Below are 72,089 nucleotides of genomic sequence, written 5' to 3' on the forward strand. Positions count from 1 at the left end.
ATAATGAGAATAAGGTTAATTTTATCGAAATAAATTTAGATACAACAAATTTCAAGTTGAAGTCATTTTTATAGGGTATAATGTGTCTCTAAATATTTTGTGTGAGAGTAGTTGAGAGTGAGAAGAAATAAAATAAGATCAAATGATTAAATTTGAATCACATATAAATTTTCTTAACTTAAATGAATAAAAAATATAATGAGAATAAGATTAATACTATTATAATAAATTTAAATACAACAAATTTTATGTTGAAGTCATTTTTCTAGGGTATAATGTGTCTCCAAAAAGTTTGTGTGAGAGTAGGAGAGAGAGAGTGGAGGTCAATTGCGGTCTTCCTCACTTGACATAAAGTCATTTTTCTAGGGCATAATGTGTCTCCAAAAAATTTGTGAGAGAGAGAGAGATGTCAATTGGGATCTTTTCCACTTGACATGATGAGCTATAAGGCCTTGATAAATGTTGTTGTAATGACTTTCTGCCTATGAATATTGATGTATTGCCTTCAACCCTATGAACTCTTAAGTGAGTATGCCTATGGGTTGGCCTAGTGCCAACAACTTCACTTTAAAAGAAAAGAAGTGCATCTCTTGAAATCATATGACAAATTGAGTTATCAACCCACTGTAAAACCTCTCAAAAAAAATTGTGTGAACATAATACAAACTACTTTTCAATATAGATAAGAGGTTAAAATACATGTTAATGAAATTGGCACAAGGTTATTTTTGATGATAAGAAACACATAGATGAACACGAATATCCATGGAATAAGTTATGATTAAAGTTATTATGATAATTTGAACAATATGTGAATTTTCCCTAGTTACAAAATTTTACAACCTTTTGCAAATTGGTTATGATGTCATATATTGGTTCCCACCAATGCATATATTTCTAACCCCATCAATGTCATTGAAAAGACGCACTATATAGTTATCTAAATAAAATTTTGAATGTTCTTTGAGACAATAACTACATGCAACCATTGTAAGACAACCATAAATGATGTTGTCACATCCTTATTATTCAAATAGAATCATTATAGCCTGTAATTAAATCCTTGTGATGATAAACAACCCATAGATGAACACTAATATCCATGGAATAAGTTATTTTTACAATTTTTGTGATAATTTGAACAATATGTAAATTTCCAATTGTTACAATAATGCTATGACCTTTTACAAATTGTTTATGGTGTCATATATTGGTGCCCACCAATGCATATATTGTTAACCCCATTAATGTCATTGAAAAATAACTTTATATAGTTAAGGAAACCAACTTTTAAATGTTCTTTGAGACAAGAACTAAATGCAACCATTGTGAGTCAACCATAAATGATGTTTTCATATCCTTATTATCTAAATCCAACCATGCAAATAGCGTTGTAATTGAATCCTTCAGTAGATTCAATAAATTGTATATCCAATATAAGAATAGAAATATAAAATGTAGTAATGAAGGAAACATCTCATCCATGTCATTGTCACATGCTCCTCTTCCATTTTTCTTCTTGTGTGAGGATGATTTGAGTCTCCACTTCAAAACCCTAAAATTTCACAAAGGATCCATTTATTCCTCTTCCATTTTTCTTCTTGAGTGAGGATGATTTGAGTCTCCACTTCAAAGCCCTAAAATTTCATGAAGGATCCATGCATTCCATCCGTCCATTCTTTCACAACAAGATTTCATGCATGTGGCTACATATGCATCACTTTATTTCAATATTTTCATTAGATTATTATAATAGATTTAGTAAGAAAAAGTTAACACACATTGTTGGGAATATAGAGTTGGATTGGTATTGAGTGAAAATCGAAAAGGTTGTCTCAAAGGACCAATGAAATGGCTTCCATCGCATATTATAAACAATGAAATTGTGATTTCCCCTAATGTAGTTTTGTAACTTTATTTTTTATATGAATGAATTTTAAATGTTATTTGAGACAAGAACTAAATGCAACCATTGTGAGTCAACCATAAATGATGTTTTCACATCCTTATTATCGAAAGCCAACCATGCAGATAGTGTTGTAATTGAATCCTTCAGTAGATTCAATAAATTGTATATCCAATATAAAAATAGAAATATAAAATGTAGTAATGAAGGAAACATCTCATCCATGTCATTGTCACATGCTCCTCTTCCATTTTTCTTCTTGTGTGAGGATGATTTGAGTCTCCACTTCAAAACCCTAAAATTTCACAAAGGATCCATTTATTCCTCTTCCATTTTTCTTCTTGAGTGAGGATGATTTGAGTCTCCACTTCAAAGCCCTAAAATTTCACAAAGGATCCATGCGTTCCATCCATCCATTCTTTCACAACAAGATTTCATGCATGTGGCTTCATATGCATCACTTTATTTCAATATTTTCATTAGATTATTATAATAGATTTAGTAAGAAAAAGTTAACACACATTGCTGGGAATATAGAGTTGGATTGGTATTGAGTGACAACCAAAAAGGTTGTCTCAAAGGACCAATGAAATGGCTTCCATCTCATCTTATAAACAATGAAATTGTGATCCCCTAATGTAGTTTTGTAACTTTATTTTTTATATGAATGAATTTTAAATGTTTTTTGAGACAAGAACTAAATTCAACCATTGTGAGTCAACCATAAATGATGTTTTCACATCCTTATTATCCAAATCCAACCATGCAGATAGCGTTGTAATTGAATCCTTCAATAGATTCAATAAATTGTATATCCAATATAAGAATAGAAATATAAAATGTAGTAATGAAGGAAACATCTCATCCATGTCATTCTCACATGCTCCTCTTCTATTTTTCTTCTTGTGTGAGGATGATTTGAGTCTCCACTTCAAAACCCTAAAATTTCACAAAGGATCCATTTATTCCTCTTCCATTTTTCTTCTTGAGTGAGGATGATTTGAGTCTCCACTTCAAAGCCCTAAAATTTCACAAAGGATCCATGCGTTCCATCCATCCATTCTTTCACAACAAGATTTCATGCATGTGGCTACATATGCATCACTTTATTTCAATATTTTCATTAGATTATTATAATAGATTTAGTAAGAAAAAGTTAACACACATTGTTGGGAATATAGAGTTGGATTGGTATTGAGTGACAATCAAAAAGGTTGTCTCAAAGGACCAATGAAATGGCTTCCATCTCATCTTATAAACAATGAAATTGTGATTTCCCCTAATGTAGTTTTGTAACTTTATTTTTTATATGAATGAATTTTCTAATGTCTCCTCTTATCTTTGATCACTTTCTTTGTGTGTTTCACATATTCACAATGTATTTTTAATCAATTTCCCCATAGAAACGAAAAAATAAAAAATTTGTAAGTTCTTGTTCATCAGAAATAGAAGAGGTTACATTTTACTTATGCTCCAATGGAATTTCATAAGTTTTGGGAAGAGGATATTCCATACTTCAAGGTTGTCAAATTCATGGATTATCTTCATCCCCTTGGATGGAGCTTCATTTGTAACTACCATTTACAAGGTGTTTGTGTCTTCTCTGACCTCATTCATCAACTTTGGACATAAAATGTTCTTCATCTTTGGCACTATAGAGTTTTGATTTAGATTTTTTTGATCTTCTACATCTTTCGGAATCAATTAGGATCACATTCTTTCCACCTTTTCAATGTAGATTTCTAACCTTCATTCCTTTTTGAAAAGGTGTGTGCATGAGGATAAAAAAACATAGAAATGTATGGTTGTTGACAACACAAACATTGAAATGCAATATTCTCATAATTCAAATAATAATCTCATTAAAAATTACCCCATTGTAATAACATCTACTAACCATTAGGTTCCTATTGATGTCAATATCAACACATTTGAGATATGTGAATAGACCTAGTTTAATATAATCTAGATATGATATGTTGTAACTACACCAAGTACTAACAATATCCTTTAGAATTATTAAATGCCAAAAATGAAGGGGAAATTTTAGGAATTGAACCCAATTTGGAACTTCTATTATAGAGATAGTGAAAGGATTGAAATTAAGGCTCTCCTCTAAAACTATTTGATAATTAACTATATCTTCAAACTTGATAATAAAGAAACCCTTAAAGAAAAGATAAGCCTCACAATGCTTTGCCCATGTTGAAAGAATCTATTTATACAAATTTGAACTAGAAGGCCATAAACCATTAAATATTGGTAAAAATGAAGCAAACTTATAACTTCTAATTTCGAGACCTCTTTAGATTTCTCCACAATGTGTGATATGCTTTATTGTGCATATTTCCTATCCTTGGTTAATTTCTCTTTCCTCTAACTATAAGTTTGCCCTTATTTGCTCTTATCATCAAAAACTTAATTAAAAATTTAATTTCCAATTGATAATTAGTCATTACATGATCAAAATTTCAATGTTGTTTTCAACTTTTTGAAGAAAAATACTAATTTTCTCATTATGCCTATTTGTCACATGATTATCTTCTTTGTTAAAGAAAGTATTCTAATCCTTCTACAAAATATATTATTTCATTACCAAAATTCTCTATTAACAAATGTAACATTTTTTACTTAAATTTTATTGGCAGATTCCTCATTTATTAATTATGCCTTTGACTAAATTTTATTTAAGAATTACTCACTCTTTTATGATAATAATAGTTCATGTTCATTGAGTCCATAATCATTCTATTGGACCTTAATAAAGGTAAGAGATTACTTGGATTTCTTTAGAATTTTATATATGTGCTCAAAGAACATTAAGAGAAGCATTCCAAGGTCACAAAAGTGTGATGACTTACAAGGTTAAGAAGCTTAGCACCATGACAAATATTTTGGAATTGTGATATAATTTGGACATATGCAAGACATTCTAAGAGAAAATGGGAAGTCTCATCTTGAACCCTCTTAGTGTCAAGGATGATAGAAGAATGTTGTTGTGGGAATTGTCCAACACCAATTTCACTATGCAACAGATGAAAGCTTTTTATTTTAACAATGTTGAATTTCTTCTTTATGTTGGTCAAAATAGTTATATTTTTTTGATCTTCTAGACTAGGGTTGACCACCTCCTTAGTGTACCTTAATTTCTTTTTTGCTATAATTTCTTATCACATCATAATTTTTTTTTAGATTTTGATGTAATTACATTTTTTATATTATCATTATTTTGTAGAATGGCTTGTTATTCCCCAATGACTTAGCCATGACTTACATAATTATGCCCTCCTCCTTTGAGCTACATGTGATTTTGGCTACAGTTTGAAGCAATTTTGGGAAGCTTCTTGTTATTCATGTTGTTTATGTTGTTCTTGTCATTAGATATTTAAGGAGCACAATTATGATTAACACAAATGTGCGAAACCATATCTTAATTTTCCATACAAAGTTTTTCTTGGGTAAGAATCTCTAGTTACTTATTATCATAAATGTTATAAAACATTTAGATATATTACATTAGTAATTTGTTTTCCTAAATATTAAAAATATTATCTTGAGAACAACTTATAAATTTAAAAAAAAATATATCATTTGAAAAATAAAAATTATTAATCACAACCAAAATAAATTAAACTTCTCCAAAAATAAATTTTGAAAACACTTATTCAACATTTTTTTTAATATATTTAAAAAATAAATTAAAAAAATTTCATAGTAATTTATTTTTTTATGGTTATAAATATATATCTAACATAACAACCTACAGGTTCTAAACTCCGATTTGCTTCATTCCTGAAGACTCCGGTTTGATCTTTTTGGTTAATGATTCATATGTATAAGAGGTTTTGAGTTGGGGAGCGTTTTTGTTTTTAAATCTCTGGTAAGTAAGAAACAACAGGAGCCATTATTATTATTATTCTTTGTATAGTTTTCTGTAGGGAAGAAGAAGAAAGAACTATAGATATGTGTATCTGTATCTATGTATTCTGCTCCACAAGTTACCTGTGAGACCAAGAAATGATTCTCAATATAGTTATATTTTTATGTAATGTACAGGGCCCTCTGTACAGTTGTTTGAGGAAAAGTGCCTATGGCGGTGGTGAAGAGGCAAAACCCCATTACTGTCTGTGTGGAATAATTATTTTGTTTTCTATTTAAAACCAGACCAGCGGATTGTACAGTAATTATCTGCGAGGCCTTTGGCTGGCTGAATGTTTTACGAGGTTTTGAAGAAAATGATCACGGGATTTGCTTGGCCACTTATATTGTTTGAAGTAAATTATTCTAAAAAGGTCAATTTCTGTGAGCAAATTCCTGGTTACAAATAGCAATACTGGTTTGATTGATATTTGGATACAGTTCATTCTGTTTTTTCCAAATTAATAATGCATAGAACCAATGGCTGCGCTCTGTTGGTTTTCCTTCATAAACCTGTTGTAGTGGGAGTTGACCGCCAAGCTTCTATTTCTTGATTTTTCTTTTCAAGTAAAAATCCGCGAAAGCTATATTTTTTTCGTTTTAAATATTAAAAATCCAACAGATTCGAAATAGCTGCGTGATCTACATGCGAAACATGAATGAAACATGAATGGAAGTCAGAGAGACTCGATCCTTTGATGGTCTGTTAGTCTTAATCTATGGGAGACTCAGGATCAATAGCTAATTCTATAATACCAAGAGTACATCCAACTACTTGTAAATCCATAGACTAAGACCTTAGAAAGAATTGGAGAATCGGCCCCTTAGCTATCACCACAGCAGGCCTGCCAGTGTACTCAATAAGATTTGAACTGCAACCTTCTAAGCTTCGCCTAAATAAACTTACTGTCAAACCACACATCTTAATACATGTGTGATCTGCCCTGGGGCTAATGTGAACAAGTGGTTTGAAACTAGGTTGCATAGGTGCGGACCCTCATACCCGTCCGTGGGGGAATTACGAGTTGTGGTCAAGTAATGGAATAACAAACACGCCCAATTTCAAAATTTAAAATTCAAATCTTTGATGTATGTATGGTATGGGATGAAGGGGTCACAAGGACGACTGACAACATCACATCAGCCAGAGAGTAGACGGAAAAATGTACTTTTGGGATATCCGGTTTTTCCGAAAAATAGCATTATAGGGGAGAGATTCCTAATGTTGTGCGGGGACCAGTAGTTGATATAATAATGGTCCCACCAAACCACCAGTGATTAAGACTTTTGAAACCAAAATTTAAACAGAAATAAATAACATTATGTATAAATAAGTATTAAATTATGTCCAAAAATCACCCATACATTGACTGGGCCCACAACTGTCCATAAATAGTATTTTACTACTTAATATTGCAAAACATATTGACCCAAGTAGAAAACAGCTAGAGCCATAAAGGCTTCCAAACTGGTCTATTCCAGAAGTACAAAACAGCAGTCACTTCAACCCCCACTCATCAGAACTGCAACTTTGCATCCCAAATAAATATGCCTACCTGCACATAACAAAAGGAATGTATGTTAGCCATAACTGCTGTGTTGTTCAACAACTAAACACCCTATGTTCAATAAATGACACCCAACCCAATAACAATTAAATCCACTTTGTTCAATAAATGACACCCAACCCAATAACAATTAAATCCACTTTGTTCAATAAATGACACCCAGACCCAATAACTGCAATAAATGACACCCAACTGACTCTATTTCTTATTAAAACAGATCAAAGCACATGGATCAACAAATAAACAATTCCCAACCATTAGATCACATCAAATTAAATCCATACCACACATTCAAAATGAAGCCATTGCAATCCATGTGCATCCATGTCCACCAATTAAAATCAAGTCCCCAAAACTATAAAAGAAGTCCACCCACTGTTGAAGTTGCATCTTATGCTTTCAAACTATTCAGCAAACTTAAAGACAACATCACAAAACAGTGGCCAATATATTCAAGTTAGTTATATGAATTACAACTCATTCTTCTTACAGTTCTATTTTCATTGTTTTCATTTATCAGATTTCTTACATTACATTTCTGTCCATAGGGTGACAGTTAACCTATACAGTTATAGTTAACCTTTTTTATACAGAGCTTATGTATGTGTTCTAGCTTATTATATCATCAGCTTCATAATGATTACAGCTTACATATCACAGAGGTTACGTATGTCGTGTTAGTACTGTAGTCACAACTTGTTTAGCTTACAAGAATTGAAGCTTAGCTTACAGGAATTGAACCTATTGAATATAGTCGTATCCATCTAATCAATGTCACAGGTTGCTTACCTTATAGGAATTGAACCTTAGCTTACAGGAATTATTCGATCATCAGCTTCATAGGGATTACAACTTACATATCACAGAGGTTACGTATGTCGTGTTAGTACTGTAGTCATAGCTTGTTTACCTCACAGGAATTGAACCTTGAACCTTAGCTTACAGGAATTGAGCGATTATTATGGCTTGGGCTCTATGCAGAATGAGTTAAAACATAGAACAAAAACGAATTGTAACTTTAATGACTCTAATAAACTTAGTAATTTTTCACATATTTTCAGACCTTGACAATCATCATTGAGACATCACATTGAAACATCATCGAAAGACATGTATTTTCAGAAGCATGAAGCTATTGAGAAAGCAAAAATTTTGATATTGAGTCGAAAGAATGCAAATAAGTGAATTTCTACTACTGGTGAATGGACCATAGAACTAAGGAATGGTTTCTTAGAATGGAAGCCTGAGCGAATGACCATTTCTCTTTATTGGATTAGATGACTGTAAGATTTTAGATAATGAGAAAACACAATTATAAGTAACATAGTAGATGACCGTCTTATTGGCCTTCATATCTTTTCACCTCGTTGAGCTCGAGACCTTAGGGTATGGAGAGCCCGAGCCATACGGAGTTGTAAAAGTTGGACCAAAGGAATGGGGATTTACATAACTCAGCACTGTAAATTAAGTCACAGAAAATGGAGAGAAATCTTGGAGCAGAGATTGTTCTTCACAATATTCAAAATAACTAAATAAACTATATGAAAAATATAAAAAATAAATGACTGCAATGAAACTCGATTAAACTAAAGTAAAACCAATTGTCTATGACACCTAGGAGACCATAGAATCAAATGTGATAGTGATTACGGCTTACATGTCATGTTAGTACTGTAGTCATAGCTTGTTTACCTAACAGGAATTGAACCTTGAACCTTAGCTTACAGGGATTGAGCGATTATTATGGCTTAGGTTCTATGCAGAATGAGTTAAAACATTGAACAAAAACGAATTGTAACTTTAATGACTATAATAAACTTAGTAATTTTTCACATATTTTAAGACCTTGACAATCATCATTGAGACATCACATTGAAACATAATCGAAAGACATGTATTTTCAGAAGCATGAAGCTATTGAGAAAGCAAAAATTTTGATATTGAGTCGAAAGAATGCAAATAAGTGAATTTCTACTACTGATGAATGGACCATAGAACTGAGGAATGGTTTCTTAGAATGGAAGCCCGAGCGGATGACCATTTCTCTTTATTGGATTAGATGACTGTAAGATTTTAGATCATGAGAAAACATAATTATAAGTAACATAGTAGATGAAAGTCTTATTGGCCTTCATATCTTTTCACCTCGTTGAGCTCGATACCTTAGGGTATGGAGAGCCCGAGCCATACGGAGTTGTAAAAGTTGGACCAAAGGAATGGGGATTTACATAATTCATCACTGTAAATTAAGTCACAGATAATGGAGAGAAATATTGGAGCAGAGATTGTTCTTCACAATATTCAAAATAACTAAATAAATTATATGAAAAATATAAAAAATAAATGACTGCAATGAAACTCGATTAAACTGAAGTAAAACCAATTGTCTATGACACCTAGGAGACCATAGAATCAAATGTGATAGTGATTACAGCTTACATATCACAGAGGTTACGTATGTCGTGTTAGTACTGTAGTCATAGCTTGTTTAGCTTACAGGAATTGAACCTTAGCTTACAGGAATTGAACCTATTGAATACATCTCATTCATCTTATCACTAGTAAGCTCTATACACTAAAAAGCTCGTATTAGTATCTGAGCATGGTTTCAGTTCACCCTTATCTATGAGTGAGCTAGAACAAAGCTCTGTATAATTACATATATTATATGTATATTAAAGCTGAATCCAGTCTATTAGCGAGATAACCAACCTGTGATACAGGTACTTTATCATATCTATACATGTATTTCTTAGGTTATCACTGATAGGTCAACCTTTAGATGATGTTACTTGTAAAATATCTATGCTATTACTTATGCCGAGTGTAGTGTTCTAGCTAGGGTACTAGACTAGACTATATTAATTATCGACCAGGATGCGTAAGCTTAGAGGCATGCGTCTAAAGTATATAGACATAAAGGATTGTTGGCTAAGTGGTTATGATGTAGGTCACAGGGCTTCTTTACGGAAGACTGGAATATGTCACCTATCATCCAAACACTCAAGTCACTCTGCTACTATACCCGATTACAATGCTATCATTAAATGCATTTACCAAATCACACACTGAAACTAAACACTGTGTATCACTGCAACAATGATCTTAATCTCCTTACAAAGATATGACACATAAAACCCTTGTCCAGTAAACACCCAGCATTCACTAACCTTTATACAATATCAAAATATACAGAGATCATAAATGAATTGTGAAATAAAAACAAAGTTTATGAGAGTGCTTTGAAAAGACACACAGGGATCGAATCCCTTACAAGACGCCCTTCCAGATCTCAGTGGTGACTGTCCAGCATTACCATAAATGCAAACCAACCATAAGCGCAAACCATATACATTCAATGGAAGTCGAAAGCTATGGAAATAGAAACCCAAGTAATTGTAACTGTTGTGCAAACCCTTTAATATCTATTGAAATCGAAATCTAATCAAGCGTGACTACTGTGTAAACCACACAATAACCTAAGTGCAAATAAAATGAGAGAACAGTATACCGGTTGAGCGCAGGGCCCGTCCGCACTCCAGAGGTACACTGGACTATAATCGACTGAAGATCAAATCAATGCACGAGACACAAATCGGAACTGTAACTGGTTCTTAGTATTAAGTTTCAAAACAGAGTTTTTGGAACGATACAACGATTAACCTTCTATCCATTACTCAGACTGTATTTACATAACCATGTCATTAATGAATGTACATTCGGACTTTGGTTGTTGCCGCTTTTATTACATCGAGCTTTTCAAAATATTTCTATCCTAACTGATCAAAAAGAACAAAAACTAAATCAAGATAGGATGAGCTGTTGTTTCTGCCTTTGTCGCCAGTGTGCCATGCTTTGACCTGGGTTGACCGCGCATGTAGGAGAGTCGATTCGGCTGTAAGATAGGTGTTTTTCCATCCTTGGACATTCTATTTTTCATCCATGCCTTTCGCTCTAGTCCAGCTGCTGTGACACATGTCAAACAATGAGCTCATTACAGGATGTTGGAACTTCCTGTAACCATTTCACCAAAAACTTCTAATTCTTCAACATAAAATCCCTAAATCAATTCCAATGCATTTTAATAACTTTAAGACTATTAATAATTAATTTTCAAGGATTCTAAGGAATATATGATGAAAAGGAATGGGTAAATGACATGTTTTTAGGAGGAAAAAGGGGTCTTGGGATGATACCAACATCTCTCCCCGACTTAAGGAATTAGCATGTCCTCATGCTATCCCCGAAGTGCTTCCCTTGAACTCTGTCCTTGACTGGATCTCTGCTGCCTTGAGCAAGGTGTCCACATTCTTTTTCACCTGGTTATCTTTTTGACCCTTAAGCTCCTGTTTTAACTTTTTGTATTTTTCTTTGAGGGTCTTCTTCTGATTGTACCACTTAGTGGCCCAGTTAGAGATCTCAGTCTGCTCAGCCTCCAGTTCACTGATTCTTTCCTTTAACTTTTCATTCTTCTTCTGAGTTTCTTTACTCTGCGCCCGGAGCATTTCATTTTCCCTCTTGATAACGTTTTCTAACATATTAGCTTCCATGAGCTCTTCCTTTAATTCTTCAATTTGTTTTTCCAGTTTCTTCTGTCTCTTGATGGGAGGTGGTGAACATTTCTCTTGCTTGTTATTGCTCTCTACCTCTATGTCAACTTCTGGTCCTGGTAGTGAGTGGTCACCACTCTCAACATCCATTTGTGCAGGTGCATTGGATTCAAGCTGGTCTTCTTGCAACTGGGCTTTTGGTGTCCTCCTTGTTCTTCGTGAGTAAGTGGTGAAAATTTTATCTTTCTCGGCCCTCTTAGCATCTTCCTTTTTCATGTTCCTGGTCCTTACGCTGCCCACGGGTAGAGGTGCCTTGCTGGTTTTGGATACTGGGATTTCTTCATCAATGTCCTTCATGAACCCTGAGTCCTCTTGCACTTCTTCTTTATCTTCCTCATCTCTAATTTGATTAACAGCTAGAAATTCTTTCCATGGCTTCCCTCTTCTCTGCAATTCATGCTCAATAAGGATTTTGATTAAGCCAAAGTGATACAGGCTTTTGTCTTCATTCCCCTTCTGCTTCTGGATAGTCTTGGACATCTTGGTTAAACTTTGTAACAGAAAATATGGTATACTGATAACACATTGTTTCTTCAAATGGAGGAGTAGTTTAATGTGGTATAGATAGACAATACTGTAGCGGCCTTCACAGGTTATGAATTTTTGAAGGATGTAGACCATCTCATCCCAAGGATGCATCAACCAGCTTCTTGGAACACCCTTCTTCCAGTTCACTGATGAGACTCTAGATCTAGACATAAACTGTGTCCACGATTTTTCTTTAAATTGCTTGGTTTTAAAATACTTCTCCCCTTCTGGACTAATCCCTATTGCCTGAGCTATAGTATCCTCTGAAACCCTGAATGAGAAGTTACCTATCAGGGCTTTTTCTCCATTGAAGGTGAAGGCAAATTGCTTGGTAACTTCCTCATTGCTTCCATGGAATTTCTCTAGGAATGGTAACCACTGTATTTCTCTAAGAATTTCGATGCAATCCTCATGATATTGTGAACTGTCGAACACACTCGGTTCGACCCTATTAGTCATGGTGGCAGAGGGTCGTGCTTCTAACCCTTCTCTGTTTATGTTCTTACAATTTTAACAAAGAAATTTCAAACTGGTTACCTGGTATACCGCTTTCCTTAGTCTTCAATATGATGCTCGGTTGGTCGACTGTATTATGACTGTAGTGGAAATCGCAACAGGGTGGTTATACTTTCTCTTTAAGCGCTCACCGCTCCCATGCAACAGGGTGGTTATACTTTCTCTTTAAGCGCTCACCACTCCCATGCAACAGGGTAAATCGGACCCAAATGATAATAATCGAACCTAAATGATAATGCTTCTTCCAGCGCTCACTGCTCCCGATTATACTTTGAAAATTATAGGAATCAAGTGCGAGAATGACTGTGGGATAACTGGCTGTACTCACTTCACAGCATATTCATTCATTTGAAAACAAAGGAGTGTTGTACGCTTACACAGATGTCACCACAAAACGTTGGGAGCATGTATATGTAATGGTGGGTAAGGTTTCGGGAAGTCCCTTGAATCATTGAGTACGTTGGGTGGTGGAACTATGATTTGGCTGTGTGGAATGAAATAGATAGGCCACTTTTACATTTGTCTCTTTCCTTTATATTTAAAAACATAATCTGCCACGTGTCCCATTTCAGTTGGTATTCGGTGAGATGGAGGATGTTGGTATGACTGTGGGATGTATGACAAAGTTGATGTGTTGATAATGGGTTTTAGAAGTATGAATGGGTTGATGTTATGGGAATGATGAGAATTGGTGGAATAAGGGATGATAGGAAATGTAGATATCCTTGAAATCAATCATAACAGTTCACAGTCATCAAAATTACATTAAAAATCAATCTAAGTAATTAAATGTTTAAGAACAGAAACAAATTACTCTTTTGTTGGTCATTGTTGTATTGACATGCTGAGTAGCTAGTCCCTTTTTGACTGTTCTTCTGCTTGTTGTAACAGGTCCTCTAAGGAAGATTGAATGCACAGGTCCTTTGAGAAAAATTTGAATGTAACAGGTCCCTTGAGAAAATTTGAATGTAACAGGTCCCTTGAGAAAGATTGAATGTAACAGGTTCACTGAGCTTGTGCCTTTGATGGAGTCTTGATGCCCAAATCCTTGTAGAAACTTGATGAAATTCTGTTGAAGTAGCCCTTGGTGTCAATTTCTTTAACAGGTCCCTTCTGAATGTCTTAAACAGGTCCCTTACTGCTGGTGTTGGTAGCATAGTTGTCTGGACAAAATAGGTCCCCCTGCATAATGTTTATAACTAGGTCCCTCTGAGATAAAACAATGACAAAACAACTTATTTATTGAAGTCTGGGATGCTGGAACAAGCTGCTTTGGAAATTTACACAGTGAAGATATAGAATAAGAAATCTTTAAGAATTTACAATGGAGAGATAAAAGAACAAAGTGTTGATGCCTCTCTCCCCGACTAAAATTTTGACTTGTCCTCAAGTCATGATTTAACTGATAAAGCAACTGTAAACAAAAGAAAGAGAATTCATACCCGCCAGAGACTGGTTTTCAAGTAGGAATTCGAGGTTAGAGTGTGCTAGAGACTGGTTTTCACATCTAACCCATTATTTTTTTGTTATATTTTTTAATATATATATATATATATATATATATATATATATATATATATATATTTTGTTTTATATATTTCTTTTATTTCTTTTTAACTTTGAAATTGAAAGGAAATGAAACTAAGGCAGTGATAGTGCAGCTGAGGGCTGCAGTACCTCAACCTCTCTTTGCTGAGATAGTGTATGGAGAAAATCTTGCTTACTGATGGGCTTGGTGTAGAGTTTCAGGCGATGACCATTGACTGTGAAGGAGTGACCTTCTCCATCAATAGTTTTGAGCTTGACTAAACCATTGTCATAAGCCTGAACAATTTCATAGGGGCCCATCCAATGGGTGGTGAACTTAGCTTTATGATCTTTGAACTTGGAATCAAAAAGTAAAGCCCAGTCACCTTCCTTAAACTGCTTTGTCTTAATATGTGCATCATGCCACTGCTTGCTATGTTTTTGCATGAGGATGGTGGTTTCTTCTGCTTGCTGCCTCATCTCATCCAGCTGGTTTAACTGCTGAATTCTTTCTTTTTGTGCTTGGTCCAAATCAATTTGTAAATTTGCAGCCAGTTCAAAAGTGTGTATTTGGAACTCAATAGGAAGCATTACCTCTTTACCGTACACCAACTGATATGGTGTAAATCCTGTAGTATCTTTCCGGGTAATTCTGTAAGCCCAGAGTGCTTCTTTGAGCTTCTCCTCCCAGTTTTTCCGGTTCATTGCAACAGTTTTAGTAATGATGCCTTCCAAGGTTTTGTTTGTGGATTCCACCTGCCCATTGGCCTGTGGATGGTAAGGGGTACTTTTCCTATGCTTGATTTGGTATCTGTCTGTGATGTCCTTCACTAGCTTTGAGGTGAATTGAGTACCTTGATCAGTCACAATTTCCCTTGGTACTCCATACCTCACAAAATCTCCTCAAAAAGGAAATTGACTACTGTGTGTTCGGTTGCTCTAACCAGTTCTTTTGCTTCAGCCCACTTTGTGACGTAATCAGTACATACTAAGATGTACTTCTTACAATTGGAGGTTGGGTTAATGGGTCCTATAAAGTCTAGAGCCCATTTGTCAAATGGCTCTAAGTGAACTTGGGGCTGAAGGGGCATCTCATCGGTAGCTATGGGCCTACCCATTCTTTGGCAGCTGTCACAACTCTTTACATACTTCTTGGCATCCTTAAAAATGGATGGCCAGTAGTATCCAAGAGTAAGAACTTTGAATGTTGTCCGCTTCGTTGCAAAATGCCCACCACACGGTTCATCATGGCAAGATTTTAAAATATCAATGACCTCATCATTTCTTACACATCTCCTAATTATCATATCAAAACCAGTGTAAAATAAGTTGTCATTAAGCCATGAATATCTAGCACTTTGTTTGACTAGTCTCTTCCGTTCCTTTGCAGTAAAGTGTGGGGGTGTCCTTCCTGTAGACAAATAATTGGCCAAATCAGAATACCAAGGAGTTACTATGGAAATTGCAAATAAGTTTTCGTCTGGAAAAGAATCTTCAACTGGAACAACCTCACCTGGATTTTGCAGTCTAGAGAGAAAATATGCCACCTGGTTCTCCTTGCCTGGTCTATCTAACACTGTGATGTTAAATTCCTGTAACAATAGTAACCATCTGGTAACTCTACCACTAGTTATTGGTTTATTCATTAAATGTCTAATGGCCGAATGATCAGTATGTACAAAGACTTCATAACCAGTTATGTAATGTCGGAATTTATTCACAGCATAAATGATGGCAAGTGTTTCCTTTTCTGTAACTGTGTAGTTGAGCTCTGCAGGTGTTAGATTTTTACTAATGAAATAAATGGCATAAGTACAAGATTCCTATTTTTGGTCTAAGGATGCACCTACTGCAATGTCGGATGCATCTGTAAAGATATGAAATGGTAGGCTCCAATTAGGCCCTCTCAAGACTAGTGCGGTGGATAGTTTCTTTTTGAGTTGTTCGAATGCTTGTTGGCAGTTTTCATTCCAGTTGAAAAGTACATCTTTGGTTAGAAGTTTAAACAAAGGTAAAGCTATCTTACTAAAATTTTCAATAAATCTGCGGTAATAGCTTGCATACCCAAGAAAACTTCTTACCTCTCTTTGATTCTGTGGAATTGGCAAATCAGCTATGATCTGGATCTTGGCTGGGTCAACCTGGATGCCTTGAAAAGAAATATAGTGGCCTAGCACTATCCCTTCGTTTAACATCATAAAGCACTTTTCATTGCTGAGGGACAGGTTAGCTTCAATACATCTTTTCAAAACTCTCTCAAGATTTTCTAATGCATGTTCAAATGAATTGCCATATACTGAAAAATCATCCATGTAGACTTCAACACAATCATGAATTAAATCAGCGAAAATAGCTAACACAGCTCTCTGAAATGTAGCTGGTGCGTTACAAAGTCCAAATGGAAAAACATTGTAGGCATAGGTCCCCCAAGGACAGGTGAATGTGGTTTTGTCCTGGTCTTCAGAGGCTATCCTGATCTGGTTATAGCCACTGAAACCATCAAGAAAAGAAAATGATGATTTGCCAGCTAGGGTGTCTAACACTTGATCAATAAATGGCAGTGGGAAGTAGTCTTTGAGCGTTGCTTTGTTCAACTGTCTGTAATCAACACAAATGCGCCACTTACCATTCTTCTTGGGCACTATCACCAATGGGGATACCCACTGACTGTCAGAGATAGGATATATAAAATTAACTCTCAAAAGTTTTTGCAACTCCTCTCTGACAATATCTTGGAGCATGGGGTTCATTCTTCTCTGTGGTTGCCTCACTGGTTTAATGGTGCTATCTGTATAGATGTGGTGAGTGCATGTGTCGGGGTGAATCCCATGCATGTCGGTATAGTCCCAAGCAAAGGCTTTTTGGTATTTTCTCAAGAGTTTAATCAATTTCTCTTGTTGAGATGAGTCTAGGTGGTTGCCTATGTTCAGAGTTTTCCTTGGACTGATCTCTATGATCTGACTCTGTGTATTGGTGATGGATTGAACTGGAAAAATGTCGTGAAATGTAGTTTGCAATGATTGGATAGAGCACGTTTCTTGAAATTTTTGAGCCAAAAGTAAATCTGCAACATGATATTGTTCATTTCTCAAATTTTCAGACATATCAAGTTGAGAAAGAAATAATTCTACCAAATCATTATTGTCTTCCTGGAAATCATAGATTTTGTCAATGCTAAAAATAGATTGTACTTCTTCTTTATCATTAAATTTATCATCAAGCCACAAGTTATGTGTTACTGCTGGTGATTGTGCCGATGGATAAAGGGTGAGTTGTTTCCTTTCGGTCCCCCTTGAAATGATCATGTTGCCTAATCGACATCCTATAAATGCATCAGCAGTCGCTAACCATGCTCTACCTAGAATGATAGGGTGTCCTCATAAATTGGATTTGGGTTGAAGGACTAGGAAATCCACTGGATACTCCCAAGAGTCCATTGAGACAATGATGTCTTCCAAAATCCCTTCAGGAATGACTTTGGACCTATCAGCTAGTTCAAGAACAATCGTGGTATGTTGCAAATTCATGAGCTGGAGTGTTCTCATGGTTTCAAGAGTCATGACATTAATTGCGACTCCAAGATCTATCAAAGTGTTTGGAATCCGTATGTTGTTAATGATGGTGGTCACTTTGGGAATGCCAGGATCAACATACTTCTCCATGGAGATAGTATTGGTCATAAGGCCTGCTAAATTTCCTAAAACATGAATGGTTTGAGGATCAAGTCTTCTCCTAGCAGGCTTCTTGAGGCACATGTCTTTAATGGCTTTGGTATAGATAGGAATGTCTTTGATAGCTTGCAGCAGTGGGATTTTTATGTAGACATTTTTAAGCTCATCTAAGACATCAAATTGTGGTATAGACAGTGGTGGTTTTACTTGGACCAATCGGTCTGGAAAAGGTGGATGCAGTGGTTGCATCTGTTTTTCTTTGGTATCATTGATTGGTTTTGTTGGATTTGTCATTTCATTTTCCTTTTCTGAGTTTTCTTCTTGCTTATCTGTTATTGGAGAATCTTTGTTGAGCACCCTACCAGACCTCAAATTAATGTTTTGCAAAGGTAGTGTGGAATATGAGCTTCCTTCTTCTACATTATAGGCTGGCCTCTCTGCTCTATTATTCGGATTTGGGACAGTTTGAGCAGGAATTTGAGTGGGCCTGGGAGGTTGTGAGTTAGCTGGAAATTGCAGCTGTGGTGCATTTATTGGTGGAGGAGCAGGCAGAGCTTGTTGAGGAGGTTGGGGCTGATAGACAACTTGCTGAGGATACTGTTGATATGGTTGAGAATGTGATGGATACGGCTGTTGGTATTGTTGATATGGTTGTGAGTAAGGTGGGTATGATTGAGGATATGTATGATAAGATTGGGAGTACTGTTGAGACGGTCTCCATCGGTGTTGTGGTTGGTTTTGTGGTTGCTGCCATGGCATGGGTACATTCCCTGAGTTTTGTGCATACATTTGATCATTCATAGGAAATTGCAGATTTTGATTTGGAAACATACCTTGGGTTGTTGGTCGTGGCTGCCATGGTCGCTTTGTGCCCATGTAATACACGTTTTCCATCTCTGTATTGGTTGCCATATTACAGTTCTGCAAAATTTTAACTTTAGGACAATTAAACATATCATGATGGTTAGTACAGAAAGCACAAACTTGGATATTCTCTAGAGGGCAATCTTTTAATGCATGTTTCTTTCGGCACTTTGGGCAGAAAATAGCCATGATATGATCTTCATCTTCTTGTTTCTTCTTGGCTTTTAAAGTGTCAATTTGGTTGCCTAGAGTGCTTAACAAATCTGTTTTAAACTCTTCTAAAAGATTCCCTATTTCGGCCCTTGTAACACTTGCAGAGGCTGATTTTGTGACCCTTGATGACAGGCCTCTCTTTCCCATTTTAGCTTTACTCCTTGAATACTTTTCGCACAACTCAGCGATTTCTTCAAAGGGTAAGGCAAAAATGTCACCTTTGCCCATTAAGTTGAGATCATCCATGTATTCCTCTCGAATACCTTTCAAGAATATTGTGCGGACCAGATCAGGAGGCATAGTTCGGTGTTTAGATTTTTGTAAGTTATAGACAAACCGTTCTAAATATTCCTCTAAGGTTTCATCCTCCTGCTGACTCATTCTAAAGATATCATCTTTAGAGTCTTTGGATCTGCAATAAGGCTGATATTTCCTAAGAAATATTCTCCTCATACCATCCCAATCAACTATAGCATGCTCACCTAGCCCCATGAACCATTTTAAGGCTGATGCCTTTAATGTGGCTGGGAACAATCTAAGCCTATGGGCATCATCTGTATAGCCATAAGTTCGACATACAATGTCAAACTCGAACAAGAATGAGTCCGGATCCTCTGAAGCCATACCATAGAAATTTGGTAGGACGGATGGGGGTATTTTTTTCATTTTGATCTCCTCATCCTCCTGTGGTTCATGTATAGGGAACTTAAAAGTTGACTCTTCTTCATCTCCTTGGCATGGGACTGATCCAGATCCTTCCTCAGTCATTCTAATTGGTCTCTCTGTGTCAGTGTCACTTGGTGGAAAAAGGAAGAAGGAAGATTGTTCGGTAACTGTACTACTTTCTCCTTGTGTAGAAGGTTTAGGAAAGTGCTTCTTCTGTGATTTATGTGTGAATAAAGTTTCCCTCTCAATAAGAGTAAGTTCCTGTCCTGAATAAAATTTTTCTGCCAATGTCTGGATAACTTCCTCAGCTAGTGTTGTATTCCCTAGAGAGTCTGCTCCTGATGATGATGGGTTAGTTTTTAGATGGTGGGGAGTTTTTACAAATCTCCCTTGACTGTCTCTAAATCTAGGCATAAATGAACATGATTTCTAACTGTGTTTTTGTTTATTTTTGTGCGTTGAATTTTTTTTCCTTTTTGTTTGAATCCTTTAAGTATGCCTCCCGGGAAACAGCGCCAAAATGTAGTGTTCTAGCTAGGGTACTAGACTAGACTATATTAATTATCGACCAGGATGCGTAAGCTTAGAGGCATGCGTCTAAAGTATATAGACATAAAGGATTGTTGGCTAAGTGGTTATGATGTAAGTCACAGGGCTTCTTTACGGAAGACTGGAATATGTCACCTATCATCCAAACACTCAGGTCTCTGCTACTATACCCGATTACAATGCTATCATTAAATGCATTTACCGAATCACACACTAAAACTAAACACTGTGTATCATTGCAACAATGATCTTAATCTCCTTACAAAGATATGACACATAAAACCCTTGTCCAGTAAACACCCAGCATTCGCTAACCTTTATACAATATCAAAATATACAGAGATCATAAATGAATTGTGAAATAAAAACAAAGTTTATGACAGTGCTTTGAAAAGACACACAGGGATCGAATCCCTTACAGGACGCCCTTCCAGATCTCAGTGGTGACTGTCCAGCATTACCATAAACGCAAACCAACCATAAGCGCAAACCATATACATTCAATGGAAGTCGAAAGCTATGGAAATAGAAACCCAAGTAATTGTAACTGCTGTGCAAACCCTTTAATATCTATTGAAATCGAAATCTAATCAAGCATGACTACTGTGTAAACCACACGATAACCTAAGTGAAAATAAAATGGGAGAACAGTATACCGGTTGAGCGCAGGGCCCATCCGCACTCCCGAGGTACACTAGACTATAATCGACTGAATATCAAATCAATGCACGAGACACAAATCGGAACTGTAACTGGTTCTTAGTATTAAGTTTCAAAACAGAGTTTTTGGAACGATACAACGATTAACCTTCTATCCATTACTCGGACTGTATTTACATAACCATGTCATTAATGAATGTACATTCAGACTTTGGCTGTTGCCGCTTTTACTACATCGAGCTTTTCAAAATATTTCTATCCTAACTGATCAAAAAGAACAAAAACTAAATCAAGATAGGATGAGCTGCTGTTTCTGCCTTTGTCGCCAGTGTGCCATGCTTTGACCTAGGTTGACCGCGCATGTAGGAGAGTCGATCCGGCTGTAAGATAGGTGTTTTTCCATCCTTGGACATTCTATTTTTCATCCATGCCTTTCGCTCTAGTCCAGCTGCTGTGACACATGTCAAACAATGAGCTCATTACAGGATGTTGGAACTTCCTGTAACCATTTCACCAAAAACTTCTAATTCTTCAACATAAAATCCCTAAATCAATTCCAATGCATTTTAATAACTATAAGACTATTAATAATTAATTTTCAAGGATTCTAAGGAATATATGATGAAAAGGAATGGGTAAATGACATGTTTTTAGGAGGAAAAAGGGGTCTTGGGATGATACCAACACCGAGTGTAATGAGAATGAGACAAGCAAGTGATTAGGTAAACAAGCATGGTTAGAAAGAGTCATGTGTAACTACTGTGTTCTAATTGCATAGCTTGTCATAAGCTTAGATAAGATACAAAGGTGACAAGTTAATCAATATACAACATGATATCCCGGGGTTCTCACTCTTAGTCATTCCTATTATATAAATACCTTTTTTCTTATTGGTATATAGAGTACCGTTCTCTCCATAATCAATACATATGGATGGACTGTAATCACTGTATACGCATATCCTAATGTAATACATAATCAATACATATGAATAGACTATAATCACTGTATATGCATATCCTAATGTAATACATAATCAATACATATGGATAGACTGTAATCATTGTACACGCATATCCTAATGTAATACATATGGATAGACTGTAATCACTGTATACGCATATCCTAATGTAACAAGCTCTGTATCCTAATGTATACGCATATCCTGACACTGCCCTATGAAAGTGAAACATTTGCTCTCATTATGAAAACAGTGACATACATGTTGAGAATTCCCTGTAATAGAGGAAAAGTATTTTTGCAGAAGTAAAAAAGCATAATTTGACATATATTCTAATGTCTAAATGCAACATACATGTTGATAATTTCCTGTAATAGAGGAAAAGTATTTTTTGCAGAAGTAATAAAGCATAATTTAACATATATTCTAATGTCTAAATGCATGCAATAATTTTACAGGTTGTTGCATCTATGGCAAAAGGAAGTTACTCTGCTCGTACAAGGAGAAGTGGCAGGAGAGTGACAAGGGGTGCGCAGCTGCGATGCACATTGTCTGATGATGATAGGCCAGCTAATGTCGATGCCAGCAATGCACCAGGGAACATTGTTGAAGATGAGCATGTGACAGCCGCTGATGTTAACACACCATCAGCCACAGAACCACCATCAACAACATTCCAAGGGGCAAGCTCAACTAAAAAGATCAGTGCTATAAGAGGATGGAAAAAAGAACAAATGTTAGTTGCAATTGACGACATAGAGTTTAATGGATACTCAGTTCGGGCATCTGCAAAAAAACATGGTATTCCTCCGTCATCAATACATTATTGGATAAATGGACTGACTCATACAAAACGTAGAGGGCCTCTTACAGTTATGACTGAGGATGAGGAGGCCGAGGTGGTTGAGTGGTGTAAAGAGATGGCCCAACTAGGACATGGGCTAGAGTTGATACAACTCAAATCAACAGTTGCTCAAATCTGTCAAGGGAGGCCAAACCCATTCAAAGATGGGTTTCCTGGTAAATCATGGTGGTTTGGGTTTAAAAAAAGGCATCCAGAACTTGTATTGCGTACTGCTGAGGGCCTTGACAGAGACAGAGCATTAAATTTGCGCCCTGCAGTTGTGCAAAAATTCTATGACACACTTTCTAGTGCTTATGATAAACATTCTTATGGAGCATACCATATATGGAACTGTGATGAAACAGGTTTACAGGCAGGGAGGAATTGTGGCATGCGGGTAATTGCCAAGAGAGGGAGCCGAAATGTGCCAAAGATTTTTCCCAAGAGCAGGGAGTGGATAACTATTTTATGTTGTGTTAATGCAATTGGTACTTCAATCCCAGGATTTTATCTATTCAAAGGTAAAAATCAACTGAAAAACTATATACATAACTGTGAACCAGGTGCATGCATGGTTGCACATCCCCATGCATGGATGACTAAAGAATTGTTTCTAAGTTGGCTTTTTCACTTTGCTGCATCGGTACCAGGTGGCGTCTCGCCTAATAACAGACACCTTTTGATATTAGATGGTCATGGGAGCCACATGGTTGTACAAACAATTGAGGAAGCAAACAATTTAGGCATCGACCTGTTGACATTGCCCACTCATACCACTCATAGGCTGCAACCCCTTGATGTTAGTGTGTTTGGCCCTTTCAAGAACTATTTCAGGTCGGAGCATGTTGCATGGATGGCGAAGAATCCAGGGGTTGAGGTGAAAAGGTTTGAGCTAGCAGAGCTTGCAAGTAAACCTTTTAAAAGGGCTTTGACACCATCAAATATCAAGGCTGGCTTTAGGAGGACAGGGATTTGGCCACTGAACTATGATGCTCTTATGCATGATACTGGTTGTGGCCAAGCATTTCATGTGGATGGTCAGGAAGAAGGGAATGTCCAAACATGTGTTGAAGTGCAAGAAGTAGATGACCAAGATGATGTTGTTGCAGCTGGTAATATGATTTCCCTATCTCAAGGACAGTTATATGCTGAAGATGATGAAACTGTATGTGAAACACAATATAACAATGAACAAATTCCTAGTAACATGGAGATTGCTCGACCAACTCAAGAACATCAAATTCCTGTTGCTGATATTGCTAATGATATTGTTGAACATGCAGTTGACAATGACCAATTGACATTGCCAAGCCGAGTAACCCCACCTTCATGGCTAGCAGAAGCAATGATCAATATGAATGCACATAGTGTCTCAGCAACCAATGAAGAAAGCATGAACATGCCCTCACAACCAGCAGAATTGAACAGTGAAATTGTTCATTTTTTTGTGGACAATAGATCAATGGAAGAAGATGAAGGACATAATGAGGCACCAAATGAAGATAATGATATGGTTCAATCAGTTCCAATAGATACTGAAAGGGAAGTACCAAGCAATGACATGCAGGTGGGAGGGGTGGAGAAGACACTTGGACGGTTCCTAAAGCTACCAGTAGAGAGAGTATCAATGAGAAAAAAGCAAGGTGCACCGGGTAGTCTTCGTCTGGGCCGAAGCTCACAGTTACTCACCTCAGAGGACTATATAAACCTGTTAGTTGAGTTAGAAAAAAGGAAATTTGAAATGCAAGAATTAAAACAGAAAAAGAAGGATATGGTCAAGGAGAAGAAGGCAGCAAGGATTGTTGCAGCACAACAGCGAGCAGAAGAAAGGATTGAAAGAGATAAAGGAAGGCAAGTTAAGGACCAACAAAAGAAAATGGCAAGACAGGAAAAGGAAAAACGAAAGGCGCAACAAATGCTTGAAAAGGAACAAGGGATGATCAACGATATAAGAATAGCTGATGAAACCAGGATTATTTCGAACTCATTGGACTCCATTGTAGATAATACACCATTATTCCAAGATCTCATAAACATTCAAGTGCCCCACTATCAAACCGAGGGTTTACCCACTTGCCTTGTTCCTACCAGAGCTGGTGTCAATTCTCTGTATGCTCATTACACACCTCCACTTAATGCAGGGGTCAGTAGTGAAAATGTGAGGTATGGGTACTCAATACCTCCATGGTTGGAAGCTGCAAATTGGAATCAATCATATGGCATCAATCAACCATTTCCTAATCAACCCTTGACTGGTAGGCCAACCTACCTGGCTCAAGAAGGTAACTCGGGGAGTTTTGGCACTCAAGATTCTCAGGGCCATAAAGAATAGGGGTGCCATATGTTTTTGGTTCTAACCACATTATGATGTGGATTTTCGATGGATTGTATCTTTTTCTTGGCACATAAACATTTTTGCTTACAACCTAGTAGTGATTTCTTGTGGCAACCTAACTGTGTGTTGATAAGAAATTTTCAATGGAATATGTCTTTCTGTAAAATATTAATTATGATAAAACTATTTCTATAAGTTATTCTCTGCGCACTGTACAAAGCTCTAAACTCACTTATGGCTCCAATAAGTGGACCGTTATCTAAAGGAACACCATACAACTTATAAAAAATAAGTGCCATTGTAAATCTCTTCTAATGGGTTTGCATTCACTACACCACTATACTGTCCTGATTTAGATCGAACATATTTACCATATAAATTTATTAGAAACAAAAACAGTTATAATGTGATGACAGTGCTGGGCAGGTTTACAATCACTTAACACTGAATAGAAGTCTACACTCACAATGAGAAACACCTCCTGCTCGCTTCTAATGTACGAGGCACTAGTAGTAAGGAACTCTATACTTAGCATGTTATTGATTGAATTAGAATGAATAAGAACTTTACATTGCTGGAAACTAGAAATACAATAAAGAACATAGTTATGATTTTTATCAATCACCTAGCTAGCCTATTTTTTTACTACTGCCCAACTTAAAGAGAGCATGTGTTTTTATATGTGTTTGTAAAAATGATGGAAGTATCTAAATTAATCAAATCAGTTGATGAACAACTATGAGAATCATATTGTTCCATCTTGTTACATCAAATTTCCAAAAGATAGAGAAATTTGGGTGCACAGTAAGCTAATCAACTATATGACGAATTGTGGCTTAGTCATTAATTCTTTTCTAAGCACCTATTCACCTTTTTCATTTTCCTTCATGAGTAGATCAATTGTTTGACTATATGAGTGATTCACATATGACAATTGTTTCGTTAACTAATGAATTGTTATAATTGACGCAAAGTTACAACACGCTTCTTAGAGTTGCAACAACAGTATTGAGCAAGTTGTAGCAATAACCATGTGCTATAAGTCACAACAATGGTGAGAGTCACACCAAGTAAGCAGAGGCGAGAGTCATAACAATAAGGGGTTAGATCGAACATATTTAGCATATAAATTTTATTAGAAACAAAAATAGTTATCATGTGATGATAGTGCTGGGCAAGTCCACAATCACTTAACACTGAATAGAGGTCTACACTTGCAATTAGAAACACCTCCTGCTCACTTCAAATGTACAAACCATAAAAACACAAACTTTAACATGCAAGAATAACTCAGCATGTTGCGACAAGAAGGCAGTTAAGGAGTTGACAATATTAAAGTTGCAATAGCTATTGTTCAAATGCGTAGATTATCTTGCAGTTCTGTCTTGACTCTGTTTATGTTAGTAAAAGTTTCATGGTCAGGTTATGATGCTAGAGCCAACCAAACCAGAGAAATATTTCAAAAACTATTAGAGTTAGAACAATTGATCTTGAAAGTTGCAGTAAAGGAAATATAACAGTTGCAGTTAAGTGCGAGAAGAATTGCTGGAAATAAAGTATGATACTACAACTACTCTATAAAGTACAAACAATACCTTGCTAAGGAAGGGGTCCTACCTCCTTATACGAGGCACTAGCAGTAAGGAACTCTATACTTAGCATGCTATTGATTGAATTAGAATGAATAAGAACTTTACATTGCTAGAAACTAGAAATACAATAAAGAACATAGTTATGATTTTTATCAATCACCTAGCTAACCTATTTTTTTACTACTGCCCAACTTAAAGAGAGCATGTGTTTTTATATGTGTTTGTAAAAATGATGGAAGTATCTAAATTAATCAAATCAGTTGATGAACAACTATGAGAATCATATTGTTCCATCTTGTTACATCAACTTTCCAAAAGATAGAGAAATTTGGGTGCACAGTAACCTAATCAGCTATATGACGAATTGTGGCTTAGTCATTAATTTTTTCTAAGCACCTATTCACCTTTTTCATTTTCCTTCATGAGTAGATCAATTGTTTGACTATATGAGTGATTCACATATGACAATTGTTTGGTTAACTAATGAATTGTTATAATTGACGCAAAGTTACAACACCCTTCTTAGAGTTGCAACAACAGTATTGAGCAAGTTGTAGCAATAACCATGTGCTATAAGTGACAACAATGGTGAGAGTCACACCAAGTAAGCAGAGGTGAGAGTCATAACAATAAGGGGTTAGATCAAACATATTTAGCATATAAATTTTATTAGAAACAAAAATAGTTATCATGTGATGACAGTGCTGGGCAAGTCCACAATCACTTAACACTGAATAGAGGTCTACACTCGCAATTAGAAACACCTCCTGCTTGCTTCAAATGTACAAACCATAAAAACACAAACGTTAACATGCAAGAATAACTCAGGTTATGTTATTAGAATGATGCATGATAATTAAATTCACATTCTAATATTTTGAGACTTGAACTTCGTTCCTTTCAGCATGAACATCAATGGCTGGGAGATGATGATACCCCTTGGATTCTTTGTTGCAGTTGGGTATGCTCAGTGTACTATTATTTTGGATGGCACCTAATGTCCTTTTTTTAAGAATTTGAATGGGTTTCTTTTTGTCTGTTATAGTATTATCTATTTAATTTAGACTTAGGTGTAATTTGAAGTTGATTCTTGCAGAGTGAGGATTGCCAATGAGCTAGGAGCTGGAAATGGCAGGGGAGCCAAATTTGCAATAATTGTCTCTGCAACTACATCAAGTGCAATAGGTGTTGTATTTTGGGTTCTCATTGTGGTATTCCGCCAGGATTTTGCTCTGTTGTTCACAAGCGGTTCTGTCATCAGAGACACGGTTTCTAGAATGGCGATTTTGTTGGCGTTTACTATTCTCTTCAACAGTGTTCAGCCAGTACTTTCAGGCAATGCAATTGCTTTTCTCGTTGACTCCACTTTGCCAATTTTTCAGAGTAGGAGATTAAAATTGATATGTGAGATTTGAGGTTAAAATTGATCTACTAGAATTTATTTATATCCAACTTAATGAAAAGTTGAAATCTCTTCCATTTAAGACCACACTTATTCTGTTTGGTGCAATAATGTAAACATGCCTGGATGTCATTATAGTTCCTAATAAAGAACCGTTTCATCACCAAAGGTTTAAGTTCAGAAAGGGATCAAATAAATCAAATGCAAACTTCTGAATACTTAAAAAATTAAAAGTTGTGAGAATAAAACTGATCGGACAGAACTCTGTCAAACTCAATGAAAAGTTGAAAATCTCTTACATCCGAAAGAAGCTCCATTCTTTTGGTGCATTCATGTAAAAGTATGCCATCAAATCTATTAACAAATATAAATTTAATCTGGGATCTATTAAGCTTAGACCTGGAAAAAAATTAATCCTGCGTCTATTAAGCTCAGAAGGGGAAAAACTAAAATAAAAAACAAAAACAGATGCAAACTTCTGATCATTTAAATGATCAGGCTAAAATTAATATATGAGATTTGGAATATTTAATGATATGGACCAATAGAAAGTAAATTAGAGGTTAAGACTGAATGTGCATTTCTGGTTTGAAACGGTTTTCAGGGGTAGCTGTTGGATCAGGGTGGCAATCTTATGTTGCGTGGATCAACATTGGCTGTTACTACTTCATTGGAGCTTAAAAAGATCATAGTGTCAAGGCCCTTCAGCCAGATGATATTGCTGAACTATCCGGATCAGTTTCAATCTGGTTCATTCCTCATCACTTTGCATTTGTATTTATGTTTCCGATTCAGAGATACCTGCAGTCACAGTTGAAAAACATGGTCATTGCCTGGCTTTCTGTAGCTTCATTGGTGCTTCATATTGTCCTAACCTGGCTTTTTATCGTTAAATTGGAAATGGGACTTGCGGGAGCAACCATTACATTGGATTTAGCGTGGTGGGTGCCTGCAATTGGTCAATTTCTTTATGTTACTTGTGGAGGTTGTCCCCATACGTGGACTGGGCTTTCCAGAAAAGCATTCAGAGACTTGTGGCCTTTTCTCAAGCTCTCTGTCGCATCTGGTGTGATTCTATGGTTAGTTGAACACACCACAACTCACTCTTGAAATGATTCCTATTTGATTGATTCTAATTTCAGTGCAAAAGGAGCTGACATTATTTGTTTTATATTCAGTTTAGAGAATTGGTATTACAGGGTGCTGGTCCTCCTCACAGGGAAACTAACAGATCCTCAAGTTGTAGTGGATTCCCTTTCTATCTGGTAAAACCTGCTTCTCTGTTTCTTATTAGAATGATGCATGGTAATTAAATTCGCATTCTAATATTTTGAGACTTGAACTTCGTTCCTTTCAGCATGAACATCAATGGCTGGGAGATGATGATACCCCTTGGATTCTTTGTTGCAGTTGGGTATGCTCAGTGTACTATTATTTTGGATGGCACCTAATGTCCTTATTTTAAGAATTTGAATGGGTTTCTTTTTGTCTGTTATAGTATTATCTATTTAATTTAGACTTAGGTGTAATTTGAAGTTGATTCTTGCAGAGTGAGGATTGCCAATGAGCTAGGAGCTGGAAATGGGAGGGGAGCCAAATTTGCAATAATTGTCTCTGCAACTACATCAAGTGCAATAGGTGTTGTATTTTGGGTTCTCATTGTGGTATTCCGCCAGGATTTTGCTCTGTTGTTCACAAGCAGTTCTGTCATCAGAGACACGGTTTCTAGAATGGCGATTTTGTTGGCGTTTACTATTCTCTTCAACAGTGTTCAGCCAGTACTTTCAGGCAATGCACTTGCTTTTCTCGTTGACTCCACTTTGCCAATTTTTCAGAGTAGGAGATTAAAATTGATATGTGAGATTTGAGGTTAAAATTGATCTACTAGAATTTATTTATATCCAACTTAATGAAAAGTTGAAATCTCTTCCATTTAAGACCACACTTATTCTGTTTGGTGCAATAATGTAAACATGCCTGGATGTCATTATAGTTCCTAATAAAGAATCGTTTCATCACCAAAGGTTTAAGTTCAGAAAGGGATCAAATAAATCAAATGCAAACTTCTGAATACTTAAAAAATTAAAAGTTGTGAGAATAAAACTGATCGGACAGAACTCTGTCAAACTCAATGAAAAGTTGAAAATCTCTTACATCCGAAAGAAGCTCCATTCTTTTGGTGCATTGATGTAAAAGTATGCCATCAAATCTATTAACAAATATAAATTTAATCTGGGATCTATTAAGCTTAGACCTGGAAAAAAATTAATCCTGCGTCTATTAAGCTCAGAAGGGGAAAAACTAAAATAAAAAACAAAAACAGATGCAAAATTCTGATCATTTAAATGATCAGGTTAAAATTAATATATGATATTTGGAATATTTAATGATATGGACCAATAGCAAGTAAATTAGAGGTTAAGACTGAATGTGCATTTCTGGTTTGAAACGGTTTTCAGGGGTAGCTGTTGGATCAAGGTGGCAATCTTATGTTGCGTGGATCAACATTGGCTGTTACTACTTCATTGGAGCTTAAAAAGATCATAGTGTCAAGGCCCTTCTGAACATATCGCATTAATTAGCATATTCGAAACCAGGATATTCCTAATATTTAATAGAATAGCTTAATGTAAACAAGCTGCAAGATCCACAAAACTAATTTGATACAGGGACTTTTCAGAAGTGACAGAAATTAACCAAGAAACTAACTTGAATAATATAATGTTCTCATAGAACAAGGTAACGAAACCTCGTCTGATTTTAGAAATGAATCAACAACACAATAAATTTTAAATCTGTACCTATAATTTGATTTCTCATAGATCATTCTTTTGCGTTCAGCTTCTTCCCTGGAAGCTTCAAGCATCTGTCCCTTCAATTCCTTCCTCTGCCGCTAAAGGACGTGGCGTAGTCTTTCTACCTCTTTCTCAGTTGCACCTCGTTCTCTCAGAGCCCTCTCTCAGGTCTCATAGGCTTCAGAAGCGTGTCCTTTTTCCAGAGGCTCTTTAGCTTTGGCAACCTCGGCCACCTTTCCTTTGCTTCTTTCGTCATATCTCTTCCTGCTTTTGCCTTTAACTTCCTCCTCCTTCACATTTAAGTTTTTTGCTGCTGCCTCGGCTCCTTCTTGGAGACCGACTGCGATGCTAGGGCTGTCGTGCACGAGAATGTTTCTCTTAATTTTCTCCACTGTTTTCTCGGACCTTACTCTCTGCAATAGGAAATTCCAAACGGGTAACATATTTCCCCTGCATATTTTCTTCAGATTTTCCGGCGATGGCAGGGGTTTGTTGGAAGATAAATATCGGCCATGCGGTCTGTACCCCATTTCCTGCTGTAACCATTCCAATATAGCCTCCGGCTGAGGAACGGAACCGCCTGGAGTCTGCATAGCTTAAACACTACAATCTTTGGATAAAACTGGTCGAAAGTGAGCTCAATTTACTGCAAATGCCCTCGGAAATTCGATCATGCCTGCTTGGTAAGGCAGTGAAGCTCGACCCCGGATGTAAAAATGTCGGTTCCGCCTAGATTTGGTACCAAACTGTCCCGAATTGAAGACCTAGTCAAAGCTGGAAACCCTAAACCAAGAGAATTGCTCTGTGTCCAATTGCAGCTGCGATGGCTGCTGGGGTGAGATGAGAAAGTTGAGAGTCCCATGGACTCAAACCTTCAATCCATCGGCCGGATCGGAATTTTCTTCATCGTATCTCAAACCCTGGCTTCGTGCTTTTCCCTGCCACTGCGTCGATAAATCCTGTGCAAAGGCATTTGCCCCGGCCCTCCTCTGTAACAAACTGGCTATTTGTGTGTGCACGACAGACCAAGTGGGTAGACATACGGGCGGATAATTGGACGGCAGATAATGGTTGAATCGTCTAACAATAGATCTGACGGTTAACATTAAGACAGAAAGGCGTTTAAGGGAGTTGATTTCAGATGGAAACGCCTTAGGGCGTAATTAATTACCAAACTCGCTGAGTCGTTGCGACACATTAAATTGGATGCGGCAGCATTGTATTGAAAATTTTGCCCATTAGTTATTCGGCATTAAATGAAAACCATGACAATCAATGTAGGTTTTTTTTTTGTAGGCTGGGGTGGGACTCTCCGATTTACATGTCCATTATGAACCCCTCTACGGGGGAAGGGTAGCCCAAGATTTGAACCCAAGATCTCCGGTTCGGTGAGACTTCATTTCCACGGCCCTTGCCGCTTGAGCTACCCCATGTGGACAATCAATGTAGGTTTGACTTGGCCTAAACTTTTCTTTTTAGATTTTGAATGTCTGTCCTTAGGGTGGGAGGAAAATATTTATATTCCACCTGCCAATTAATTTCCACTTAATCTAATATGACTTTTTATGCCAATATACACGGGTGAATAAATGCACATGGAATTTAAAAATAATAATTTAAAATGATTTTTTTATGCCTATATACATGTGCCCATGTATGCACATATTTGGATGGAAGTTAACAAATAAATTTAATTTTTTTAAATGGTAGGTTAATAGCAAATTAATTTCCACTCAATCTAATATGACTTTTTATGCCGATATACACGGGTGAATAAATGCACATGGAATTTTAAAAAAATAATTTAATATGCTTTTTTTATGTCTATACATGTGCCCATGTATGCACATATTTGGATGGAAGTTAACAAATAAATTGAATTTTTTTTAAATGGTAGGTTAATAATTTGATTGATTTTTTTATTTTTTTTTGGTTAAAATGGTTTGTGTTTAGTTAACATTTATTTTTTGGATTTAAAAAGATAGGTTAATGATCAAGACCTAATACATCTTATTGGAATGAAAGTTTTTTCTTTATGGATCAATAAAGATAATTCAACCTCAGAGTGGATAATTTTATGTGACTTTGGTTTTCCTTGAATAATAATGATAAATTGACCTCCATTTAACAAATAAACTATAATAAATTTTCATACAATTTAAAAACATTAATTTCCTTTATTTTAAAATATTTTAATTTTCAAAAATAAAAATAAATATATTTTACTTTAAAATTAAATTAGATTTATAAAATTCAGAATAAAATTTAAACTAACAAAAAAAAATATTAGACTTAATTTATATGAATTAGTTTTTATAACAAAATACTAAATTCAAATTCAAATACATATCTAAATTCTAAATATAATTTAAGAAAAATAAATCTCACCATTTCAAAGACTTCAAATTCTGGATAATATTAATCTCACCGGTACTATATCAATATCAATACTCTACTCATTACTGATTAGTGGACCAGATATTTCTAACTCCGAGATTGTTTGTATTAAAATACACGAAAGCCTAGGGCAAGTGTATTGTCTTTCCCTCCTCCTTTTGAGAGGGTCAATGGTGTCAGATTCAAAGAAAGCTTAGGGCAAGTGTATTGTCTTTCCTTTCTCTTTTTGAGTGGGTCAAAGGTGTGAGATTCAAAGCTTTCCACAGGTAACATCATTCATAAACAATTTCACTGACACCACACATGATAGAAGAATGGCATATTTAAATTGCAGATAATTAAACTAGTAATTGTTTTTAAAGGTGTAAAGATACACTGAAGGAATGGAAAATTTGGGGAAAAACTTCATAAACTATTTTTTCCTATATCAAATGGAGTGGGAAAAAAATTCTCAAGGCCAGGAAAAAAAAAGATAGACGAATTGTTTTCCTCTATATATTCGTTCATTGAATGGATGAGAGGCAGGCGAAGAAAAACCTACAAAATGGAAAGTGGACGGTGATATTGATTGAGACATCTAAAAACCGATGTTGATATTGATTGAGGCATCCAACAATTTTGTGATTATGTATTTTATAAAATTAAAATCAGGATTTCCAGAAACTGATGTCGAAACTGATACTAATAATCAGGATTTCGAGAGACTGATATTGATATTGGACGAGGTATACAACAGGATTTCGAGAGACTGATATTGATATTGGATGAGGTATACAACAGGATTTCGAGAGACTGATATTGATATTGGATGAGGTATACGATAGGATTTCGAGAGACTGATATTGATATTGGATGAGTTATACAACAAATTTGCAAGTATGTATTTTATAATACTAGAATCAAGATTTCCAGAAGCTGATATATCCAAGTAATTTCCATAAACTCATATACTACACAAGTTTGAGAGAAGAGTAGAATTCGCAGGACTTTGGGGAACACAAGAGTTTCTGAGCATGGTAGTCTTGTCATTCCCACATTTCATCACTTGCTAGGACTCAGATTCACCCTAGGCATAATTCCCCTAATGTACAAGTAGTCATATGATTTTGTTTTCTAATTTCACTCTGAATGCTTTGCATTTTAGTAAAATATGTCTTGTAATGTTTTTGCTTCGTTGGGATGCCTTCATTCAGGGATTGGAACTCTTGCAACAAGATTTTGCACAAAAGGTGTGATTACAAAAATAATGTTCACGACAAATACATTTTATAAGAAAATTCCATAATATTTGATGAAAAATTTCACAATGGTTTGTCTGCACTTGGAACATATTCTCTCTCACACAAGGAATTTCTTAACAATAACCTTAACCTTTATAACTGACTACTCTATGTCTTGTGGACCAAAATATTTAAATTTGAAGTATGACTTTAATTTGATTGTTTTCATTTTTTTTAAAACCCTTTTCAGGGCATCTATAACACTTGTCTTGCACCATATGTTAGTGCCTATATGTTAATGCCTTTATAAGCCATGCTAGTAAGTGGTTCTCATTATAAGCTCACTTGGTAGATACACATAATTAATAAGTAAAAAAATCTATAGCAAAGTATACATTGCAACTAAATGTATAAAAGCCAATTTTTTTTAATGGAAACTATGGGTTATGGGCCCACCAACCTTCTATTATATTACTCTAATTTTTCTATTGCATATCAAATTTCATTCAACCTACAAATATAGTTGATATCTAAATATAGTTGAATTCCTTCATTTATAATTCACTATGCTAGATGCTTTAAATAACATATTTCCTTTCATAGCTTTTTATAACTTTTATTTTTATGTTGAAGTATTTCTATCTTCATGCGAAGTTTTTTTATGTTAAAGTATTGCTATGTGTCTTACTAGTTTCTTACTAGTTTCACCATTATTTATTGATAAATCTCTTGCCAAATAAACATGAATCGTTTTCATCTAACAAAAGCCAATCTTAAATCTATCATTTTCATGTAACAAAAGTCAATCTTAAATTTTATTAATTAACTCTGAGCTCTTCAAATAAATTTACATACACATACTAAAATTCTTTAATAAACATAAATTTCAACATCCCTTTTCAATGTATTAAGCCCCTGTCATATTTTTTATTTGCTTTAATAAAAAGTACACACTACTATTTTCTTCTACCCAACAAAACCTTGTTTAAGTATCTTTATAATATCCTCAATAATATGAGAATAACTAATACTTTCCCTAAATCCTTATTTATAAATTTTACATGCCAAATATACACACTACTATTTTCTTCTACCCAACAAAACCTTGTTTAAGTATATTTATAATATCCTCAATAATATGAGAATAACTAATACTTTCTCTAAATCCTTATTTATAAATTTTACATGCCAGATATACATCTCATTAAGTGTCATATTTTTTATTTTCTTTAATAAAAAGTACACACTACTATTTTCTTCTATCCAACAAAACCTTGTTTAAGTATCTTTATAATATCTTCAATAATATGAGAATAATTAATACTTTCGCTAAATCCTTATTTATTAATTTTACATGCCAAATATCCATCCCGTTAAATGTTATATTTTTTATTTGCTTTAATAAAAAATACACACTACTATTTCCTTCTACTCAACCAAACCTGGTTTAAATATCTTTATAATATGCTCAATAATATGAGAATAACTAATACTTTCCCTAAATCCTTATTTATAAATTTTACATGCTAAATATCTATCCCGTTAAATATTTAAATTTAGATGAATGATTGTATTTCTTATAACATATTACAAATATGTATCAAAACATCAAATCGACCACTTAAAGAAAATAACATAATAACTCATAAATAAATAACAATAATAAATACCAAATCTAATATTATTGCGTTGAGGTTCGATAAAGCTCATTTATATTTCAAACTATTTAAGATAAACATGGTGAGTACACAATTGATTGGACACCGTTTCGTCGAGTGATATGTCAGCTGGACAAGCGGGAGACGGAGAATGGCCACTGTGCAACGTGCCTTCACACTTGTCCGTCGAGTGATACGTCCGCTGGACAAGTGGAAACCAAGACTAGTAACAGTTGTTCCCTCGAACTAACAGCGTGCAGCGTGCCTTGATAGCTGCTTGCTCGAACGAACGGTGGAAAACAAACGTAATGACAGGTGTTCGCTCTAACGAACGGTGCAAAAGAAAAAGGTAGACGATGGTCCGCGGTTATTTGATAAATCGAATGTTCCCTTCACCATTTGCATCCCATTTTCTTGCGTTCTTCCACTTTTTCAGATTCCACCGCACAATCTGCAACCACATCTTTACACGAATTACAACTCTCACCGACCCACCAACTTCTCGCATGCGTTTTCCCACGTGTATGCAGAGAGTGCAAGTCTTCCCCTGTATTAAGACTGCCTGAACCGTCATTCTACATTCTAAAAATTCCTTTCCTCATTAGTCACTCAACTCTCCTATACCTAATCCGATGAGGTTTCTTGCCCTATCCATTCTCATTATATTTCTGATCCACGCAGATAAGATATCATGCAATTCACCTCCTCCGCGTGTGAGATGCAGGCGTAACGATTCTACCGATTGCACTGTGACCAACGCCTATGGAATCTTCCCGGACCGGGCCACCTGCAGAGCCCGGTCGGCGGTTTTCCCTCCGTCGGAAGAAGAGGTGGTTGAGGCGGTGGCAGAGGGCACCAAGAAGAAACAGAAGATGCGGGTGGTCACCAGATGGTCTCACTCCATACCCAAACTCGTCTGCCCAGGAGGGGACTCCGGTCTTATCATAAGCACTCGGGGGCTGAAGCGCATAATTGGGGTGGACGAAGGGTCAATGACGATTACCGTAGGAGGTGGAGCGTCTCTAAGGGAAGTTATAGATGCTGCTGCTAAACATAATTTGGCTCTCCCTCACTCGCCCTTTTGGGAGGGGATTACCATCGGAAGGCGGCTCAGCACCGGGGCACATGGCAGCTCTCTGTTCAATAATGGAAGTGCAATTCATGAGTATGTTGTTGGCATGAGATTGGTGGTACCTTCGCCTCCGGGTTATGTGAGTGTTGTGAGCTTCGATGAATCCCATCCAGACCTGAATGCGGCTAAGGATTCTCTCGGCCTTCTTGGAATCATTACGCAGGTATCGTACTCTCACAACTTTGGAAACTTTTTATATTTTCTATTTAGGTTATGACCCCATTTTTGTTCAACCATATGGTTCTCTACGTGAGTCTGTGAATAATGCCTGATATATAGCTGTGGTCCTGTCGTGAATATTCACACTGCTGTAAATGATTATTTATATATAATATTAATAATAAGTCAATTAAACTCAAACCTTAACTACACTAATTAACAAAACAGGATAGTAATGAACATGTATATTACTGCTTTATAATTTTATAGTATTTTTATATGATATTTCAGACTGCTGGACAATTTATTAAGATGTAGTTGTTAAATCGTTAGTGAGACAGTCATAGCTAGTTGCATGTAGGTTGAGTTATTACAGTTGTTTAAGGATTATCATGGTATTAGTAATTATTTAGCAATGGTATTTGTAATTACTTAGTAGTAGTTGTTAAAGGTTGATTTATTAATGTTACTTAAGCTTCTAATTACTCAGAAATAGTTGGTAAGGAGCAGGCTGGAGGTTAACTGGCGGTTAACCTGTCTCTCTATCTCTTTATATTAGAAGAAAATAAACTCTTAATTTTAAAACATATTTGAGACTCGTCTTTATATTATTCATACATCAACTTATTAAAAAAACACCTCTTTATTAATATAAAAACATAAAAACTTAATAAAGACATAAAAAACTCAACAAAAACAATTAACAATTAACTCTTAATCCAACAAAAACAATTTAAAACAAAAACAAAAATAACAAAACAAAAACAATTTAAAAACAATTTAACATTTCTCTTTATCTACATTTCTCCTTATCAAAACAAAAAAAACCAAAAAAATAATAAAACAAAAACAATTTAAAAACAATTTAACATGTCTCTTTATCAAAACAAAAAAATAACAAAACAAAAACAATTTAAAAACAATTTAACATGTCTCTTTATCTACATGTCTCTTTATCAAAACAAAAACAACAAAACAAAAACAAAAACAATTTTAAAAAATAACAAAACAAAAACAACAACAATTTAAAAAAATTATTTAAAAACAATTTAACATGTCCCTTTATCTTACATGTCTCACAATTTAAAAAAATAACAAAACAAAAACAACAACAATTTAAAAAAATTACAAAACAAAAACAATTTAACATGTTCCTTTATCTACATGTCTCTTTATCTCAACATGTCAATTTAAAAAAATAACAAAACAAAAACAACAACAATTTAAAAAAATTACAAAACAAAAACAATTTAACATGTCCCTTTATCTACATGTCTCACAATTTAAAAAAATAACAAAACAAAAACAACAACAATTTAAAAAAATTACAAAACAAAAACAATTTAATATGTTCCTTTATCTACATGTCTCTTTATCTCAACATGTCTATAACAAAACAAAAACAAAAACAATTAAAAAACAATATCTCAATTTAACATGTCTATAACAAAACAAAAACAACAAAACAAAAACAAAAACCATTAAAAAACAATTTAACATGTCCCTTTATTTACATGTCTCTTTATCTCAATTTAACATGTCTCTTTATCTACATGTCTCTTTATCTCAATTTAACATGTCTCTTTATCTACATGTCTCTTTATCAAAACAAAAATAACAAAACAAAAACAACAAAACAAAAGCAAAAATAATTTAAAAACAATTTAACATGTCTCTTTATCTACATGTCTCTTTATCTCTTTAAATAAACTCTTAACCAAACAAAAACAATTTTAAACTCTTAACCAAACAAAAACAAACAATTTAACATGTCTCTTTATCTACATGTCCCTTTATCTCTTTAAATAAACTCTTAACCAAACAAAAACAATTTTAAACTCTTAACCAAACAAAAAACAAAAACAATTTTAGAGGAAAATAAACTCTTAAACAAACAAAAACTTTTAGAGGAAAATAAACTCTTAACCAAACAAAAACAATTTAAAGGAAAATAAACTCTTAACCAAACAAAAACAATTTAAAGGAAAATAAACTCTTAACCAAATAAAAACAATTTTAAAACAATTTAAAGGAAAATAAACTCTTAACCAAATAAAAGCAATTTTAAAACATATTTGAAAATAAACTCTTAACCAAATAAAAACAATTTTAAAACATATTTGAAAATAAACTCTTAATCAAACAAAAACAATTTTAAAACATATTTGAAAATAAACTCTTAACCAAATAAAAACAATTTTTGAAAATAAACTCTTAACCAAACAAAAACAATTTTAAAACATATTTTAAAACAATTTTAAAACATATTTTAAAACAATTTTAAAACATATTTTAAAACCATTTTAAAACATATTTTAAAACCATTTTAAAACATATTTTAAAACCATTTTAAAACATATTTTAAAACCATTTTAAAACATATTTTAAAACATATTTTTTAAAACATATTTGAAAATAAACTCTTAACCAAACAAAAACAATTTTAAAACATATTTTAAAACCATTTTAAAACATATTTTTTAAAACATATTTTGAAAATAAACTCTTAACCAAACAAAAACAATTTTAAAACATATTTTAAAACATATTTGAGAATCGTCTTTATATTATTCATACATCAACTTATCAATTTTAAAACATATTTTAGAACATATTTTAAAACATATTTGAGAATCGTCTTTATATTATTCATACATCAACTTATTAATAAAAATACATAAAAGAAAAAAACTTATTAATAAAAATATCTAAAAGAAAAAAACGCCTCTTTATTAATATAAAAACATAAAAACAATTTTAAAACATATTTCAAACATATTTTAAAAAATATATAATATTCATACATCAACTTATTAATAAAAATATATAAAAGAAAAAAGCGCCTCTTTATTAATATAAAAACAATTTTAAAACATATTTTAAAACATACATAAAAACAATTTTAAAACATATTTGAGATTCATACATCAACTTATTAATAAAAATATATAAAAGGAAAAAACGCCTTTTTTAATATAAAATAAAAAACAATTGCCTTTATATTATTCATACATTAATCAAACAAAAACAATTTTAAAACATATTTAAAAATAAACTCTTAACCAAACAAAAACAATTTAATCAAACGAAAACAATTTTAAAACATATTTGAAACAATTTAATCAAACAAAAACAATTTTAAAACATATTTGAGAATCGATGTTCATTCCTACGTGAACCAATTCTTTTTATAGTTTTTGACATATTAATCATTATGAGTTCAGTTCGAAAAATGCATATCGAAATCTATTTTACCACTAGATCCGTTAATTGATATAGAAGAGGATTACCCCTGTTTTTGCTTATGTATCGGATTAGAACAAATTATCATAACTCGTTTCCATCTACAAATTGGTCTACATTTTCCACAAATTCTACAAATAGAAGCACGAATTTTCATATTTGTGACCCTCCAATTTGCTATATTACATTTTGTTTCCTGAGACAGAGAGTCTATTTCATCTGTGATTCTCGATCTCAGATGTTCAAAAGGTGATTCAATCGTTTGAAGATTTGTTGCTAAGTCTATATATTATACGTCCTTTGCTTAAATCATAAGCACTTAATTCAACCTTGACCCTATTTCCTGGTAGTATTCGTACGGAATTACGTCGAATCCTACCTGAAATATGAGTCAAAATCTGACATCCATTATCTGTCTGAAACATACCGTTGGGGAGTGATTCAGTAACCAAACCTTCGGCATGGTTCTGTTTCTTCATCGAATCTCCTCCTCTTTTGATTCAAAAACTTGACTAACGTGCTTGGATGAAGATGAATGGTGTCTCCACTTGCTACTACTTTTCATACTATGGGGATATCTTACAGAATAAATATTTTTGGACAACATTTGGATTAATTACTATACATAACATAAAAAATTTCCTCTAATTTTTTTTTTGTCGAGCTTCTCGATCCGTCAAAATTCCTTGGGAAGTAGAAAGAATTACGATCCCCATTCCACCTAGAACTTTTGGAATTTCTTGATAATTAGAATAAATTCTCAAACCAGGTTTGCTGGTACGCTTTGACGTGGTCATACATGTCCTCTTCTTCCTTCTCCCATATTTTGAAGTCGATATCAAAAAATATTTTTGGCCTTCCTAATGTTCCCTAACATTTTCTATCAAACCTTCTCGTAAAAGGATCCTTCCAATGTTCTTGGTAATATTAGTAGCTGTTACTCTAACCGTTCCCTTCCAATGTTCAACGTTTCTTATAGAAGTAATGTAATTAGATTGGTAATAGTATCGTTACCCATGACGAACGAATTCTTAGGAATTCCTGGTCTCGATATAAAAGGCCCCCATGCATATTGCTGTCCACGGGGACATTTGATAAATGACAAAATATCTTTATTTGAATCTTCTGCACTCAAATATACCATGAGACCCATGAGTTGATTTGCAATCTCGTGATTGATATCCTGAGCCAAAAAAAGTAATCTCTCGATAAAGTCGGTTGTATCAGTCGACCCAAGTTGCATCTTCATCTCCAGGGGCTAGGAAAGGCACTTTTGGAACACCAACGGACATTTGTTTTAATGGAAAGAAGTGAAGCACTATACTCTAATATGGGAACGTAAAGTATATGAAATTGTGTAACATATGAACTCTCGATGGATGGTATAGGGGAAGTTTTGAACCTATCTGGAAATAGAGCTTTAGATGGTCCATGTAAAAGATCCTTCCATTATTCGAGTTGATAATGTAACGAATCACACTTTTACTGCTAAATTATACCCGCCACGATCCGATTGTAACATACTTATCGATCTTTTGTCCAACCAACCCATTTATATTTTTTTGAGTCTTTTCCGGATAACTTCAATCAGAGAATAATAAGCCCCATTCACTATTAAAATGATTAAAATTATCAAACATAAAACATTTTGAAAATATTTTAAAACATATTTGAGAATCGTCTTTATATTATTCATACATCAACTTATTAATAAAAATATATAAAAGAAAAAAACGCTTCTTTATTAATATAAAAACATAAATAAAACATAAAAACATAATTGTGTTTATATTATTCATACATCAACTTATTAATAAAAATATATAACTAAAAAATATATAAAAGAAAAAAACGCCTCTTTATTAATATAAAAACAAAAACAATTGTCTTTATATTATTCATACATCAACTTATTAATAAAAATATATAAGGTACATCAACTTATTAATAAAAATATATAAGGGAAAAAAACGGTTCTTTATTAAAAAAATATATAAGAGAAAAAAACGCCTCTTTATTAATATAAAAACATAAAAACAAAAACAAAAATAAAAACATAAAAACAAAAACAATTGTCTTTATATTATTCATACATCAACTTATTAATCAACTTATTAATAAAAAAAACGGTTCTTTATTAATCTAAAATATATAAGTAAAAAACGCCTCTTTATTAATATAAAAACACAAAAAAAAACGGTTCTTTATTAATCTAAAATATATAAGGAAAAAACGCCTCTTTATTAATATAAAAACATAAAAACAAAAACGCCTCTTTATTAATATAAAAACATAAAAACAAAAACGCCTCTTTATTAATATAAAAAACATAAAAACAAAAACAATTGTCTTTATATTATTCATACATCAACTTATTAATAAAAATATATAAGGAAACAAAAACGCCTCTTTATTAATATAAAAAACATAAAAACAAAAACAATTGTCTTTATATTATTCATACATCAACTTATTAATAAAAATATAAAAACATAAAAACAAAAACAAAAACAATTTTCTTTATATTATTCATACATCAACTTATTAATAAAAATATATAAGGAAAAAAACAGTTCTTTATTAATCTAAAAAATATATAAGAAAAAACGCCCCTTTATTAATATAAAAACATAAAAACAAAAACGCCTCTTTATATTATTCATACATCAACTTATTAATAAAAATATATAAGGGAAAAAACGGTTCTTTATTAATCTAAAAAATATATTAAAGAAAAAAACCCCTATTTATTAATATAAAAACAAAAACAAAACAAAAACAATGGTCTTTATATTATTCATACATCAACTTATTTGTTTTTGTCTTTATATTATTCATACATCAACTCAACTTATTAATAAAAATATATAGGGAAAAAACAGTTCTTTATTAATCTAAAAACAAAAACAAAACAAAAACAATTGTCTCTATATTATTCATACATCAACTTATTTGTTTTTGTCTTTATATTATTCATACATCAACTTATTAATAAAAACATCAACTTATTTGTTTTTTTCTTTATATTATTCATACATCAACTTATTAATAAAAAATATATAAGGGGAAAAACGGTTCTTTACGCCTCTTTATTAATATAAAGAAAAAAAATGGTTCTTTATTAATCTTAAAAAGAAAAACATAAAAACATATTTGAGGCTCGTCTTTATATTATTCATACATCAACTTATTAATAAAAATATTAATAAAAAATATATAGGGGAAAAACGGTTCTTTACGCCTCTTTATTAATATAAAAATATAAAAACAAAAACAACACTTGTTAATAAAAATATAAAGAAAAAAAATGGTTCTTTATTAATCTTAAAAAGAAAAACATAAAAACATATTTGAGGCTCGTCTTTATATTATTCATACATCAACTTATTAATAAAAATATTAATAAAAAATAAGGGGAAAAACGGTTCTTTACGCCTCTTTATTAATATAAAAATATAAAAACAAAAACAACACTTGTTAATAAAAATATAAAAAAAAAAATGGTTCTTTATTAATCTTAAAAAGAAAAACATAAAAACATATTTGAGGCTCGTCTTTATATTATTCATACATCAACTTATTAATAAAAATATATAAAAGGGAAAAAACGGCTCTTTATTAATCTATAAAAAAACATAAAAACGTATTTGAGACTCATCTTTATATCGTTCATACATCAACTTAAAACAATTTTAAAACATATTTGAGACTCGTCTTTATATTATTCATACATCAACTTACTAATAAAAAATATATAAAAGAAAAAAACCGCCTCTTCATCATATAAAAACAGATGGGTATAAAATAAGAAGAGTAATAATATTCCAACTATATCTAGATTAAATTGTATTTTGTCGATGTGATTTTGCAAGCTTCATGAGTCAAAAATAAGAAGAGTAATAATTTTCCAACTATATCTAGATTAAATTGTATTTTGTCGATGTGATTTTGCAAGCTTCATGAATCAAACTTGGACAACCTGTCCCAAAATTTGGGCCAAATTAGATGATGAAATGTTTGACACTTGTCCCAATTTGGGTCTAATTTTGGGCCAAATTAGATGATGAAATGTTTGACACTTTTCTTTAGGCTACATCCAACCTATAGTATATCCTATAGTATATTTATTTCTGGTAAAATGTTGACACTTTTCTTTAGGCTACATACAACCTATAGTATATTTCTGGTAAGTGGAATAAATGAAAAAATATTTTTCACTTGAAAGAGGAGTAAAAATCATAAATCAATTTGTCCATAATAGTTTTGCCTTTTGAGGGTTCCCGCTCTGTATAATAGCATGTCTGATATCCTGTCGGCTGATTGGTAATGACCGGTTGTGAATGATTGGGAATGAGTGTCAATCAGCTATGAACCCAATGGTGACTCACTCACTCGGCCCCGTACCGTGTAGGGTGTAGTTTGGTAGGGTAGAGGGTGTATTTATTAGAGTTCGTAGGGTCTATTTCGAGGTCTATTTCGAGGGCCACGGTTGGGTCTAGTTGAGGGGCGAGGTCTCCTGTCTCTTCTTATTGGAATGATGTTCTCTGTCTCAAGGCAATAACTTCTAGCTGCACCAACCATAGCTTCATCATGCTGCTGCCCCCTAATTATAGTAGGCTAGCTGCACCGACAAGAGCTAATTGGTGCACGGAAAGGAGCTTCATTCCTATACCGACGTACCAGAGCTTCATGCATCTAGTTTTCCCTTTTGAGGGTTCCTGCTCTGTATAATAGCATCCTCTGTATAATAGCTGTCTCTGTATGCATCTAAAGATATCAAAATCTCATCCACATTCTGATAAGATGAGAGATCCACTTCCTTCAATAAAAATTTAAATCTATTAGTAAATGCATCTACATTATTTTTACTATTTTGCTTTAATCTTGGACTTAAAGTTTCTTTTGGTCAAACCTCTGTTAGATTCACTTTCTTCAAAAAAATCAAAAAATTAAATCTATTAGTAAAAATGCATCTACGTTATTTTTACTATTTTGCTTTAATCTTGGACTTAATAAAGTACGTTTGTTTCTTTTGGTCAAACCTCTGTTAGTTTCTATTACAATTGAAGCATAATGAAGTTCTATTTAGAACTCACAAAGTTGTTCCCTAATATTAATACTAAAACTGAAAAATTTACAACTTGTTAGCTATTGTTGTTTGTTCTGTAATTAATTTTGGTTTTGTTCCCAAATACTAATACTAAAACTGAAAAATTTAACTAACTTGTTAGCTATTGTTGTTTATTCTCTAATTAATTTTGGGTTTTGTTCCCTAATACTAATACTAAAACTGAAAAATTTAACTAACTTGTTAGCTATTGTTGTTTGTTCTCTAATTAATTTTGGGTTTTGGGATAGCTTGTTTTTTAATTATATAAACCAAATCTACTTCATCTCCACAATGCTCCTGCTCCTACCAATTGATTTTGTAGCTATTCTTTTACTATTGGAGTTTGACCTTTAAATCTTGATTAGTGTTTATGGAAGCATTCTTTTCTTACCTTATGTTGAAGGTGACATTCCTACTTGATATTTTTGAGTAGTGGATGTTGTTGGCAGAAGTTCCCAATTGTTTCCACTTTTGCACATATACGTACTTTTGTTTCTCTTTATTCTTTTGTCCTTTTCCTTATCTCACATATTGTTGATTGTTGATATTCTTTCTCTGTCTCATAAAATCTCAAATTGTTGATATTCTTTCTCTGTCTCATAAATTGTTTGGAGGCTTTTTGTACAAGCTCTTTTTATACTTTTCTCATTTGTTTGAGGTGTTCCTACAACAAGTGAAGTGGTTGAGATGATTGCCCAACTTCTGCAATTTGCTCTATACTTAGAGTTGTTTCCATTATCCAAGTTCCTTTATTGGCCAATATTTCAATATTTGGTTTCGCAAGATGTATATAATTTCAAGAACCTTGTTTAATTATTTTCTTTGATATAATTTCATAAAGATCACAAGGCCAAACCTCTCCTCGTGAAAAAATCATTTGTCTTATTAATTCCTCCATATCCTGGAGAGAAATTCTAAATTTAACCAGGAATGGACCCACCTCTTTCTTCAATTTAAACATAGCATCATGCTTTTTGGAATAGCAGGATGCTTTTTGGAAATAAAATTTAAGTGATTTGAATTTAGACTTTATTTGATCTTTTCTATAGAAAACATCTTCATACTCAGAAAATTAATTTCAAGAACCTTGTTTAATTATTTTCTTTGATATAATTTCATAAAGATCACAAGGCCAAACCTCTCCTCTCCATATCCTGGAGAGCAATCCTAATTTTAACCAGGAATGGACCCACCTCTTTCTTCAATTTAAACATAGCATGATGCTTTTTGGAAATAAAATTTAAGTGATTTGAATTTAAACTTTATTTGATGTTTTCTATAGAAAACATCTTCATGCTCAGAAAATTGAGTTGATATTGTGGAAGCTCACAACCATATACTCTATTCTCTTTAAAATTCTTAAATACCAATTGTTAACCCTAACATTTTACAAAAAGGCCCTAAAATGTTTGAAGTACATCTAAATTATATCTCTATTTCTAAATATTTCTCACAAGACTAATCTTGTTAAGTTTCTTTGTCATCAAAACTATGACAGTTTCTTTGTCGTCAAAATTATGACAATATTGGAACACTTCTCTCAATGCTTTTCCTTTTCCACGGGGATTCATTGGGGAGCAATAACATACTGCATGGGTTCATATTGGTGGATATATATTGAGGAAGAAATGACATAATAGATTAAGCATATAACAGGGTTAAAGAGTTTTTATATTAGTAGATATAAAAAATAGAGCTCAAAGTTAATAAAAAATATAAAGGGGTATAAAAAATGTTAACCAGAAAATGAATATTTAAATTATCTAGTGAAAGTAGGTTTTTTTAAATCAGCAAGGTGTATTGAGTTCGTATTGGTAGGGGTTAAATAAAGTGATATTTAGATGTATTTTAAGGGTTAAATAAAGTGATATTTAGAGGTATTTTCCAGTATATAGTCAAATTGGTTTTTTTAAATCAGAAAGGTGTATTGAGTTCGTATTGGTAGGGGTTAAATAAAGTGATATTTAGATGTATTGGTAAGGGTTAAATAAAGTGATATTTAGAGGTATTTTCCCGTATGTACTCAAATTAAGAGTATTGTATTGCTTAGTATGTCATGAACATACACAATATGTCACATGTAGTCAAATTAAGGGTATTGCTTAGTATGTCATGAACATACGCAATATGTCATATGTTCATTAAGTGAAACCCCCATGTGCCATAAATTCCAAATAAGTGTTCCTAATCTCTTAGTTTTCTTAGGATTCAAGAAACTATTTTTTCTTCCTCTATGGATGACATTACCACTATCCTCAATATATATGTGTATATGTGCATGTGTAAATACAATATAAAAATATTTTTTCTTATTAGAAGTATTTCTGGTACAAAATATCAAGTGAATACCAAAGAAATTAAATATTTCTCTTATACTAAACTATAAAAAACATCTTTAAATATAATAACACAAACCCCTTTAATTTCTTTAAACATTTCCCTTATACTAAATTATAAAAAACATCTTTAAATATAATAACACAAACCCCTTTAATTTCTTTAAACATTTCCCTTATAAAACATCTTTAAATATAATAACACAAACCCTTTTAATTTCTTTTTAGAAAAATATAAAAGCTTAGTTTTTTTAACAAAAACCTAAAAAACCCCATCATAATAACTTTCATAAATCACATTTTATTTCCCTTATACTAAATTATAAAAAACATCTTTAAATATAATAACACAAACCCCTTTATAAAACATCTTTAAATATAATAACACAAACCCCTTTAATTTCTTTTTAGAAAAATATAAAAGCTCAGTTTTTTTAACAAAAACCTAAAAAACCCCATCATAATAACTTTCATATATTAATAATATTTAACACAAACCCCTCTAATTTTTTTTTAGAAAAATATTAAAGCTCAGTTTTTTTAACAAAAACCTAAAAAAAACCCATCATAATAACTTTCATATATTAATAATATTTAATCACATTTATATAAAATGGAACACTTCAATCTTTTTACTTTTTACTCAACCAAAACATGCTACACCAACACGTCTAATTATATTTATAAGAAATTAGAAAAATAAAGCTAAACTTATATATTAGAAAAATAAAGCTAAACTTATATATTTCTATAAGAGATTAGAAAAATAAAGCTAAACTTATATATTAGAAAAATAAAGCTAAACTTATATATTTAGAAAAATAAAGCTAAACTTATATATTTCTATAAGAGATTAGAAAAATAAAGCTAAACTTATATATTTCTATTGCCTAGCTACAATTTACTCTTATATATTTCTATAAGAGATTAGAAAAATAAAGCTAAACTTATATATTTCTATTGCCTAGCTACAATTTACTCTTCTCACCTCTAGATATAAGTTTATCCAAACTTATATATTTCTATAAGAGATTATAAAAATAAAGCTAAACTTATATATTTCTATAAGAGATTAGAAAAATAAAGCTAAATTTATATATTTCTATTGACTAGCTACAATTTACTCTTATATATTTCTATAAGAGATTAGAAAAATAAAGCTAAACTTATATATTTCTATTGCCTAGCTACAATTTACTCTTATATATTTCTATAAGAGATTATAAAAATAAAGCTAAACTTATATATTTCTATTGCCAAGCTACAATTTACTCTTCTCACTTTTAGATATAAGTTTATCCTTTTACCCCTAAGGTGCATGTCACTCTTCTCACTTTTAGGTATATGTTTATCTTTTTAACCATGAAATACAATGAAAACTTTATACATGACTGACATCTAATTATATTTTTAGGTATATGTTTATCTTTTTAACCATGAAATACAATGAAAACTTTATACATGACTGACATCTAATTATATTTATGTGAAATTCATGAAATTGAAATTCAAAAAATAAAGCTATATTTACCACACTTTTACTCTTCTCACCTCTAGATATAAGTTTATCTTTTTAGCCATAAGGTGCATGTCACTCTTCTCACTTTTAGGTATATGTTTATCTTTTTAACCATGAAATACAGTGAAAACTTTATACATGACTGACATCTAATTATATTTATATGAAATTCAAAATTTTCACTTTATACATGACTGACATCTATTTATATCTATATGAAATTCAAGAAATAAAGCTATATTTACCACACTTTTCAACATAACTGGCATCTAATTATATTTATATGAAATTCAAAAAATAAAACTATATTTATCACACTTTTCAACTATAAAACTATAAAACTTTTAATAGAATTTATCACACTTTTCAACTATAAAACTGTAAAACTTTTATATTTATCACACTTTTCAACTATAAAACTATAAAACTTTTATATTTCTATTAAGTAGCTACAATTATATGAAATTCAAAAAATAAAGCTATATTTATCACACTTTTCAACTATAAAACTATAAAACTTTTATATTTCTATTAAGTAGCTACAATTTACTCTTCGCACCACTACATATAAGCTTTTCAACTATAAAATTACTCTTCGCACCTCTACATATAAGCTTTTCAACTATAAAACTATAAAACTTTTATATTTCTATTAAGTAGCTACAATTTACTCTTCGCACCTCTACATATAAGTTTATCTTCTTAGCCTTGAAGTACATGCCACTCTTCTCACCTCTAAATATAAGCTTATCTTTTTACTCTTCGCATCACTAGACATAAGTTTATCTTCTTAGCCATGAACTTCTTAGTCATGAAGTACATGTCACTCTTCTCACCTCTAAATTTACTCTGGGCAAGTTTATCTTCTTAGCCATGAAGTACATGTCACTCTTCTCACTTCTAAATATAAGTTTATCTTTTTACTCTTCGCATCTCTAGATATAATCTAGATATAATCTAAATATAATCTATTCGCATCTCTAGATATAATCTAGATATAATCTAAATATAATCTATTCGCATCTCTAGATATAATCTATATATAATCTAAATATAAGTTTATCTTTTTACTCTTCGCATCTCTAGATATAATCTAAATATAAGCTTATCTTTTTACTCTTCGCATCTCTAGATATAATCTAAATATAAGCTTTATCTTTTTACTCTTCGCATCTCTAGATATAAGTACTTATATCTTCTTAGCCCTGAAGTACATGTCACTCTTCTCACCTTTAAATATACGTCTATCTTTTTACTCTTCGCACCTCGAGATATAAGTTGATCTTCTTAGCTATGAAGTACATGTCACTCTTCTCACTTCTAAATATAAATTTATCTTTTTAACATAAAATGCAGGCTTTAAATATAAGTCTATCTTTTTACTCTTCGCACCTCTAGATATAAGTTGATCTTCTTAGCCATGAAGTACATGTCACTCTTCTCACTTCTAAATATAAATTTAAATTTATCTTTTTAACATAAAATACAGTCTCTAAATATAAGTCTATCTTTTTACTCTTCGCACCTCTAGATATAAGTTGATCTTCTTAGCCATGAAGTACATGTCACTCTTCTCACTTCTAAATATAAATTTATCTTGTTAACATAAAATACAGTTAATATAAGTTGATCTTCTTAGCCATGAAGTACATGTCACTCTTCTCACTTCTAAATATAAATTTATCTTTTTAACATAAAATACAGTTAATTTGTGTTGATCTTCTTAGCCATGAAGTACATGTCACTCTTCTCACTTCTAAATATAAATTTATCTTTTTAACATAAAATACAGTTAATTTGTGTTGATCTTCTTATCCATGAAGTACATGTCACTCTTCTCACTTCTAAACATAAATTTACTAAGTACATGTCACTCTTCTCACTTCTAAATATAAATTTATCTTTTTAACATAAAATACAGTCTCTAAATATAAGTCTATCTTTTTACTCTCCGCATCTCTAGATATAGTTGATCTTCTTAGCCATGAAGTACATGTCACTCTTCTCACTTCTAAATATAAAATTATCTTTTTAACATAAGATACAGTTAGTATAAGTTGATCTTCTTAGCCGTGAAGTACATGTCACTCTTCTCACTTATAAATATAAATTTATCTTTTTAACATAAAATACAATGAATTTGTGTTGATCTTCTTAGCCATGAAGTACATGTCACTCTTCTCACTTCTAAATATAAATTTATCTTTTTAACATAAAATGCAGTTAATTTGTGTGGAATTTAATTTTCAATAAATTTTATTCGCATCTCTAGATATAATCTAAATATAAGCTTATATTTTTACTCTTCGCAAGTTTATTTTCTTAGCCATGAAGTACATGTCACTCTTCTCACTTCTAAATATAAGCTTATCTTTTTACTCTTCGCATCTCTAGATATAATCTAAATATAAGCTTATCTTTTTATATAAGCTTATCTTTCTCACTTTTAAATATAAGCTTATCTTTTTACTCTTCGCATCTCTAGATATAATCTAAATATAAGTTTTATCTTTTTACTCTTCGCAGCGCTAGATATAATCTAAATATAAGTTTATCTTTTTATATAAGCTTATATTTTTACTCTTCCCATCTCTAGATATAAGTACTTATATCTTCTTAGCCATGAAGTACATGTCACTCTTCTCACTTCTAAATATAAGCTTATCTTTTTACTCTTCGCACCTCTAGATCTAAGTACTTATATCTTCTTAGCCATGAAGTACATGTCACTCTTCTCACTTCTAAATATAAGCTTATCTTTTTACTCTTCGCAACTCTAGATATAAATTGATCTTCTTAGCCATGAAGTACATGTCACTCTTCTCACTTCTAAATATAAATTTATCTTTTTAACATAAAATACAATCTCTAAATATAATTCTATCTTTTTACTCTTCGCACCTCTAGATATAAGTTGATCTTCTTAGCCATGAAGTACATGTCACTCTTCTCACTTCTAAATATAAATTTATCTTTTTAACATAAAATACACTTAATATAAGTTGATCTTCTTAGCCATGAAGTACATGTCACTCTTCTCACTTCTAAATATAAATTTATCTTTTTAACATAAAATACACTCTCTAAATATAAGTCTATCTTTTTACTCTTCGCACCTCTAGATATAAGTTTTTACTCTTCGCACCTCTAGATATAAGTTTTTACTCTTCGCATCTCTAGATATAAGTTGATCTTCAAATATAAGTCTATCTTTTTACTCTTCGCACCTCTAGATATAAGTTTTTACTCTTCGCACCTCTAGATATAAGTTTTTACTCTTCGCATCTCTAGATATAAGTTGATCTTCTTAGCCATGAAGTACATGTCACTCTTCTCACTTCTAAGTATAAATTTATATTTTTCTCACTTCTAGATATAAATATATCTTTTTAACATAAAATACAGTTAATATAAAATACAGTTAATATAAGATGATCTTCTATAAGTTGATCTTCTTAACCATGAAGTACATGTCACTCTTCTCACTTCTAAATATAAATTTATCTTTTTAACATAAAATACAGTTAATGGAATTTAATTTTCAATAAATTTTATACTTTAAACAAATCATTATCAACCTAAAAAAAATTCCACATCTTATATACTCCAACATCTCATATACCAGTATTAAAATATTTTAAAAATATATTATTTTTATTCCCTTTTCAAAGATTTCATATTTTACCAAACATGTCGGGCATCGAACTCAGTGATTTAGTACTGAGAATTGGATATAATTTTTTGCATTAACTTTTCTGTAAACGTTCCCAATAATAGTTTTTTTTGTTTTCTTTTTTCAATAATAGGTTTTTTTTTTTTAATTCACCAAAGGTGACAATATAACGCTGTGGAAGCTATATATATCTTTATACCAAATCTCTTGTATATATTGTCCATTCTAATGTTGATTGCAAATTGAAGAATATTTCAAAAAATAGGAAAGTATTTAACTTTACTCATATCTATTAAGTGTTTAAAATATTAAAAAACTGCATTTCAGAGATATATAAATTTAGAAAGTCACATAATAAATGCATATTTATCTGTTGCGAGTGCAGGTGACCGTGAAGTTGCAACCCATGTTTAAGCGATCCATTACAAACGTAAAGATGAACGACGCGTATTTAGAGGAGAATACACTAGACTTTGGATTGGCCCATGAGTTCGCAGACTTGACATGGTTTCCCGGGCAGCGGGCAGTTATTTACAGAGTGGACGATCGCGTTTCGGTTAATGAAGGAGGAGACGGGATCAATGACTTCTTCGGCTTTCGCTCAATGTTCACTGCAGGCTTAGCTATGGCTCGTTCAGCGGGTGCGTTATAAAACGGCCCAACTGTTACCAAAAGTTTCGAATCCCTTCACATATGAGAGAATAATTGCGCCTCTCGCGCGTCAAAACGCTTATATATCCTAGCGAAAAACTTATTAAAAATAAATAATAATTAACTCAATATTAAATGGTAATCTTGAATTTGTTTTATTAAATTTAATTTTTTTACAATTTCAGCTTTTTCAACTGTATTCCTTTGATTTGATTATTATTGATGTGGATGTAATAAGAGCCATTTTAACCCCAGATATTATTGATGTGTATGTAATAAAATCATTTTAACTCTAGTTAAAAGTCATTTTAACGGATATTTACATACATTTCTGATACTATAGAGTCTGGACTTTATCTGTTTTGTCTGTGGACAGAGGAGCTCCAAGAAGCTACAAAGGATGCCAAGAGGAAATGCATGACAGCGAAGTTTCAGGTTGGGGCCATTTTAGGCATGGCTTCCGGTTTTAAAACCGATGGTGTATTCTTCACAAAGTACCCTGTGATAGGATATCAGAACAATCTACAGGCTTCTGGATCATGTCTCAAATCTGCAGAAAACACCCTGGTGACAACTTGTGCGTGGGATCCTCGCATCAAAGGCGAATTCTTCCATCAGACAACAATTGCCATTGGTCTCTCCAAGATTAAAGACTTCATCACAGACATTAAAAAGCTTCGGGATCTGAACCCCAGCAGTTTGTGTGGGATCGAACTATACGGTGGCATTCTGATGCGTTTTGTGAAAGCTTCCAGTGCATATTTAGGTTTAGATGAGGATTCTGTGGACCTTGATTTCACGTATTACCGTTCTCGAGATCCCATGACACCCAGGCTGAACGAGGACGTGTTGGAAGAGATTGAGCAGATGGGTTTGTTCAAATATGGAGGTACTCCTCACTGGGGCAAGAACCGAAATATTGCATTTCTAGGAGTCATGGATAAGTATAGTAAAGCCCAGGATTTCTTGAAAGTCAAGGAAAAATACGATCCTGAGGGATTAATGTCGAATGATTGGACAGATGCCATGATGGGAACAGGGCAGGAAGGGTTGGTTATGGTGAAGGATGGATGTGCTTTGGAAGGGCTCTGTGTGTGCTCCGAGGACAGACACTGTGGTCCCGAAAAGGGCTATTTCTGCAAAGCAGGAAGAGTCTACCCGGATGCTAGGGTTTGTAGATACGAAGGATAATAAAACATGCGCATATTGCACCATTTAAGAAAAAATTACACAATGTTCTCAATTCTCAGCGTACGTTCATGATTCCTTTTACAGTTTAGTGCTGAAATGAATAATGATTATGCATGTGCATTAATAGATTACTTTTTTGTTTTCGTTATGTGCTTAATGTTTACCTACCTAGCTGTGCAAATAGAGATGAATTTGTGGTGAGTAGGGAGATGTACACTACCCTTTTTTCATAATTATCAGATTCAACCGAATTGGCTCGAGTAAAATCACTGGATTCAGTGATGAGCGTGATTCGAATTTGGTATGAAAATATGTTTTGGCAAAATTGAGAGAATTGTGTTTAAATGCTTTCCTATATTTCCTTCATTCCAGACTTTTCGGATGACTGTGATTTCTTTCCAAAATTAATTAATTAATTAATTAATTAATTATATATATATATATATATATAATTAATTAATTAATTTAAATTAATTATATATATATATATATATATATATATATATAATTAATTAATTAATTTAAATTAATTATATATATATATATATATATATATAATTAATTAATTAATTTAAATTAATTATTTATATATATATATATATATATATATATATATATAATTAATTAATTTTGAAAAGAAATCACAGTATATATATATATATATATATATATATAATTTTGGAATAATCACAGTGATATATATATATATATATAATTTTGGAAAGAAATCACAATTTTATATATATATATTCAAAATTTTATAAACTCTTTAACTATCGTTTTTAATCATCTTATGAAAAAAGGAAATGAAATAATGAAAGAAGGAAATGAAATCAAATAGTACAACAAATAATTAATAATTAATAATTAATAATTTTGGAAAGAAATAATTAATTTTGTGAAGAAATCACATATATATATATATATAATTTTGGAAAGAAATCACAGTTTTATATATATTCAAAATTTTATAAACTCTTTAACTATCGTTTTTAATCATCTTATGAAAGAAGGAAATGAAATCATGAAAGAAGGAAATGAAATCAAATAGTACAACAAAAGGAAGGAAATGAAATCAAATAGTACAACAAAAAGCTTAGTTTTTCATAAGAATTACAATTTTTTAAGTATTAAAAAAACACTTTAAATCTAAGGAGCTTGAGAAACACTTTAAATCTAAGGAGTTTGAGAAACACTTTAAATTTGAAAAACACTTCAAATCCAAAGAGCTTGAGAAACTTTGACGAGCTCCCACCAACAAAAGGAATATAGATCAACACAACGCCATCATGCTATTCAAAACATGATGAACAACTCTTCAATAATTCTTTTTAATCATGTATCAAAGTTGGAAATGGGATTAGATATTGGGGGTTATTTTTTCATAAGAATAACACTTTTAAATATAAGGAGGTTGAGAAATTTGCTTGAGCTCTCACTAACAAAAGGAATATAGATCAACATAAGAAAAGTAACGAGTAATTACAACATAAGAAAGGAATATAGATCAACATAAGAAAAGTAACGAGTAATTACAACATAAGATATTAAAGGATGAAAATTTAATTTTTAGATACAAAAGGTCAAAAAGTTAAAACATATTTTTGTATCTACAAAATTATTAATATAAATATTTTAATCATGTATCAAAGTTGGAAATGGGATTAGATATGGGGAATAAATATTTTAATCATGTATCAAAGTTGGAAATGGGATTAGATATTGGGGTTATTTTTTCATAAGAATAACACTTTTAAATATAAGGAGGTTGAGAAATTTGCTTGAGTTCTCACTAACAAAAGGAATATAGATCAGCATAAAAAAAGTAACGAGTAATTACAACATATAAAAGGAATATAGATCAACATAAGAAAAGTAACTAGTAATTACAACATAAGATATTAAAGGATGAAAATTTAATTTTTAGATACAAAAGGTCAAAAAGTTAAAACATATTTGTATCTACAAAATTATTAATATAAATAAAAATATTTTTGTATCTACAAAATTATTAATATAAATAAAAATATTTTTGTATCTACAAAATTATTAATATAAATAAAAATATTATGATCACAATTGTTATCAACATTATTATATTGAGTCATGACAGAGGCATTATCACTATTAGTATTCTATTGTGGAATATCTCTAAGAAAAAGATCATTTTCATGAATATGATTTGTCACTATTCGTATTCTATTATGGAATATCTTTAAGAAAAAGATCATTTTCATGAATATGATTTGTCACTATTAGTATTCTATTATGGAATATCTCATAATTGGTACTTGTAAAGTTAGACTAAATTCACTAAATATAAGGGGAACTCCTTATATGGAATATCTCATAATTGGTACTTGTAAAGTTAGACTAAATTCACTAAATATAAGGGGAACTCTTTACAAAATACTTGAAGTGGATGCTGTCCCTTCAAATATTTCATCCACAAGTGTAAATTGCAATGAGTGTTAGCTAGATTTGTCAATTCACTACATCTTAAATGCTCTCTCTTCTTGATAAACAACATGCTCCAACACTTCTCACATGTTAATGCATCAGTGACATATTTTTACTTATTACTTATTGTTTTCAATGAAAATAATATTATATTAATACAAGAATTGGTGTGTAACAATTTGCAAAAGTACCTGAAAACCATAAATAATTGCAATGTCTTACATACCAAAATATGCACCCTATTTGCAAATGTTTGCAATCTAAGTGTCTCATATCCATGCAGAAACATGAACAAGTAGGGGAGGTTTCTATATGGTGTATATCCTATGTCACATATATCATGGTAAAAGAATGGCCAAGATTGGCCATGCTTTCATAAATAATATTTATACTTGTAGCTACATCCTCTACATACAATTATAAAACACCTCCAACATATTTCTATCTTTAGGCAGATGAAAGAAATTAGATGTAAGAAACTCCTTGCACTGTGAAATGACCTATGCAACATATACCACTTTTTGTCCATGATGTTCTATATTGGTTTATATATTAATCAATCATTTTTACATATCAATGACAAGTGTTGTTGTACCCTCTATGTGTCTTCATATACAAAACCCGTGCATGCAAAATTAAAAACAACCATCCTCAAAATTTGTATGATAAGTTTACAAATAGAGATAATTTTTTCTCGTATGACCAAAATATTTCACCATTTTATATGATTGTTTGCCTTATCGGTTTACCACTTTATAACCTTAAAAAATGAGTTTTCACCCACTCTTCATTGCATAAAAATAATGTCATTGCAACTTTTTGCTTTAGTACCCTGTTCAATGCAATGAAATGGGTGGAAAACCTAATGTTACTAGGTTTGAGTAAATTTGTAGTTCTATATTTTCTAAATATCTTAAACTTAGTCAATGATTAAGAATGAATTTCACCAGTTTTCTTGCTTGATATATATTTTCCTACATCCAATATATTTTACTAATTTCATGGAGGGCTATAACAATATGGCGTGGTACACAAGGTTTTTGAAACAACTTAGGGAAGCACTTCATCAATAGACTACCCACATGGGCACAATTGGATACATTATTAGTGACAACTTGGACTATGTATTGACTCTCCTTGCGATAAAATGGTGTGGCTCGATATCTTAATTAGATATTCAATAGTATTTGGTTATTCATATAATTAATGGTAGACAAATGAATAGTCCTCGAGGACAACAAGAAAGGGTGTTCATGATGGGTTTAGTGTGGTCATCAATCTAACAGCTGCTAACTAAGGTTAATCCAAAATTGGCCCATGAATCCCTTATAGGTTTAATTGTTTCCATTCTTCTATGTTTTAGCGTTCTTCTAGAGTTCTATTCCCTCATTATTCATTCTTACTAGGGTTGCATCAATGGTATATTTTTTATCCATGAAATTATTTACAATATACCCTTAGGATCAATGGCCTTAATCTCACAGAAATATTTCCTCAAAGCACATAACATAGGCATATAGGACCCAAAATAATGTAGTTACAAGGGTGCACACTTCTAATCTAACTTGGATCACTAGCCTAATAAAAATATGTACAATATAATACAAGGGTATTTTAGGGGTGTTACATTCCTCCATCCATAACATCACCATTGCAAGGGAAATAAAAGGTACAAGTAGTGGAGGAGAACATACAAAACAAGCAAAAGGTTGTCAAACTATTGAAGAACAACTTAATTATAAGATAAAATAGGATAAAACAACAATCATATCAACATTGTAATGAAAAGAAATTTGAAGTGGGGATTGCTCATATTTCTAAGTCTACAACAATGCAAATAAATATCTCTCAAGAAACAAAAGGAGAAAATACATATTCTAAAACTGCAAGAGGAATGGCAACTCAAAAGCCATACATCTGGATCGCGGGTGGTGACATCAATTTATTTTTTTCGTAATTTTGGTTCTTAGAGGAGGAGTAAAGATATTATTTGGGACCTGATGAATAACGAGGGAATGAAAATTTACAAACTACAACATCTCCATGAGGAGTTTGTTTGAAATTTTGGGAGCCCTTTACATGCAAGGGACGAGGTGGACATTGATAACCAATTGGGGGTAATGCAGACATATCCTCAGATTTTCTCTACAAAAGGTGATGGTTTTATAGGTAGGCCAATCACACTATCGAAGAAGTAAATTTTGTTCTTAAGCCTTTTTCCAAGGAAAAATTCCTAGGGCTGGATGCGTGGAGCATAGAAATTTTCATACATTTTATGGATATCATGAGTTCGGATTTGCTAAAATTAGCACAAGAATTTGCATAAAATCTCATGTTCTTTAAATTCAACCTTCATTGCTTTAATTCCAAAGGTTTCAAACGTGGCTACTTTCCAGGATTATCGACCTATTTCTTTGGGCAATATTGCATACAAAATGGTTTCTAAGATTATTGTGACTCATATGAAAGATTAACTCTCATATTATATCACCCCTGAACAATTTGTTTTTTGAAAACAATGTCAAATACAGGATGGTATAGCCATTGCACAAGAATGCATGCATTCCATAAAGGTTTGAAGGAAGGAGGCATTATTATTAAAGCTATATTTGCATAAAGCATATGATAGTGTGGATTGGGACTTTCTTCAGATGATTTTTCACAAAACTGGGCTTTCGGTGGGGGTTGTTGACTGGATTATGGCTTACATCAATTTCATTAGCTATCCAGTCTTGATAAACAGTGCGCATTTAAATTTCTTCAAGGCATTGCAAGGGTTGTGACAGGGATGCTCGTTATCCCCCATTTTATTCCTGTTGGCAATTGATGGGTTGAGGAGGACGATTTCAGAGGCTAAAAATGGGGGTCTTTTTGAGGGAATAAAGGTCACAAAAAATATCTCTATTACTCATATCATTTTTATGGATGAAATTATCCTCTTTGGGTAGGTATTCACACTATATTGGATGCACTTTTATCATAGTATCTCTTGATCCGGTGATGCTTCTGGGCTTTATATGAACAAATCAAAATATTTTCTTATTCAAGCATTTATTGAACTGATCCCTGTTTTGGAGATTGGTGGTATATGTTTTGTTGATGTGGCTTAAATGGACAATGGTTTCAAATAGCTCACATTTAATCTAAAACCAAAAAAATATGTTATTCAAGACTAACAATGGTTGATTAATAAATTTGAATGTATATTGGCTTCTTGGGCATTCAAATGGTTGTCTCTTGGTGGTATATTTATTTTATCTCAGTCGGTCTTGAAAAATATCTCTATTTATTGGATGCATCTATATTTGATGCCTAAACATATCATTAAGAAGATCAAATCCGTTATATCAAATTTTATCTAGTCTGGATCAAAAGGTGCTAACAAAGATGCATCTTGTTTGTTTGGAGGATATTTATTTGAGGAAAGAGGAGGGTGGATGGGGATTAAAGAATATTGAGAAATTTGGATGGGCCTTGGTAGTAAAGAGTTTTTGGCGTGCTATATTTGGATCTAGATTTTGGAAACAAATTAAAAAGGAGAAATATCTTAAAAATCAACCACTTCAGGAATGTATCAAGTTTGGGGCTAGGACTCCTAAGAATGTCTCATATATCTAGAATTGTTTCATGAAATTGAAACATTGGCTATTTGGTAATTTGCGCTAGGAGATCAGAGTAAGCACTGCAGTCAAAATTGGCTTGGACCCAATTAGGGGTTTTCAGGGAAATCATACTCTTCCTTTTTCTATCATCTAGTACCCCCACAACAAGGGTATATATTTCCTAAATCAAAATCAGATTACTTATGATCCTATTTATCTAGATATCCAACTTGGATAAGCTCACATGATTTGGGATTAATTTGAGAATTAGCAGAGATATGGGATAAGTATATGGTGAATTTATACCCGACAAGCATCACATTGATGGATAATGTTAATTCATTCAAACTTGATGGAAAAACAATACAAGGTTGATCTATGTTGAGGAGATCTACAAGTATATTTCTTTTTCTCAATAGGGTTGAATGAACATATGGTGGTACAGGAAAATATTGTCATGGAATAAGCCCCTGAAACTCCAATGTTTCAGATGATTGGTGTGGAAAAATAAGATTCTAACACGAGATAATCTATGCAGGAAAGGTTTCAACAGTCCTGGAAGATGTATTTGGTGTCACGGTGATAATGAGAATGTCATATATCTATTTTTCAAATGCCCTGATGACATAGCAATTTAGATAAATGTATTATAAATATTAAACATCAATGTTGTTTGGGATTATACATCTATTGAAGAATGCCTACTAGTTTGGAAATCGAAACACAAGGAGGTTAGAACACTTCATTTCTATACTTTTTGGGGCATTTAGAGGTGCCCGAATGCCTACATTTTTGAAAATATTCCATATGAAATTAACATAAACTGCATCAGTATTTGTGCATACTTCATTGAATATGTACTTGTGGCATAAATATGATTACAACGATACATTCACCTAAAAAAATTCTACTGCGGTTATCTTGTTGATTTTTTGATGGGGCAACACAAAAAAAATAAATTATGTGGCAATGGGGCATATATTATCATAAATTTGAATCCTTATTATCTTTTTAGTTGAAATAACGGTATAGGGATAAACTCCAGGGATGAGATTATTGCACCATGTAGCTTATTATTTTGTGCTAGATGGCTGTCTCTTGAGACACTAAATGTTTTCAGGGATTCCAAAGATACTATTGATTGGGTTAATGAAATTTCTCCCTTCGAACCACCTATGCTTATCAACTCGATGCACATAATCAGAATGCTAACATGACTTTTGTGACTCTTTTCCATATATACAAGGAACAAGATAGTACCGTTGATGTACTCTCGAAGCAGGGACATACATATCGACAGGGGGAGATCAATTTATCTACATTCTATTTGGGAAAACTACAAAGGATTAGCAATATCCCATTTACATGAGCTCCTTTTATATGTTGTTGACAGTTTGCTTCCATGTATGGAGAATATCATTAACTTTTATTTTAGTGGTAGTTAGTATATGTTGACATTTTTGGTTTTAGCCATCTTATTTTGTTTGGGACAAATTTCATAATTTTGGAAGTGTTGTATTATTTATTGAAATCAGTCATGTATCTGACTATGTGATTCTCAATTATCAGTCATATGTAACTATGTTTTCTTAGTACAAAAACCAGTAGATTTTTCTTTCCTAAAAAAAAAAAAAACAAAACAAATTAAATAAATTAGAACCCAAGTACTATGGTCCCTATAGGATGTTATCAGGAATTGGAAATATGGCTTACAAATTCAAGTTTCTCCAAGGAAAATTTTAAGGATCCATATTTATCTTAAAGTGTATAAAATTTTGCAAATATTAGTAATTTTTAAAATGGGAACCCTAAAATATTTGGTGAGAATTTCATAAAATAATTCAAATCAAAGGGTTTTATATAGCTTATAGAAACTTTTGGTGACTTTTAGAGTAAAATACCTTTATCATTTAAAAATTGGATCAATAATTATGGAAAAGGATGGAAATAACTTAACCATTTTTTGGAAATAATAATTGAAAATTAGCTCATGGGTGAAATTCATTCCCTAAAATTTTATTTTGTTGCTCCCATCTTCACATGTACATGTAATCTTCCATGTTTCTTCCTTAAAGAAGGTAATTGGTCACATGATCTCAATTTAGACATTTTTACCAAAGATTAATGAAGAAAGGAAAAACATAAATGAAATGGAAACAATCCTTGAAGCAAGGATCAAGCAACGAAGAAATTGAGAAATTAATGGGTATTTCATTAATTGAAGATCCTAATAATAGAAAAAATGACATTGGAAGACGATTTCTTCATGTTGAAACATCCACAACTAATGAAGTGTTAACGAAAATACTTGTTTGAGGGGGATAGGTATGGTTTCTTTTTTTTAGAAAATAGTGGAATCAACTACAGTAGTCTCATACTTAGGTGTCATGAGGTCTACTCTAACCACTGGGTGCACCACACTCATCCTTAATGTGGACATGGTTTAATCATGGATATTGAACTAAGGACCTCATAATATTTTGCATTACATGTTTATGCTTTTCCAAGTGAGCTACTATGTTAAGCCCTAGAGAAAGTCCTAAATATTGAGTTATTACATTTCTGTCTTAAATTAGTGTGGTGTTAATAGTGTTTGACTTGCCAACATTCAAGGGGTCTCCCCGATATGTGGTCCCAATTAGACCTCACATTGTTTGGGATAGGAGCCCCATCTGGAATACAACTCAGTTACCATTTTCTTAAATATTTTCCTTGGCTCTAAATGTTAGCAAGAGAGAGGAATGCACATGTACCTTCGAAAAGCAAGTGAGTGTTCCTGGTGAGTGTTTAATCATAGGTGTTTCAAGGTTCTTCTATTGCAAAGGGAAAAAAAAGTGAGCCTCTAAGAGAGAGATAGTACCACCCTAGTAGAGACACACATGAGCAAGAAATATATGTCTAACATCCAATGAAATAGTCCAAAACGATGTGACGGTCATTTTAACCATTATAACACATTCTTAATATGATAAGCACTAAAATAACCGAAATAGTTCAACTACTTTAGTACAAGTGAAAACAAACATGAATCATAAACATTTACAAAATAGTCTTACAAATATTCCTAATTCATGCATGAAGAATGTGTTGGCCATCAGGCTTGCTACATTAAGTAAAAGTTCCTGGAAATATGTATACAATGAACACATCTAGTTCCAATAGTGGAGCATTGGAGCCACAACTTGCTCCTCAAAAGAACTAGTTTGTCTCTCTAATGCCTTGCGGAAGGAGCCAAGTTGAAAAGTCATTTTCTTATACAATGAGAGTGTATATACAACCAATGGGGTGATACTTCACCTCCCTTGCAACTCTTTGACTGCCCTCATGACTTTTTGACTTTACATGACTCTACATCTTCTGTACATGTCCTTTGAACTTCCACTTTACAAATACATTTCGAATAGGAATTTACATAATCTAGAAAATGATGTGGAATATGATGACTCATGACATGACATTGATGACATGGTTTGTATAATGACATGGCAATGTCAAGCCATTATTACTGCTTCTTGCTATGTTTCTTCTTGAGAATGTTCTTCTGTCCACCTTCGTATGACTTAGAGGTAAGGAGTCTTCAGTGATATCAGGCCTTGAGTTGCAGTCGCAAACTAGTGTCCCTTTTATTTCTCCTAATTAATAAACTTGAATATTCTGCTACAAAGATGTCTTCTAGCATGTTCTCCTTATCCATATCCTTCTTCATCATGCTGTCATGGTATGATGGCAAGACCGCGGGGGCTTCACTCAATGAAACTCTAACATAACACGTGCGTTCGTGGCATACTAAACAATACCCTTAATTTGTCTACATATTTGAAAATAACTCTAAAAATCATTTTATTTAACCCCCTACCAATATAAACCCAATACACCTTCCTAATTTAAAATTCCCTTAATTTCACTAAATATTGTAGGTATCCATTTTTTCATTAACATTTTTTATACCCCTTTATATTTATATCCCTTTATTTTCATTATCAATGGTAAGCATATTCTGCACCTAGAAAGAATAACCTAAATACTAGGTATCTCAAAACTTGAAAGTTTCAACAAAAAATAGGCATACATAATTTGGTTGACTTACAAATACATACCGTGGAAAATTTGAATGGAAAATACATAGATTTGAACTCTCAAATGCATCCATCTTTTATTGAATACTGAAAAAGATACACTACAACAATTCAAAACAAAACCTCAATAACCAACACAATGTTGCACCTTTCATCTCTCTTATAGAATAGGAATAGGAGAGAAAGTTGAATGAATATGGACACATGAAAAATCCTATCTGGTTGGACTTTTTCAAATCATATCCCTATCCTGATCACCTAGTGCACCATAGTTGCATGGTAAGAGTGCCAAGTAAGTGTCTCTCCATCAAAAGATGAACTGGAGCATGCAAACATACATCCCTTCCTTGAGATATGTGTCCTCTACCTATGATGGGAATTTTTCATGCACAAGTATTCTAATTTACTAAGGATCTGCACCTTCTTAGTAGGAATAAATCATGCATGCTAAAAATAACAAAATAAAAGCTCTAATTATAGAAAAAATCTATCAAAAATTGAAATTTCTAAATTTGAAACAACATCTAAATTGGAATTAATTGAATGTGTGACATGTGTGCCCTTAGCATACATGTACCCTCTTCCAAATAATAGTATATTTCACTATCTCTTGTGGCATGCATGTGCCCTATACCAAGCAATACTTGGTATCACTATCTCCTTCACTTTCATTCAACATGTTCATCACTAATGTAAGGAAAGGGTGAAGGTGTCATATATGTTGTCTTCTCTACTACCCCATCATTGGGAGGATCACTAGCTTATAAACTAGTAAAAAATATTAAAACGCACATTAGACATAGATCATAGAGGTATTAGTAATGTGGTGCGTGTATTTTCTGGAGCAAGGTTTCTTGGGAATGGGAGCGAAAGTTGGAAGTGAGAGTAGAAGTGGGAAGTGGGAGTGGAAGTAGGAGCAAGGAGTGACATTTTCCAAAGATCCCATGTTGGGAGCGATTTTGGGAATGAATTTTATATAATATATATTTTTATATATTTTGATGCATATATACCAACAAAATATTCTATAATGATGAATCTATGATAAAAAAACATAAAAAAATGGATTAAACCATATAAAATCATTCATCTAGTCGTTATAATCTTCAACAACCACAGGTACACAAATTGCAAGTTTTCATTTATATAGTATGTAAGGGTTCACATAACCAAAATAAAATCGAGTGAAATCCATCTCTTAACTGAAAATACATCAACAAATAGGCTCTGGACGGCCTCTAACATCCAAAAAATTCATGCTACAACAAATACCTACATTTCATCAAAATCATTGCCTATATTGGGATCTTTGTCATTAATATCACCCTCTAAGCATTAATATAAGATATAAAAAATGTAGCATGTCAAGTCAAGATTTTGTTTGAGTGATAGGTACATTTTTAATAGGGTCATGATAGAGGAGTTTGAAAACCAATGTCACTAACATCAAGTTACATAGAGGGTTTTGTTCTCTTGATAAAATATGAGTTGCATACCCTAGTACATGACAAAATAGAATGGAAACATTGCAGTCCCCCCAATCTTGAAATACTGAAAAACTAATAAGTCTGCTGGATTTTGAGTGAGATATAAAATTATAATTTATCCATATGAAATCTAATGTGGTTGGAACCAAGCTCAAACATCCCGAGTCATTTCATGGTAACGTTAAAAATTTAAGTAAAAGGATGAAATGATAGATAAAGGAGAATGTCACTTTTACTTTAAGAATTTAACATTACCATGAATTGCATGTCAATAGTAGTCTCGATACTCCCGCAATACTCCTGAACCTCTATTTCTCTAGCCCACTTGTTTTTTGCCTCCACGTGGTCAATGTATTACATAAACAATACCTTATAATACATGTATTTCTATGCACCATATAAAAACCCTGTAACCCCCTATTATATGCTCAATATATTATTTAATTTTTTTCCTCATTTTTTATGCCCCAATATGAATGCACGGGATATGGTATTGCTTTGTTAGTGAGGCCCCCGTGGACAAGACGAAATTAGTTTGATAAAACCCTAGTCTAAAATGATGCATGATGATCCATTGTTTGAGCCAGAACCAGTGGCAGGCTGAGGGAGAGGCTCGGTGACTGCATAATCTCACAACTCAAGTAGTCAGGGGTAAAGTTTGAGCCTTAAGATTGCGCAATGTGCAGTTCAAGCTGGGTTGAGCAAGAAGGTTTCACAATTGGGGAGCTCAGGGAGCTAGGATGATGGATTAAGCATTGATTCTTCTTATTGCATAGTTTTGGAAGGAAAAGTAGGCCATGTGATCGTGAAATTTCACAGTTAAGTAGCTCAAGGGCTGGGCTTAAGGACTGAGACTATGCAATTCACAGTTTAGGCCCATATGGAGGGTAAGATTGTGTCGTCTTGGAGCTCAGGGGCCGAGCTTGAGCAATGTGACTACACAGTGCATAATCTTAGGAGGTAGGAAGTGTGCATTACAAAGTGATAAGAGGAAAGGTTGTAGCTTGAGGGCTGAGACTATGCAATGTGTAGTTTAGGAGGGTCAAGTGAGGCTAAGTTGCTTGGTTGGAAAGTTTTTTGGATTTGGCTAAGTGTGGGATCAATGAAGCTAATGTGAACAATTATAAGACTTAACTGCAATCACACACTTAGAACACTTGAAGATAGAACGTATACAATCCAGAACACACAGACAACATACTCCCCTCAGTGTGACAACTTTGCGACGACTTACGACAAGTGAAACACCAAAGATACGCTTTGCGACGACTGTGACGACACTTGTGTGGCAATACTTAAAAATTCTAACATGAGTGTGATAGATTTTTATATGGTAAGATCAACTCATTTACAAAAAGATAACCCCTTTAAACTATCAAAAAAAGCTTATGGACATCGTGTGACACTTAACATGTGAAAATACGACATTTTGATTTTCTTGCAAATGGGACCAAAACACTTAAAGAAAACACATGCGATAAGTCTTAGTGTTTGTGATGACAGTATACAAGACCAAAGTGGGCTCCAAAATTTGTTGCAAGCCAAAATTTTGGAGGGTTTGTAGTAGCGACAACACTTAGTGACAAATTGGTAGAACTCCAACCTCTCTGTCTTGGTTGACTCTTGTGTGCAGGGTCTTATTTCTTCAAGGAGTATTTATTCATCGTGCATATCACTTTGGCTTCCCCAATTACCCTATGAATAGACATGTTCCCCTTTGTTCCTTCTCGTTGGAACACAATCATAATAACAATAGTATCATAATGTTTCGAATTGGAAAGGATAGTATAGTTCACGAGCTTTAGATTTTCAGAGTATTGTTTTTCATCTCCGATGTTGGTCTGCTACCAGCAGGCCTGGACAGTACCCCGACAGAGTCACTACATGAACAAAAACATTACTTCACTGCTAGTGAGCCTGGACAATACCCTGACGAGGTTGCTTGCTTCACCTCTTTGTGCACAAATCCTTTCTCTTCTTTCACATTTATTTATATATCTATATAGAACTGTGCATTGGCACTTATTCATTTTATGGGTAGAAGAGGGATCTCGCTTATTGAGAGAAGGAGAGGTTTCTCCTTCAGAGAAACATATAGAGACCTTTGATTTAGGTTTTCTCATTTAGATTTTCCCCTTTTCCTCCTCTATTGATTGGATAAGCATGAAAACACAGAAAAATAAACAACCGAACATGGGCATAAGGTTTCCATAATAGACGCAGGTATCATGGTTCGACCGAAAACTCTCCTTATGAATGGATCATATTTTTCATCAGAACATCATTGACCAAAAAATGTAACCAAAACAAAGAAGGAGGACTAAAGGTTAGCCAAATGTTCTAGTGTCACAAGACTCTTTTCAACTCAACCACACACAAATAAGTGGGAAAACACATTCACACATGATTCTTATTTACATAAACGAAAAAAAAAAGCACAAGACCAAACAAGCAAACAAGAAAATAAACTATTTACACAGGTCAGGGCACAACCCCAAATCATCATTGAAAATATTGCTTTAAATCTTTCCCATTAAGAGGAAGAGAGTCGATCTTCCCATCTAAATATTGAAGATGATAAGTGTGTTAGCAAGGATTTTCATGCACAATGAATGGTCTGATCCACATGGATTGGAACTTAGTAAGTTTTCATTTGTCCTCATGGGATTTTTCCCACATCAAGACTAGGTCACCCACACTGAATTCATTTTTCCCTGCAAATTTCTTGTCGAACCACCTCTTGATATGACTCTGGTGAAGAGAGAATTTTTCATTTTCTTTTTGTCTTTCTTCTTGTAGCTTGTGAAGGGTGTCTATCCTAGGTTGAACAATAAGCATGGATTGCCCTGGGATTCTTGTGAAAGTTGAAGGGCAAGAAGGTATATGTTTAGGGGTAGGATGACTTCTTTTCCATACATGAGGAAGCAAGGAGACATATTCAGAGAGAGTTTTTGCATGACTGGCTTGGGCCATAAGGAATTCACCAAAGCGGAGTGCCAATTCCTGTGTTCAGATAAAATGGTCTTCTTAATGATACATATGAGATTCTTATTTGTAGACTCAACAAGACGATTTCCCTGTGGATAATAAGTAATTGAATGTTTCAATAAAATTCCATTTTCCAATGCAAAATCATATAGTGTTAATGACGAAAAATATGTTGCATTGTTAAAAATCAAGTGAAGTCGAAATGTCGAACCTAGAAATGATATTGTGCTTACGGAAGTTGATGACTTCCTTATCGCTCACTTTCTTTAGTGGAACTACTTTTGTCCACCATGTGAAATAGTCTATGGTAGTGAGAACGTAACGGTGCTTCTTTAATGAGTGTGGAAAAATATAACCAATGACATATAAGCCCCATTATTGAAATGGTTCTTCCATTGCGATAGGTTGCAATGGGGCAGTTACCTTCTTTCCTTGGTCAGCAGACTTTTGACAGACCAGACACTTAGTAGCATATGTGTGGGCAACTTTAAATAATGTGTACCAATAGAAACCATCTTGCATAACTTTGTGTGTTATTGTGTAACCCGCAAAGTGTCCCTGGGTTGTTCCATCATGGAGCTCATGAAACAATTTCTCTGAATCATGTGCTTCCAAGCACCTGAGAAGTACTCCATTATGATGCTTTCAAAAAGACACCCCATGCACCAACTGATAAGATAATTATTTTATTCTAACTTCCCATTTCTATCGTGTAGATAAATGTAATCCCAATGTGCCATGCTCAAGATACTCTTGCACATCAGCATGCCAATAATTTGCAATAGTAGTGGGGGAAGACGCCCAATATTATACATTTCGATTTCCTGCTCCCATTTGGATGGATCATCTTCTTTTGCATTCACCGCTTCTGCTGCTAGCCAACAAAGACCATGGCCCTTAATCATGTGAAATGGTTTGAATTCTAAGTCATACTCTTGCAGACCAATCATCTTGTTCGCTCTTCTCTCACCCAGCTCTTGTTAGACAAACAATGATGTGACTGTTGGGTGTGACACAAAGATAATGCAATGATTCTTCAAGAGATAGGGCCAGAAGTGATTTACCACCTTATAAACTGCATACGCCTAATTATCAATGGCGGTATAATTAAGTTCATTTCTAGGCTAGCACCCATGAAATATAGTGGCCTCTCGTTGTTTTGATCATCCTTTTTTGTAATCACAGTGCCAAGAGAAGTATCAGAAGCGAAAGTGTAGAACAAAAAATATTTTTTGAAATATGGGTTGTACAAGGTTGGTGCTTCTGTGATAGCTTGCTTGATACAGTAAAATGCATCCTTTTCCCTTTTTTCCCACTTGTATATTGAATCCTTCTTTACCATCTCCTACATAGGTTTCGAAATTTGAGCCTAATTGGAGATGAACTTACAGAGAAAATTGATCTTTCCCAAGAAGGATTACATAGCTTTCTTATTCACCTGGAAGGGAATTGCGTAATAGGTTTGAGCCACTCAGGGTCTACCTTAATCAAAATTTTCGTAATAATGTGGCCCAAGAGATTACTATCAGACATTGCAAAAATACTCTTCTTGGGATTAAGGGATATCTCATTTTCCGACATTGCTCAAATATTTGCTTAAAATGGCATAAGTGGCTAGATCTCTTCTTATAAAACACTGTGACATTGTCCAAATACACCACTACACTTTGCTGAATTAGTCCGTGAAATGTGATGTCCATTGCACATTGAAATGTTGCACTTGCATTGACTAGCCCAAAAGGCATTCTTCTGAATGCGAACATGCCCCACTTCATTTGGAATGTAGTTTTTAGTCTGTCAGGCTCTAATACTAGAACCTGGGTGTAACCTAAATAACCATCAAGCAAAGAGAACATCTCTGATCCCGATACAATCTGAAGTATCTATTCCATAGGTGACACAGGATAGTTGTCATTGCCCAAGGCACGATTGAGATTTCAGAAATCAACACACAAGAGGATTTCCCCAGAATTCTTCCTCACTGGGACCAGATTAGATAATTAGGTTGAATGTCGCACCTTGTAAATGATATGATTATCCAACAACTTCCTCAACTCCTTTT

At 33.1% G+C, this 72,089-nt stretch overlaps 2 protein-coding genes and 1 pseudogene across 2 annotated transcripts; all 3 read left to right on the plus strand.

Moving 5' to 3' along the window:
- The first annotated feature begins 27,783 nt into the window (after window positions 1-27,783).
- LOC149161203 (protein DETOXIFICATION 27-like) lies at window positions 27,784-29,236 on the plus strand. Its single transcript, XM_089435496.1, has 3 exons — window positions 27,784-27,889; window positions 28,025-28,263; window positions 28,935-29,236. The coding sequence occupies exons 1-3, from the start codon at window positions 27,834-27,836 to the stop codon at window positions 29,009-29,011; spliced, it is 372 nt and encodes a 123-aa protein (XP_089291622.1). The 5' UTR covers window positions 27,784-27,833; the 3' UTR covers window positions 29,012-29,236.
- Window positions 29,153-30,457, plus strand: LOC149161204 (protein DETOXIFICATION 27-like). Its single transcript, XM_089434805.1, has 4 exons — window positions 29,153-29,409; window positions 29,509-29,595; window positions 29,688-29,744; window positions 29,880-30,457. Exons 1-4 carry the CDS (start codon window positions 29,153-29,155, stop codon window positions 30,196-30,198), a joined length of 720 nt encoding a protein of 239 aa, XP_089290931.1. The 3' UTR covers window positions 30,199-30,457.
- Window positions 30,458-37,032: 6,575 nt separating this feature from the next.
- Window positions 37,033-55,414, plus strand: LOC149161205 (putative L-gulonolactone oxidase 6 pseudogene; annotated as a pseudogene).
- The last annotated feature ends 16,675 nt before the right edge of the window (window positions 55,415-72,089 follow it).

This window comes from Pinus tabuliformis, chromosome 5_2 (genome assembly GCF_031772625.1).
Source record: "Pinus tabuliformis cultivar Carrire ecotype Pingquan chromosome 5_2, CPIR1, whole genome shotgun sequence".
In the NCBI taxonomy this organism is placed as follows: domain Eukaryota; kingdom Viridiplantae; phylum Streptophyta; class Pinopsida; order Pinales; family Pinaceae; genus Pinus; species Pinus tabuliformis.

Bases quoted from the DNA above. Each gene is read 5' to 3' on its own strand.
- LOC149161203 (XM_089435496.1), top strand. From the start codon at position 27,834: ATGAACATCAATGGCTGGGAGATGATGATACCCCTTGGATTCTTTGTT. The intron at 27,890-28,024 runs GTATGCTCAGTG...TGATTCTTGCAG, and splicing joins GGATTCTTTGTTGCAGTTGG to AGTGAGGATTGCCAATGAGC. The intron at 28,264-28,934 runs GCAATGCAATTG...AACGGTTTTCAG, and splicing joins TGTTCAGCCAGTACTTTCAG to GGGTAGCTGTTGGATCAGGG.
- LOC149161204 (XM_089434805.1), top strand. From the start codon at position 29,153: ATGGTCATTGCCTGGCTTTCTGTAGCTTCATTGGTGCTTCATATTGTC. The intron at 29,410-29,508 runs GTTAGTTGAACA...TTTTATATTCAG, and splicing joins GCATCTGGTGTGATTCTATG to TTTAGAGAATTGGTATTACA. The intron at 29,745-29,879 runs GTATGCTCAGTG...TGATTCTTGCAG, and splicing joins GGATTCTTTGTTGCAGTTGG to AGTGAGGATTGCCAATGAGC.